General features: G+C 32.7%; 2 protein-coding genes across 3 annotated transcripts in view; one reads left to right on the top strand and one right to left on the bottom strand.

Moving 5' to 3' along the window:
* The window catches only part of LOC127700852 (lathosterol oxidase-like), an 8,932-nt gene extending 4,007 nt beyond the window's left edge, over nucleotides 1–4,925 (bottom strand). The window contains exons 1-3 of one of the 2 annotated variants that reach the window (XM_052204548.1): nucleotides 4,765–4,917; nucleotides 441–469; nucleotides 1–37 (exon numbers count right to left, since the gene is read on the bottom strand). The exon at nucleotides 1–37 is cut by the window's left edge and continues 191 nt beyond it. In XM_052204548.1, coding sequence (XP_052060508.1) covers nucleotides 1–19 — 19 coding nt within the window. In that variant the 5' untranslated portion in view covers nucleotides 20–37; nucleotides 441–469; nucleotides 4,765–4,917. Of the gene's footprint in view, nucleotides 38–440; nucleotides 470–4,764 lie in introns of both variants that reach the window. The other variant, XM_052204547.1, reaches the window with a different exon arrangement.
* A 21,361-nt stretch (nucleotides 4,926–26,286) lies between these two features.
* LOC127700843 (mucin-17-like) lies at nucleotides 26,287–50,268 on the top strand. The gene is made up of 7 exons (XM_052204528.1): nucleotides 26,287–26,434; nucleotides 29,770–29,860; nucleotides 31,492–31,627; nucleotides 33,661–33,754; nucleotides 36,109–36,192; nucleotides 38,921–40,137; nucleotides 41,894–50,268. The coding sequence occupies exons 1-7, from the start codon at nucleotides 26,419–26,421 to the stop codon at nucleotides 46,382–46,384; spliced, it is 6,129 nt and encodes a 2,042-aa protein (XP_052060488.1). The 5' UTR covers nucleotides 26,287–26,418; the 3' UTR covers nucleotides 46,385–50,268.
* Nucleotides 50,269–53,650: the final 3,382 nt, after the last annotated feature.

The following is a 53,650-nucleotide window of genomic DNA, read 5'->3' as shown; positions in this document are numbered from 1 at the left end:
AATTCAATACTACATCCATGGCCTTTCAATAATAAATCTACAAAGATAAATAAGTCACGTGCAAATAAAGGAAGCACCTTGCAATAATAGTGTTCTGTAATATATTTCAACACCCAAAAGTACAATCAAAATACTTATTTATAATTTTTACATTTTTCTTCGTGCTGACCTACGTCTAGCTCCAACCGACGATGTTCGCTCTCTGACTAATGCGTCTTTGGATAGATTTCGTCATAAATATATTGATCAAGATATTCACATACTATGTTGTATAAGTTTAAAGCAGCAGCAGGGAAAGAAGATTTTATCCTCTGCGGGAGGATTTTAATCTGTGATAACCAAATAAGGAAACACAATATAGATAAATGCAAAAGTCCTATCCATTTATGATCATTTATTAGTATTTGATATTTTAACCATAGGTGCTCTTGTATACATACTTTCCATGTTGTATTTGTTATTGTTTGCCCTAAATAAATAGTTTTCTATTTCTATTCCACAATTATGTTGGTTTTTTTACGTAGTTTTGTATACAAATTATGCATGAAAAGTAAAATCAGGGATTGTAACTGAGTTAATAAATTCACTCTAAACTATAAGTTAAACTCTTAAAAGATACATACCAGGCCACCGTTTCACAAAGCCTTCTTAACTTACGATCATCGTATCATTTTACGATCCGTTTTCGTGTGGTTAAACGTTCCCGTTACGTGTGTTTCACAAAGGCATCGTAAAGGACTACTAAGTTGATCGCAAGTTACGCACTGTGTATCATCGTAAGAGTATCGTAAAACGGAACTCTGTATGTAAACAGGAGGTGTAAATCGTAGTTTATTTACATCGGAATATGGCACTCTCTTCTTTCACAGATCGATTAGTCGAGCATGCCGATGAGAGCGGACGTGAAAATGTTTGCAGAGAGAATCCTTCAACATCATTGAAATTGTTTTGCCAAATTGGTTTCATGGATAAATATTATTATCCTTACATCTTATATTTTATGTTTTGGATTATATTTTTTTTGTTGAGGAAAGTTTCTGCAGATATTTTCAGGTTTGTTTGAGACATGTGGTCAGATGGGACCCATTAGTAATTTCCATGTGGGAAACTATCAGACCAATCTATTTGATGTCTGAGGGTTTTAGCTGTTGTTCCCCTAATGGATCGGTAGTTTCTTTCCGAGATGCTTTATCGTAGGATTTTCGGCTTTCCTCTATCAGGAATACAGCTGGGCATTTAGCGGTACCGGTTTGGAATCCAAGCCTTGTATCTTTGATGGGTTACTTCCTTTGATATTTAATAATACTTTTTTCTTTGTATCGGAAATTTGAAATAATAGGAGAGTGACGAGACGTGTTTATATCTGATCAAAGGATTAAACGAATTTTTCAACAATTATTTGATAATGTCTAAAGTTATTATAGTACTGCAATTTTAGAGGAGATATGATTGATTGATTGATTGCTGTTTTCTGAACGTACAGTGGCAAATATTTCATGCAGATTTATGACCAAGAGAAGAATGTTCAAACAAGAAATAAGAAGTTGCATGCGTTGTCGTTGAAAAAGATTTAAACAAAAAAGTCCAATAAAAATAAACAAAACCAGTGTATATAATGTGCGAATCCTGAAATACCATTTTCACTGTATCCGTTATGAATTTCTAATGTAGAATGATAAATAAACAGACGACAAATTCATGATTTTTGAATAGAATAAGAAATAAGATATAATGTGTACTGTTTTTATAAATTCATGATATAGGTATGAGATGCGGACGGGTTTTCATCGCGCCTACAGCCATCCAGGTGTAAAATCGATACACAAATAGATAAATATTAAGAAAAGTTCACGAACAGAGCGTGCAAGAGATTTGAAATCAGCAGTTAAATTTCATTTGCAGAAAAATGTACCTTTTAACATAATTATTAATCTTGTTTAACTTAAAACAGGTTTTGTTATTCAGCTTGTTGATATTGAATTAAATTCCACTATGCTGTTTTCGTTATGCGATTCATGTTTACTGTCGAATAATGATACTAGACTTTCATTTTCACTGTAGGGGCGATTCATTTCTATTGTACATGCGATGCATTTTCACGGAAGGAAAGTAATTAATTTTCATCATATAACGTCTTAATTCAGCCGACTCTCTAAAAAAATTTATGAAGTCAGAAGGATTGATTATATGTGACCCGCCACGACATTTCAGGCTTATGGAGGTAGAACATCATTGTGAGAAAAACGCCGTTAAGTATATGTGACTAGCCACTTCCAGGCTTATGAGGTACATTGTCTAAAATTTGCTTTTTGTATATTTATCTAGAACATTCTGAAGCAAAAAAAAAAAACACTCTGTCATGTTATTATGACCTATTTTTTGTAGTAACAATGAAACGAGTCATTTCGAATACCGACATGATAATGAGACTGTTCGATGACGAATTTTTCATTATCGAAGACACTAATTTATAAAATACAAAATTATTGTATTTTATTGGCGCTTAGTTATCTTCAACAGCGTATTTGAATAAAAATTTCAAACGAATTAAATTTACAACATTACAAACAGTTCTTAGCTCTATTTTAGAAAATGTAATTTAAACTTGTTAAAATGAAGTTAGTATAAAATTTGTCAAAGAAAGCTTTTAGAATTCCTTTTTTTTTTAATTTGTCTTTTAACTTAGATTTATGATGCATGTCTCTATGCATAGTATGCGACGCGTAGCAGTTTATAAGTAGTTGTTCTCATATATGCATTTGATACAGTGCATTTATTATGGATATATTTTAGACTCCATTTATGAAAATCTATAGATCAGAGAGTTTTGATTTTTTGTATCAATTTAAAATGTAGATTCAAATATTTATATGTCGTTGATACAGACAAAAAGATCTTATCATGTCAAAATCATGATACAACAGGAAATTTTCATATGCACGGTCTGAACACAAGAATTTACAGAATAAGCATATTTCTTACTGAATAGAGAAAAATTGCCAAAAGAATTACAGAATACAGAAATGTAAACAACCCCCCCCCCCCCCTCCCCCCTAATCCAGACCCTCATATATCATTGTGACGGATAGTTTTGTTCGTTCTATTTAACTGTTTTTTTATTTTCGAAAAGAACATTTGTACAAGGTGTTGTTAATAAATGTAACGGACAATATATACCATGCCCTCTCAGCCGACGTCGTAATTTCATTTTTAATGAAAGAAAGTATTTAAAAGCTTCTCTCCCTGTGCAATATGGTTTATTAAATTTACTATCGTTGTGCAATATGTACTAAACTTTATAAAAATTCAAAATATAGATAATAAAGAAATATAAAAATCTCAGATATAAGTATAACAAGCCACGGGTATATAACTCGAAGTCGTTAGTTTTGCTTTGATACGGTGGGACAAATCAGCGTCATAAAATGGGCGCTTTACTGGAGAACCAGTGAGTAGCGCAAAGCTAACAAAACCTGCGTTTCAGGAATAAGTGCATGGGACCTATTTGTATCATGTTTTATATCTGGTTATATTTCTAATATTATTTCATTGATACTGTGTCTATCCAGTCTGTATCTGGATATAATATCCATTTAATTTTCAAAATGATCAAACGAAGAAAGTGTGGTTCTAATATTGAAGATTCTTCTTCGTCTTCTAACATTTGCGGCATCTTGATCGAGAATAAAGCCATCTTAGATATGGTTTAATTCATATTCGCTGAAAAAGTACGATCGAGATACGACTGGGTATAGCTGTAGTAAGTTACGCCAGGATTTACGTATTATTTACGATCATCTTAACTTACGACAGCTTTGTGAAACGGCTGTAAAACCTACGATTTATTTACGATGAACGTACGATGACACGTAGACTTACGAAGGCTTTGTGAAACGGTACCCAGACGCGCGGTTTTTCTGAAGAGCAGTTGCATGAAGAGCTGAAGAGAAGCCGTTGAAGAGCATTAAATAAAAACCAAAATTCCAAAAAGGTATGCCAAACAAGGCTAATTTAAGGCAATCTAAACCTGGGGGTAAATAAACCTCAGTGTTTCGAATAATTCAACATAAGTAGGACAAGCATGTAGTTTGCTCTTATATTGTGCTATTACACCACTGTCCCGGGTTAGGGGAGGGGCCGGTTAATTGGGCGCCCGCAAACATGTTTAACCCCGCCACATTCTGTGTGTGCCGGTCCCAAGTCAGGAGCCTGTAATTCAGTGGTTGTCGTTTGTTGCTGTTGAAACATACCATATTTGTTTTTCGTTTATTGGTTTGTACATAAGTCAGACCGTTAGTTTTCTCAAGTTGGCGTTTGACTAGTTTTACCTTTATCATTTCGGGGCCTTTTATAGCTTACTGCATGTACTATGCGGTATGGGTTTTGCTCATTGTTGAAGGCGGCATATATTTGTTAACTTCAACGTCATTTGTCTCTGGTGGAAAGTTGTCTCATTGAAAATCATTCCACATCTTCTTATTTTTACATACAGCAGAGTTGAGTATGTGTAACGATTTTGCTACTCAGTGTATTAATAATAAAATAATAAATGAGATTTATTTAGAGTCGGCATGGTTTACAAAACAAAGACATAACAATAGCTCTATTGGGCTTTTAACCAGCAAATCTTTGACTAAAACACATGAACAATCAGTGAGTTACCATGTATGTAGAGGAACAAAACAAACAACAACGAGAGTGACTGCACTTCAATCTATAGGAACTGTTTTATTCCCATCCAGAAAAGAAAACAGAATAACTTACCTTTCAATTTCTTTCTTCACATGAAATATATTTCGCCATTTGTAAACACATTACCTTTGGTTCACATATCCTCTTAAATCAATACAAGGACAAAACGCGTCACGTATTAATAAGTACTTTTGTTCTATGCAAACACAAAAGTTATTTATATCCGCATTACAATTTATAAGTCGACTGATACCCTGTTTGTATAATGAATTGTATAATGAGCAGGCGACGATACATACATTTTTGCTAAGTCAAAGTCTATCCAACGGGTCACTTTTTGTGACGAATATTTCATACGAATGTAGTCTTTTTATAGTAAAGTTTTGAATAGGCAGATACATTTTTTCATTTAACAAGAATAAAAGGATACAGTCAACGAGACATTAACCAAACAACACATTAAGTCTAACAGGTCAGCATAGTTCTTGCAGAATCCAGAACTACAATAAAGTTGATTTTCTTGTGATAAAGCCTGGTAAAAAAACCTCAATAGTTTGTTAACTTCGGTATCTTAATTAGCCGATCAAAAGTAGCTGAATATGTCACAATTTTAAGCTGCATCAGATAAAGTATCTGATAAAGTTGCTGATTATCAGAAGTATCTGAAATTACTGAATCATTTTTAAAGACGTGATTTAAACCAATCGTAAATGGGTCATTATAAAAAAAAACATGCAAAACTATGTTATTTTAGTCTTTTTAAGTCACAGACATGAATATATATCGAAATAACACTTGTATTACTATATGTTAGATATGAATGTTTTGTGATACACTATTTACAGTTTACAGTATGTAATGTTATAAAAACATCCTTAATGTTTTCTTAAACCTTTGGATATAGCCAGAATTAACTGTTATTTTTTACTATAATACCTTTCAGACATAAAATAGGACTATTATTCATATCATTTGTTATTAGGATTTATCACTATTAATTGCATTTTGATACATACAAACAGTTTTTAATGACTTGGGAGGTGTATGTTGGTTTCATAATAAAAATTTTCAACAAAAAGAAGAGTCTCATTTTTTTAAGTCACTGGTGTAACCAAAAGGCAATTGGTTGGGTAAGAGTTATCTTTTTCAAGATTTCAGCATTTACAATAGTTTCTCCCCTAGCCATATTACCTCAGTCCTGTAAGCATGTTATGCAAAAGAAAAAAATAAATCTATGTTAAAAATTTAGTGAAAAAATCTTAAAAGTAAGTAAAAGCTATATCGTAAATGGAAATAGTGTCCATGGTGTACCCTTATAAAAATCATTTTCAGAAAGATTTCCTGAACTTTGATTTATGAAAAGATATTGATTGCAGAAACATGCACCAGGAATAACATATAAAATAGGGGAATGGAACACTTATTTTGTAACTAAATCCAAAAATACACCTGTAAATCAATGGTGTTACTGTCAATGGTGAGACCACTTTAATAAAATAACACCACTGACCAGTTTAGTAACACCACTGAATATATTATGACAATCAGCATTTTTATGTGTTTCTTTCATGTTTAACAAGCGAAAAATCATATTATTTATGAAATATTATACTTATTTAACAATGTTTTAACAATATAATGTATTACATATACAAAGTTTACACAAACTGGTGTATGCTGGTAACACCAATGACACTATTTAGTAACACTATTGACATTTTTAGTTATTGATGTTATGTTATATAATTTGAGATTTTTTAGCCTAAGAATTATTTTTTCTTCTTTTTCTTTTGCTCAGTGTTCTTTGTTTTGTGTTCAGTACTTAAAAAAGTAAAAATTGAAATATGTTGTCAATGGTGATACTTTTGTGTCATTAGAGTTACTGAAGGGTCAGTGGTGTTACTATATAAAAATGCAATATTTTTTATTTTTTATTAACAAATGAAAGTGTTTTTAGGCCGTATACGAAGGATTAGGCATTATCTAATCATTTAATTTTACACATTTTACATATATTCAGTTTAAGTATATTTTTTAATATTTACAACGGCCATAATGAGGACAGCCAACTTATTTACGACAATTTATTCTGAAATATATGTTTAAATAGAATGCATACCTATAAAAATAATGTCATAAGTAGTAATTTACACCTTAACAACAAATTGGAACAGTTGTTTGATATTTAACAATATTTTTTAGTAACTAAATGCATGTTTTATATTGGTAACACCATTGACATGGTTCTATCAGAGGATGACCTAAATTTGTTAAAATTGAAGGAACTCTTCATTTTTCCCATTGCATATTTCTGAATATAGTTGCTACCATATTATAGAATAAGAGGACATATTTAAATTTTCAAAACAATGACATCATTTTCCAAAATTTTTCCTCATCGAAATTTGCATGTTTTTTTTATAATGACCCAAATACATCCGAACAGGGGCGGATCCAGCCATTTTTAATATTCAAAATATATGAAAAGATTAAAAGGGTGGGGTACTGGATATCTCAGCTGCTCTTGGCTTATCAAATTGAAGTATATCGTGTTGTTTAAGGTCTGTATCTGATAAACTTTTTTGACATTGGCCAAGCACAAAGAATATTGATGACAATCTATCGCATTTGCATCTTCGATAGCCAAGATCCACCCCTCCTCTTCAAGAGGGGGTGGTATCATCGTTACCCTTGGTTGCAATGATATCGTATTTGAGGCTGCCTTTTAATTTTTCCTTGTCAAAAAGATACTGCAACACGTGTTTTTTCTCACTCTATCATGCGATTGTCTTCTAGACTCGAAATTTTACCGCGAAAACATTGTCAACTGAGGCGAAGCCAAGGTTGACAATGTCTTTTCGAGGGGTAACAATCTGCTCTATCACCCTCTCAGATATGTGTTATTTAATTTATTATACTGAATGTTCTATTATTACTGTCTATTAAATTTCAAATTCAAAGTAATAAACTATGACGTCTTGTACATAACTACCATCCGTATTTAATAAAGCGCACACTTGATCAAGCGTCTCCGTGAAGGGTAATAGAGTATTTACCATATGATAGAGTAAATTGTCTCCCTCGTATTAACCAATCAAAATCTGGCATTTTGACATGAAGTATAATAAAATATATTGTAAACTAGTCCCAGGTATAACCATAAGTAGCAGCATTATTAAGCAGGTTTGTTTAATGTAATATCAATCAAATAAAACACTTCAATGATATCATTATCTAAAATATTAAATGTTTATAACCTCCCGTTCATGAGACAAAATTCATGACAATCCATCTATGAAATATTGTCTCAATGTACACAAAACACAACCTTAGATAACTTCCCTTTAACAAGACAAAATTTCATTCTATTCATCTATGTAATACTGTCTGTATATGGACACATTTTCATATGGAAATTTGTTCTTCTCTGGACATTATTTCATAGATATTGACATACAAAGTCATGAAATATTGTCTTGTTAAAGGCTTTAAACTTTTCCGCTCAAAAAGAGGGCGTGAGTCAGCAGTAGATTTTGTTAATCAATAGGTTGCTATTTCTCCATTAGACACGTGACAAGATGACAGAGACCAACGCAAACAAAGAAGATCTATGAAAAAAGAACGCCGATCTCGAGTCCACAGTTGTACAGTTGAGAGAAGTTATCGAAATAAACGCTTCAGATGTTGATGACCGATACTAACGCACTAAAACGGACGAAGTGTTAGTATGAAAGATAACCAAGTAAATGTAAGAGAATGATAATCCCTTTCTTCATGATTACGTACGAGCGTTAGCGAGTACATGTCATGAAGAAAGGGATTTTTATTCTCTTACAATCTTAGAATAATGTAAAGTGATCAAGGCTCAAATTGTTTGGCTTTAATCAAGAATTCGTTTCATTGTCAGTGCAATGTTAATCATTAATGCATGACTCCCTTTTAGGCATTTCATTTATGGGTATGTTTAGGTAATGTATGGACTATCAAATAATACGGGAAAGTTTAATAAATTATGTGATAGGCATTAGATGACCCAACAAATACGATGAAATGGTAGGAATTGTTTAAGTTTCCTAATTGTGAGTATGCATGTAATTCAGTGCGAAAGTGTCTTTTTGTTTATTTACAGTTCAAATCAATAAATTGATTATTCTATCTTTTTATAGTAACAACGAAATCGTATTCCACAGACAATATTTAAATCCAACTCTTTACATCAAATACGATTTCAATAAGTAAGGTAACTAACTAGTCTTATATCAAAATATTCAAATAAAATGCCTTTAAAATGAAATTCAAAGGTTCAACTTGATTTGATCCCTATTTGCAAATACTATTCTTACCAACCGTGGATTCAGTAACCTGAAATGTATTGTCAGTGTAATAGCTTTAAGATTTAAATAAAGGCAACAGTAGTATACCGCTGTTCAAAAGTCATAAATCGATTGAGAGAAAACAAATCAGGGTTACAAACTAAAACCGAGGGAAACACATCAACAATAAGAGGATAACAACGGAACAAAAGAGTTTTAAGTTTTTAGTTTAAAGGACTGTTTTCTTTCTTTCCGATTGCATTGCTTTGATATTGTTTATTTTTTATAGCAATTTTATTTATTCAAATTATAACTTTAACGGTACCATTTTTTTACTGCACCTGTAAACTTCAATGTATTTTGATTTTTGTTAATTTAACTATTTACAATTTTTAATCAATTTCAATAATAAAATGTAATCCATTCCAGCCTATAAATGTGCTTCGGGCAGTTGTAACTCATTTATTGAAATTTTATGATTTTAACTTGTAGTAGGCCTAAACAATCCGACAATCACTTACTAAGAACATGATTTACATTCATTCCTCACAATTAAGACGCACTAAATCCTACAAATTCATTGGTGGAGAGCACTTTGCTATATTCTAACTACAGTCAATACAAAAAAGAAAAGGTTGCATTGTACAACAAACCGTTTAACACCTGTAATGCCAATGTAGTCACAATAGTAGATTCGTCAGTTACCACCAATCCAGAAGTTCAGGATAGCTACTATCGACTACTAGCTATATAGGAATATAAACATCGGTCAACCCTCGTTTGTAAAACACCGCCGCCTGGAAAGGGAGTTGTATTTAGTTAACGATACCTTATATATAAAAGCGACAGCAATAACCTATAATTAAAGAGGAAAACACAACTACAAACTTAATGTATATATATTTTTTTTAATTTATAGTTTGGATTGATCTGCTCTGATATATCATCATCATCGCTTGAACATCGTGTAAAGGAATATCTTCGACGACGCCTTCTTTTGTTGTCTCTTGAACGGTTGCAACAGTATCGCGCACATAACTTTACAAGAAAATGTGCGCATAGACTACCTATACACGAACTTAAAACTATAATTAAACATAGTACTAATGGCACCAGGATTATTATTGCTCTGTATTTATCGACGAACATTACAACGGCCTTATCTACTTCTTCTCGTAAGGCATCTATATCTAACTTTATTACCATGTCGGTGGTGTATCTGATCGATGCAGCTACATAAAATGTTACGTTATACCTTGGCACAAATGAGCCTCATTCACAAGAGACAAACCATGGATATGGTATAGGACCCACGCATTTAGTTAAACGAGATTTTGAACGCTATAATATGATCTGATGTAGTTCCAGTGCCTTCAACAAAATTGTCTGTGGTCGATTGGATGCGGTTTATCGCACATGCAACTACGGCTTTCTTGTTTATATATCTGGAGTACCACTTTTTTTGTAATGTAGTACGGGTAAGCAACTATACTGTCAGCAACTGTGTACATGGAACAAAAATTAGAGTAAGAATATAGGCACACAAACCAGTATAATAACGCCTATGAATCAATTGTTCCAGATACTGGTATGATAGATAACAACACTGTCCGGCGTAACACCAACAAATTAAAATCTCGATGGTAGATTGTCAAATCCATTATAAGCTAAGGATTCATACTTACATCACAACACAAAGCAAAAGAAGCATACAACTATATATATTCACTATTTTATGTGCAGGGATTTGTTCCGCCACCATATATACACTATGACTGTTCATTTATATCAAAACCGTGATAACGTTTATACAGCACTAGTCTACGTACATTACTGTAAAAGTCTATACACTGTGGCTTCCACTAAAATCCCAAAGCTCCTTCCATGTGAAACTTAAATCTAAATAATACTGCCACATTCAGTTACACAAAACACACATCATCCATTAATTATCTATTCAAGGTATGTAAAATAATGTTTGTACTTTGTACTGCATTAACACACCTATGTATTTACTTTTCATAAATCGACTTACACTGAACCAATTTACTTATGACTTCTATTTAAAAAAAACTACTATGAATTGAATTAAGGAAAAAATTACGTACAATTTCTGTATGCATAGCCCGAGTTACTTATTAATATATGGTCAGATATATATTCACCTTAATTCTTTATTTTAAACCATTGTAAATAGTTATTTAGATAATTTTCTTATTTAAATCAATTTTAACCACTCAACCATATGTATTAACCTTACGCCATAACTATAGATTATCCAGAATTAGAGAAACAAAGCCTTGCCTTTACAATCGGGCCAAAAAGTTATATTTAAAACAACAACTCGATGATGAAATAAAAACAGTGTATACGGTCAATACCTCTTTTTACCTCTTTATTCTTATCAACTGGATTGGTTTTTTTATTTTGTTGTTTTTTTGCGATTTTGAATCCAGTACGATTGCCAATCAGGTTAATAAAACAATATTTATTCTTTTTATCGGACTATCTACCTGGACAATACACCTTATCGCTATTTGTCCGCCATTACTGGACATCACAAAAGTTCCCGTAAAATTTTGACGTCATAATAGAAAATATCTGATGCCACAATGGAAAAGTGATTGTTGTATGACGTCAAAAGTTCAAGCGGGACAGATTATCGGGTCAAGCGGGACAGCTTTCCAAATAGCGATAAGGTGTATAAAAACACCAACGATCAGCTGTACAAAGCACTTACCAGACTAAACGACTTGGTATCTTCAGAAAGTACGAATGTAAGCAACGACAGCGTCGGTGACTGTTATAAATAGTATATTTATCATTCCTAACGATTTAAATGTATAAAATGAAATAAATTGTTGTGTACGAGATCTGCTATCGTTTCAAAAGACTCTGATAACGTCATCAACTACTACAAGTTTGTGATTTGCTTGTTTGAAGATAACAAATGGATCAACGCCGATTTTTTTTTACATTTCGAACATTTGTTGCCAAATTGTTGAGTGACATCAATGACGATATCGACGAAAGCAGCGTTCGGGAAATCGACTTTGGTAGCAGAAAAAGGCCCAATACCTCAATTTGTTCTCTAACAGGTCCGGATCACCTATTTCCCTTAGAAACTTTTAATGTCAAAAAGTATCGAACCGTTGAAAATAAGATATCATGGAAGCGGTGATATAAGTGCAACTAAAAAAGCCAAACAAATCAATCATAAACTGAACTGAACTGAACTCTGTCTGTTTGTTTTATTGAAGTAAAAAAAAAATTATAATCCTGTCATTAATTGTAAACTATGCAGTTGTATTATCATTTGCACATCTCATTTCTATAGAGATTATATGGCCCATCCCCTCAATCAGAATTTGTTGAACATTTGCATAGTTTAAAAGGACCCACTTGTGATAAAAAGTAAAATAACAAAAATAGCGAACTCCAAGGAAAATTCAAAACGGAAAGTCCCTTATCAAGTAGCAAAATCAAAAGCTCAAACATATCAAACGAATGGAAAACAACTGTCATATTCCTGACTTGGTACAGGCATTTCCTTATGTAGAAAATGGCGGATTAAACCTGGTTTAATAGCTAGCTAAACCTCTCACTTGTATGACAGTCATATAGCATTTCATTATATTGACAACAATGTGTGAGCAAAACAGACAGACATAATAGGTAAAAATGTCAAAAATTGGGGTACAGCAGTCAACATTGTGTTATAATCTTAATCACTATAAAAACAAATAACTATTTAAACAAAAAAAAACAAAAAATAGCATATAGACACTCTATAGACAAAGTACATAAGCAAAAGTGAAAGACAAGAATACAAAAATGACCATAGCACAATAACACAATGGCGGGATGTATAAATACCTAACCACGCCAAAAGTATATACCAAAAATTGACTAAACAGTAAAGGTTCATAATACACAAAGACAAATAAAAAGAACACTATAACACGTGATTAAGATGATAAACAACGTCAGTACCTAGAATCTATAATTCAAGACCATCATGTTTTAGTTGTGAAGTTGATACGGAATAATTATCAACAAGGTCTTGGTATCTTCCAATGAACTTTTTTAGAAAAATGGACGAGACGTTCTTTCACATAACCCTGGTTGATCAACTTTCTGCTCAGACACTGGTGACGTTTTATAAAGTCTGAGTAGCAAGCTGCAAGCTCTTGAATACCGAATGAGTTGGGAAATGTATATCCCATATGCAGGTGAAGTTGGTATATTACTGCTAATGTGGGGGGAATTTATAATTTCAAAATTAAATAAAATCGTCTCGTTTGTCATAGATTCTGAGATGACCAATGCTGTCAAATTCGACGTACAAGTCTAAAAATGAGGCAGAGGAAGCCTTGTCTTTTGTTTCTTTAATTTCTAGTTCTGGAGGATATATTAATGGAACCCAATAAGAAAAGTTTGGATTGTTAATGGAAAGAACATCACGGATATTTGGTATGCAGTTGCTTATCTCATATCCATGGAGATACATTATTTGGCTCAACCCCATTGTCTATCAATTGAATAAGAAACTTTTGCGTAGTTTGCATGTTATATTTTGTGTCTGATTATGTCATTTTAAGATGAAACACTATTAACATCTTCTAATCACTTTTCATATATAAAACTAAGGAGATGTGGTATGATTGCCAATGAGACAACTATCCACCAAAGTTCAAATGAAGTGGATGTTGGCAATTATAGGCAACCGTACGGCCTTCAACAATCAGAAAAACCCATACCGAATAGTCAGCTATATAACTGTATGTATCTTGGCGCCCACAATGAGGGGAATAACTACACAATATTAATTTTCAAACATAAATAAATAGTTAAAAAAATGAAATAAGTAGTTGGTTATAGTATAAATACAAATATTAGTTACCCATTGGTTATTATACTCTGAGCTCTTCGCTGGGCATATATATCTGCTGGACAGCTCTATTCATTATCATTATTTAATTGTAATATATACAGCAATATAAAATAGTGTTAATGTATATTTGATTGATTGATTGTTGGTTGCTTAACGTCTAGTGGGAAATATTCAATGCATGTTCAGGACGAAAACAGATTTACAATACATACAATAGGTAGGTCCTGAAATAGAGGTCGTCCGGGATGAAGGTCGGGTAAATTTGGACTGCCAATAGAAAATGAGGGTATATTGGATAGGGACAGAAATTTTGCCTTGCAACAGGCCACCTACGGACCCCTCAAAGAGTTGTTGAAAGGGTTCTTTACGTGCAGAGAGCGTGGCATTCTCTTTACACGAGGCATCGGATTTAACGTCCCCATTCTGACCGGACGTGGCCGCGTACTTGTACATCCCGCACAGCCAAACGGACGCCCCACTTTGACACGGTCGGAAGAAGACCAAGAGTGACCATATTTCTGGTCCCCAGTCACCCTTTCGGGTTAATGTATATTTGATGTGGAGCAGGAGTTATCCTCCTTTGAAAAATAAATGTAAGGGTATGTATTTTTTATTATTCAAAATATATGAAAAGGTGAAAAGGGTGGAATACTGGATATCTCAGCTGCTCTTGGCGACAGCTTCAATCGTTATTATTTCCCTATTTATGTTTTTGAGTCGGTTTTCTTCCATCGCTCGATCGTTTAGTTCTTTGATTCTTCGTTTCAACTCGTTAAATATAAATAAGATGTGGTATGAGTGCCAATGAGACAACTCTCCATCCAAGTCATAATGTATAAAAAGTAAACAATTATAGGTCAAAGTACGGCCTTCAACACGGAACCTTAGCTCACACCGAACAGCAAGCTATAAAGGGTCCCAAATTGACTAGTGTAAAACAATTCAAACAGGAAAAAACAACGGTCTAATCTATTTAAAAAACGAGAAACGAGAAACACTATGAACCACACCAACTAACGACAACCACTGAACAACAGGCGCCTGACTTAGGACAGGTGCATACAAATGTAGCTGATTTAAACGTTTTAACAGGCGCCAACCTTCACCCTAACCTGAGACAATAGTGTAACATTACAACATAAAAAGACACACTATAAAATATCAATTGAAATGGCTTAACTCGGTCAAAAAGACATATAAACAAAAACAAGTAAACATACACTGAACGAAAAAACAAGTAAACATACACTGAACGAATAAGTTTGATCTATGACACAAAGTAAATACAATATTAATAAAAAAAGATGTAGGAACAGTGTCAAAAAGACAACTCTAACCTGGGACAAAATGGCGTTAAATAAAATAACGTACACAGGTAAATTTAAATATAATAATTTTGTTGTTAGGTATACGGAAACATTTTTTACAAAATTAATAAATTTTGTTGTTCACAGTACGAGTACAGAAGTGAAAATTTATCGTCATACTAAATACTTATCAAAGGTGGTACATATTAAAAATAGTTAGACGAGATATAACACAAAATAAGTAAACATTGAATTACAGAAATGCATTACAAATTGTGTCAACAGGTCAAATTAACACGAACGTACGATTTGAGAGTACTCGCAGTTACTGAAAGCTAGTTAAAAGCCAAAAACAATTAATAAAAAAATCATGCATCAGAGACTAAAATCAATTAAAACACATCCCATGCAGTGAATTAGTGTTTTAACGCCATGAACAGTCAAAGAAGACATGACTTGTGCAATGCCAAAATAAAAGTATCGACAGGCAGTAGGATAGTTAGGATTTAACCTTATAATAAATATGTATCATGTTATATATAGATAAAGCAATCTCTAAATAGATGTGTATTTATACATCCAAAAAACCATTCGAAAAGAATACAAATTTAGTTATGTTTTAATTTGTTGATGACAAAATCGATGTTAGTGCCAATGTAAACAATATTCAAAGATCTTATTACAATATTAATAAGATAACCTTTACTAATAAGTTTGTTTAAAGGTTCGATGAGTTTACACGGATCACATAGTGATTCCCGCGCTTTTAGTACAATAAAAGTACGTATTGACTGCCACCGACGTTTTTTTTTTGTGTGGTGATGGCCCCAACAGTCCTCTTTGTCCGCCTTTTGGTAAAGTTAAAATGATCCATTTAGTTTTTTTGGGGAGTATCTGCCTCTGACCCTTGTTGTTTCTCTTTGTTTTGCTTTGATAGCCTAAGATACGTTCTACCCTCTTTAAACTATTATTTGCCACGATTTTTTCTTTTTTTTACTCATATTGTCTAGAGTGCATTCTCCGCCTATGCCACGCAGCAATTGTGACATTTCTTTTCGTTCTTTTTTTATTGCTGTTGTCGTTTGCATAGTTGGGCGATTCGGAATCTGCGTATCGCTGTTGAAACCCGACATTGGTAAAATGTTGATCGTAATACCTGCATATGAGTTTTTTTTTTCTCGAAAATCTTATACTAGTATATATATATATATATATATATAGGGATTCGTTGTACACTATCGTCAAGATTTGCATGATTTTGCTAGTGGCATCAATCACGACCTAAGTGACGTTTAGTTTGAGTTTGGATCTATCTGCCCTCCTCGGACTTGTCCGTTATTCTTTTTATGGTCGATTGAACGTAATTGAATCCTATGCTGGTTATATACTCCCACCAAAAACAGGTACGATTGGTTAAGATCTACCGCCCTGTATTGGCTATTGATTTTTAACTTGAGGGCATTGCACATGTCGTCTAGTAGCTAAATGAGTGAACCTAGTCTTTTTGCCTCGGCTATTTCATCTTTTATATCCGGCCTATGTTTTATGGTTTCGACGTAAGACTTGTTATTTACCGAAATAACGCGGTCAGTAGACACGAAAAACATGTAATTTAGGTCTATGTACTCCTTTGCGGAACAATCTCTGACTTCTGGGTCTTTTACATATTCCGCATAATGAATACCATCGTTTTGGCTCTTGCTTACGGAATAAAAGTCCCTGTTTTCTACCAGATCGGCGCCTAATATTTCTATATATTGACGATCTACGTCTACTTTGGTACCATAATTACAACTGACTATGGCGCTGGATACTGACTTCTATTTGTCGATGACACAGACTGGTGTATATTGACAAACGGCGCGACGAGATGAGCACCGTCGTAAGGATGGAAAAGTATGTGAAAACCATTATAATTGGTATATACGATTTAAGGTCCCTATACAGTTTTTCCAGACCCCACATGGGTCTGTATCTGAGAAACTTTTTTGAAATTCGCCAAGCACAAAAAATAGGTTAATAACCATCTCATTTGAATGGAATAAACAAACATCCGTACAGAAGGAGTATACAAACTTGTAAAAAACATAAACACGAACAAAACTACAGGACCAGATACTATTGGTGGCAAAATACTGAAGGAAAACATCGAAACAACCTCAGGTATACTAACAAGCATCTTCAGCAAATCTCTAGAAACATGCAAAGTACCACCAGGCTGGAACCATGCTTACGTCACACCAGTATTTAAAAAAGGAGACAGACATCATCCTGGTAATTACAAACCAATATCACTCACTTGCATCTAATGTAAATAACTTGAACATATACTAGCTAGTAACATGATGAAAAGGTAAAATAACAAAAATACCAAACTCCAAGGAAAATTCAAAACGGAAAGTCCTTTATCAAATGGCAAAATCAAAAGCTCAAACGAATGGAAAACAACTGTCATATTCCTGACTTGGTACAGGCATTGGAACACCTTGAGACAAATAAAATATTATATGATCTACAACAGGGATTCATAGCAAAACGATCATGCGAATCACATGTTATATCTCTGTCAAAACAATGATAAAAACATACAAACGAATCTAGTCATCATTGACTTTGCCAAAGCATTCGATAAAGTGTCACACAGACGCTCACTTAACAAATTAAAACACTACGGCATTTCAGATCAGGAAACTAAATGGATTGAATAATTTCTCTCCAACAGAACCCAAACAGTCGTTCTCGAAAACACACCATCTGAAATATATCCAATAACATTAGGCGTTCCTCAGGACACTGTACTAGGACCAATACTCTTTCTCATTTACATTATCGACTTACCTGACTACCTAAAACACAAAGAAGGTGCCGTAATAAACGCTGAAATGTCACCAACGTTACTAAAACGGACAGAGTGGTAGTATGAAAGATAACCAGTTACAGTCAATACAAATAAAAAGGTTGTATTGTACAGCAAACCGTTTTACCCCTGCCCAGAGGGCCACAAATCTTGTCTCAAGATCTACTTTAACGGCGATGGTATGGGATCTGGTAGATGCTTTATCGAAATAATTTCTTTGAGGAGGGGCGACTACGATAATATTCTTAAATCCCGATGGTCGGCAGAATCGCATTTGAAATCATACCACAACGATCGTCCTATAACGCCAAAATAGTCACTATAAACGATTTGTCAGTAACCACCAATCAAGAAGTTCAGGACAGCTATTATCGACCCACTACGGATAGAAACATCGGTCAACCCTCGTTTGTAACACACAGCCCCTTGAAAAGGGAGCCGTGTTTAGTTAACGACACCTTGTATCTAAAAGCAAGGGTAAAAGAGAGGCGTAAGATACCAAAGGGACATTCAAACTCATAAGTCGAAAATAAACTAGAAAGTTATGGCTAAAAAAGAAAAAGACAAACAGACAAACAATAGTACACAAAAACACAACATAGAAAACTAAAGACTGAGCAACACAAACCTCCACCAAAAACTGGGGGTGATCTCATCAAACATATAATTAAAGAAAGAGACACACCACAAAATTAATGTATATATATATTTTTTAAATTATATTTTGGATTTATCTGCTGTGATATATCATCATCGTCATCATCGCTTGAACATCGTGTAAAGGAATATCTTCGATGACGCCTTCTTTTGTTGTCTTTTGAACGGTTGCAACAGTATCGCGCACATAACTTTACAAGACAATGTGCGCATAGACTACCTATACACGAACTCAAAACTATAATTAAACATAGTACTACTGGCACCAGGATTATTATTGCTCTGTATTTATCGACGAACATTACAACGGCCTTATCTACTTCTTCTCGTAAGGCATCTATATCTAACTTTATTACCATGTCGGTGGTGTATCTGATCGGTGCAGCTGAGAAGAATGTTACGTTATATCTTGGGAAAAGTAGCCAATGTCGTATTGCGTAATCTAAACGAATTTTATCATTCCAAACAAGAGACAATTCATGGATATATTTAGGACCCATGTATTGAGTTAAACGTGATTTTGAACACTAGGATATGATCTGATGTCGTTTCGGCGCATCGAGTCCACTGCCTGCAGTGCAGCAAATTATTCTGTGGTTTGATATGGGTTCTCGAACATGCATCCACGGCTTATAATGATGAACCTTTTTATTTTATATTATCCTCTCAACTGTATCTGGAGTACCACTCCTTTTGTAGTGAAGTACGGGGAATCAACTACCGGTATACTGTAAGCAACTTTGTGCATTTGCAGGATGAAATTATAGTAATATATAGGCACACACACCAGTATAATTACGCCTATGAATCAATTGTTCCAGATACTGGTATAATAGATATCAGCACTGACCGGCGTAACCATCACAAAATTAAGATCACCATATACGCACTGAGACTGTTCATTTAAATCAAAGATGTTATGACGTTAAGTAATTCAAAAAACACTAATCCATCTGCACATTACTGTAAAAGTCTATGTCGTGTGACATTCACTTCAAACTAAAAGCGCATTACATCTAACTAAAATCTAAAAGTTACTGTCTTATTCAGTTTCACAAACCACACATTATTTAGTAGTATGAAAAATATTGTTTGTACTTTGTACTGCTTATTAGCAGCCATTAACACACCTTATATTTAAGAAATCACCAATTTACTTGACTCATATTTCAATAAAAACTACAATGAATACAATCACAGACATACAATACAATTAAGTAAATATTTACGTACAAATTACTTATGTAAATAGCCGGTAACATGAGCTACTTATAACTATATGGTCTGATATGGTCAGATATATATTCACCTTTATTCCTTATTTTAAATCATTGTAAATAGTTATTTACATAATTTTCTTATTTAAATAAATTTTAACCACTCAACCATATGCATGTATTTTACTTTATGACATAAGTATTGATTATCCGAAATCAGAGAAACAAAGCCAACCTCTTCTTCTTTAGTTATACAATACTTTACTATTGGGCCAAATATCATAGGTTTGAACGTTGTTTTCAATTTAGACTTGTATATATTTAATTTCAATTTAGACTTTTTATATTTTTTCGTTTGGGCTTGTATTATATTTGCCTTCGGGTTTATATGATCCGTTCATCCTATTTCGACTCTTCAAAATTCAAGAGTCTATCCTAAATTGAGGTAAATTATAATGGCCTTCCAAATACCGTTTCGATTCCTAACATCACTGAAGAGACATTAATTGTCGAAATCCGGATATGGTGTACAAATTTTTGCACCTCATATTTGCGGTATACCATCTTTTCCGCAAGTTTATTGTTTACTGTTTGGTATTAAATTAATAATTTTTAAGATCCATTTTGTTACATCATGTGATACGTTTATTTGGCAACCGCCAATGGCAGTCAGCAGGGTTTAAGAACATCAGTTGTTCGACCTGTTAGTCAAATGCGTTTTGTTAAAATATATTTTTTCACTTTTTGGTCTTTTGGAAAATGTTGTTTGTGCTGTATTTAGACCCCTCTACCAAGAAATTTGTATTGCATGCACACGTATAAAAATTGCGGGTTTTATCCAACGCAATCATATGTTTGAACGTTGTATTCAATTTAGACTTGTTTATATATATATTGTTAGAGCTTTTAAGCACACAATCCTAGAGCATCGTCCCTTGGTGTCTGTTGCAGCTAAACAATCATTTATATTTATACATTTCCAGCAAAATATTATAAAATCAAGTGAGAAAAAAAAAAAAAAAAATGATGAGTTTGCCACATCTCTGGAGTAGAAACTCTTAAATACTTTTTTATTTAACATACATGTATAATTGCTTGTATGACTTTATTTCAATAGTTAAAGTTTATTATATGAATGTCATGTAAAATACTGTAGGTTGTATCAATTATATATGTTATGTGTATATGCCCCCTGGGGACCTAATTTGGAAAATAAAACTTATCTTATCTTATCTTATCTTATATATATATATATATATATATTAAAACAACAACTCGATGATGAAAAAAAAAACAGTGTATACGATCAATACCTCTTTATTTTTATCAACTGGATTGATTTTTTATTTTGTTGTTTTGGCGATTTGGATTCCAATGCGATTTCCAGTGAGGTTAATAAAGCAATATTTATTCGTTGTATCGGACTATCTACCTGATCTATAAAAACATCAACGAGAAGCTGTACAAAGCACTTACCAGACTAAACGACTTGGTATCTGCAGAAAGTACGAATGTAAGCAACGACAGCGTCGGTGACGGTTATAAATAGTATATCTATCGTTCCTAATGATTTTGAAAAAGAAGACTACACGTATAAATATATTATAAAGGGACTCAATAAAATGTATAAAACAGAAAAAAAATTGTTGTGTACGAGATCTGCTGTCGTTTCAAAACTACTACGAGTTTGTGATTTGCTTGTTTGAAGATAACAAATTGATCAACGCCATTTTTTTTACATTTAGAACATTTGTTGCTAATTTGTTGCGTGACATCCATGACGATATTATCGAAAGCAGCGTTCGGGAAGACGACTTTTGTAGTAGAAGGTCCAAGACGTCAATTTTCTCTCTAATAGGTCCGGATCACCTTTTTCCCTTAGAAGCATTTAATGCCAAAAAGTAAAATCACAAAAATACTGAACTCCGAGGAAAATTCAAAACGGAAAGTCCCTAATCAAATGGCAAAATCAAATGATAAAACACATCAAACGAATGGACAACAACTTTCATATTCCTGACTTGGTACAGGCATTTTCAAATGTAGAAAATGGTGGATTGAACCTGGTTTTAGAGCGCTAAACCTCTCACTTGTATGACAGTCGCATCAAATTCCATTATATTTACAACGATGCGTGAACAAAACAGACATAATAGATAACATTGTCAAAATATGGGTACAGCAGTCATCACTGTCACAATCTCAAAACAAACAAACATTTAACAAAGAAGCACAAAAAGCATCTATCAAATTTAACAACCACATTCATTGCTTACTTATATATGCATTATAAATCAACCCATAAAGGATTGAAATATTTAACGTCCTGTGACTGCATTCACATCTACTCTTAGTGTAGAGTTGCGTGTTTGACGCCAGAAAATGTAAACGTCACACAGGAAGAAATATAAAATAATTTTGTCGTTCAAAGTATTTTCAAAATTATAATTTCACATGGGGAATGGTGGTATACAGGGTTGAAAACGTACCGAACCGTTAAAGATTTTATGGGAGCGGCGCTGATACTACAACTAAAAACGCCAAAGGAATCATAAACTGAGCTGAATTAAACTCTGTTTTTGCTGTATTTGGCAAAACCTTTCGTAAAGTTTGGGTCAAAATGCTCAATTTCGTACTTTATTTGGCCTTTATTTACTTTTTTATTCGAGCGTCACTGATGATTCTTTTGTAGACAAAACGCGCGTCTTGCGTACATAAAGTTAATCCTGGTATCTATGATGATTTTATTTACAACTATTGGTTTTCTCCCCGAGGGTATCACCAGTTCAGTAGTCAGCACTTCTGTTTTGACATGAAATATCATTGATATGATCATAGTTATAAATTAACTGTTTACAAAACTTAATTTTTTTCGAAATACTAAAAATCCTACCCCAGGAATAGATTACCTTAGCTGTATTTGGCAAAACCTTTCGGAGTATTTGGTCCTCAATGTTCTTCTATTGCGTACTTTATTTTGCCTTTTAAACTTTTTTATTCGATTTGATTTTGTGTGCATGGTGCTGTTCTATATTCTGAATTCCTTGTGCATCGTCTATGCTATTTGCTAGGACAGCAATACCATCTTCACATGTAGGTACTGGGACTTGTATACAGTGGCGGATCCAGAGGGGGTTCCGGGGGTTGGAACCCCCCCTTTTTTGGACGATCAATGCATTTGAATGGGGACATATAGTTGGAATCCCCCTTTATTCTGGGTTGGGAACCCCCATTTTTAAAATGGCTGGATCCGCCCCTGTGTATATCACCAATACTTGCTCCTAAGCCAATTTTTACAATACTATCTAGTATCACATTGTTATGGCATTTGTAAAGCGTAGTTCATAACGTTGTGTTCCTTGTAGTACACTAACCTCTTCTGTGTATTGTCCTTTCCATTTTATCTTAATACTCATGCCTGTGTATATATGTCTATGCCTAGTTTTCTTATAAGTATCCACAGTTTCCCTTTTATCCCATAACTGTACAGTTTATTGAATAGGATTTCAGGTTATCAAAAACCCTTTTCTGCGTCGAGAGTAAATAAGATCACCAGTATCTTCCGTTTCTTACCTTCTGCTTCTGATGTTAATCTATTTGTTATTATTATTCAATATTGTAAATACAGTATCTTAGTAAAACCAAATTTACAGTACTAATAAAAAAAGACGGCTAAAAGATGGTTTTCTTAAATTCTGGAAAAGTATAAAAGATTCTACACCTGATAACCAAGGCAAATTATACACTTATTTTAAATCTAAGGCTACATTCCAGTTTGAAAAAATATTTAGAAACAAGAAATAAAGATATAATAGGTCAATGCTATCTACAATCAGAATAAGTAATCATTTTCTAAGGGTAGAAACTGGAAGACGTGAGAGAAAATACAACTCTCTTGGAAAACTAGAACCATTACCCAAATGTGAACGGATTTGTCAGTTCTGTGATTTAAACCAAGTAGAGGACGAGGTACATTTTTTACTTCAATGTCCTAAATATAACCGTCTTAGTATAAATAACTTGTTTATATGGATAATGATGAATGAAGACGACACATTTTTATCTTTATTGTGTGAATTTTTAAAGATTAATTTTGCTGGGGAAAAAACAGCATAAGTGTACTCAATTATAATGATCGTCTACTTGATAAAATCCCAAGAGAGGAACGACTTTGTCATAAATGTAAAATACTAGAGGATGAGAAACATTTTTACTCTATTGTGATTATAATAAAACACTAAGAAATGCCTTTTTTGAACACATATGTACTGAAAATAATAACTTTAATAATTTAAATGAAGAAGAAAAAATTCATTATTTACTAAATCCATCAACGCCTTTACAAACAAATAAGTTAGGATCCTTCTTGAAAAAGTCCTTAGAACTGAGGGCAGGGGACTCTTAACAGCTTGTTTGTTTTTATAAATTTTGATGCTGTTTTTATTGTGTTTGTTTGATATGTATGTATATATGTTTATTGTGTTAATACATGTTGGTCACAAACTAAAGTTTATACGACAATAAAATATTTGATTTGATTTGATTTGATAAAAAAAGAAAATGTAATTATAACAATCAGAGTTATCTCTCTTTATTCAGAACTGGAATTAAATGTTTTATATTTTATGATAACTTTTATGTATGTTCTACGGTACTCTATCTAATTAACATAGTCCGAGTGAGCGGAATGAGAAAGGATGGTATGAAAGTGTGAATGACCGTTTCAAATTTTGTAATGCCCGAAAGGTCCCTGTGATAAGGAAAACAAAGAATTGGCAGTGGCGGATCCAGAACTTTTTGTAAGGGGGGCCCGCTCCAGTCACGCTTCAGTGATTCCCTATATAATCAACCAAATTTTTCCCACGAAAGGGGGGGGCCGGGCCCCCCAGCCCCCCCCCCTGGATCCGCCTATGATTGGAATTTGAATATATATGTAAAGCAAAATATTGTCCCGTATAAAATATTGTCCTCCAAGACAATATTTCATATGACTATGTATCGTGAAATATTGTCCTCATCTATGAAAAAATGTCCAGAGTAGGACAAATTTCCATAGTCAACTGTTGTCTGTATATAGACAATATTTCACAGATAAATACTATGAAATGTTGTCCTGTTAAAGGGAGGTTATATTTTGTGTGTATTGAGACAACATTTCATAGACAGATTGTCATGAAATTTTGTCTAATGAAGGGGAGGTTATCAACAGATATTATGCTGGATAATGATATCATTAAAGTGTTTTATTTGACTGATATTAACAAATAAACACAAATTAATATTCCAGTTACATTGCCAAAACGCAGTCGCAAAATGATTCGTCAATCTAGTATTTACGAATACTATTAGTACATTCAATTTTGAATATAAATAAGCCGGGATTGTCAGTACATTACTTATATTTATACAGTATAATGTACTGAGTAAAATGGAACATACGTTAGATAATTCTTTAATCTATAATTAACCAATTATAAAGTATCTATGCAAATTTTAAACTAGCTTATGTTAAAATAAATATTAGTTTGATATATATAAAATACTTACTTTACAAAATAATTTCAGCTATAAATCTAAAAATGTGCATGCTTGTGTACTATTTTTAATTTTGTGATAGTTTGATTAAGAAATATTTTCATGGACAGTATTTCACAGTGAAATATTGTCATGGACAGAATTTCACAAGAAATCAATGTCATAATAGACAGTATTTCATAGTGAAATATTGTCATGGACAGAATTTCATAGTGAAATATTGTCCAGAAGGAGGTGACAAAATTTCATGGACAAGGACACTATTTCATAATGAAAAATTGTCATGGGCAGTATTTCATAATGAAATAGTGTCCGCAGACAATATTTTCTATGAAATTTTGTCCGACGGACAATATTTCATGGGGGACAATATTTTATGTTACATATACAGCAATAAACGTATTTACACTTTTGGTATTTAGCTATATTTTGCCTCCGAATGACCTTATATCTACTCCGAATCACCTTTTGACGTCAGGCAACAATCACTTTTTAATTGTGACGTCAAAGTTTACGGGAACCTGTGTGATTTTACGTAATGGCGGACAAATTTGCATACAAGTGTAAATACGTCTATATACAATAGTGTTCAAATTAATTTCATTCTTCTTTTGTCTTTAATTATTGGATATTAGTCTTATTGACAAATAATTCTTATCTTTTTGTTTAAAAACATAGTCTGTCAATGGATTTGTGGTCTTCCCCTTCGGTGTAAAATTTTAAGGTAATCAGTCAAATCTTACGAAGGAAATTCCATGAAAGGAGGGCGATCCCATTATTAGAACGAGGCTGATCTGCATATGAATGACGTCATGACTGAAAATGGCGGCTTCCAAAATGAAATGGCTTCCCAAATATTGTAGCTGTTCAAAAATGGGTTGATTTTGTCAAAACCATTGTTAAAAGTAGTAGTAACAATGTTTAGTCCTATTCCTTACCTTTTGAAATGAGCGATAACAATGGTAAGATGTCAAAAGTAGGGCTTCACATCTTAAATTTGTACGTCAACAAAGGTGACTTGACCTGGTAAACAAAAACTGGTTGCTGTCACTGTCATCTGTTTGTCCCTGTTATGAGAAACTCTCCAATTTATTTATGATACACAATAACCGTTTAATAAATGTTCTTATCCAACAATTGAAGGTACATGTTTTGCACATTCATTAAAATTATGCATGAAGTTCAAATGGCTAGTGTCAGTGAGTGCACTTGATTCATCACAGATATACAACTTGTAATGTATCTTTCATGATGAAATTTGAACCCTTTGAATGTTAAATAGATATTGCCTCTAATTCACTCTTTTGTCCTCCATATTTGTGCTGAAATAAACTCACAAATACAATCAATTAGGGAGGACATACATCGCCATAGTGAATTTTTAAATTTGTGCATTTTCCCCCATTTTCCAGTAAGTCTGCCAGTATATATCAAGCCTATGTCACAAGGCTTTTATTATAACCTCTCATTTGCAGCTCACCGTTCGATGACGTAATTTGCGCTGATTGAATTTGGGTATACATTGTACCAGCATAAGCCCATTTACACAAAAAAAAGAACTTGAAATTGGTTTATTAGTATTACTGAATATTACAGGTGTTCTGGTAAAATTTGAGGTCACAATACACCGATCGCAAGTTGTTTTTTATGAATGAGTTACACCGGTTGACCTGAGGTCAATCGGTGTAAACAACGTCATCGAACAATCGGTTCTTACTGTGACGTAACAACATAAATATTGTGATGTAGGAAATTTACAAGAAAGTGCACGAATTCGAAAGTCATCTATAGAAAGTGTCTAACACTAAAGTAAAAAAGAGATTTTCCCATGAGGAAAATAGGTTAAGTATCACTGTATCTCAAGGTTTTTTTAAAAGAAAAAAAAAACATTACAGTGGTTCTCATGAAGCTAACCTACATAGGGTTTTCAATGATTCTTTTTTTATTTTTATCACAAAGGTGTTGTTGTTTTAGCTCACTAAGTACAAAAATGTATGTGATGACAAAAATGTCTTGGCCAACACTGCTGCACACAACTTTATTGGATATTTTTACATCATAAAATGTTGAAAAAGAGAGGCGAATGATTCCAAAGGGATATATTCTAACTCCTAAGTCCAAAACAAACTGACAAAGCCATGGCAAAAAAACGATGAAAAGACAAACAACAGTACCTTAAAACACAACATAGAAAACTAAAGACTAAACCGGGGGTGATTTAAGGTGAAAAAGGTTAATAGTATATAAAAGTTTAAAGGTTAGACATTAAAAAGTAAAACATTTAAATTCAACACATTTTTAGCACCAGAAATTGATTTTACGAAGAGTACACATTATATGTGTAGATGTTCTCAAATTGTTCAAAATGGCAGATACATTTAGCTGCTCCTCAATAATATATACCTGACCCATTACACAGTTTAAAAAAGGAAATTAACTGACAGAATAGGCTGATTTCTTTTCAAGTTAGGCTGTCCCTTTAAGTAATAATGCTTATAAAAGGAATTACTAGACTGTTATGTATGATTTTTTTGTCCTATGACAATTTAATCTTTACAATAGAGGCCAGGGGAACCAATTTCAGTCTGACAGAGAGAAAGGAATTTTATTTACAAGACAGTTACATCTGTAAAGTCTGCTTTTACAGGCAGTGTTTTCCCAAGGATATTCTAGAATAGTGGTCCAGCTATGCATTCATTTAATTGCCACAGACATGATAATTGGATTATGGTTATCCGGGAATTAACTACAATCTATTGATTTTTGAAGTGTGGCGGACAACAAAATAAGCGTGGCAGTACGCCACGCTAGTACCTCCATACTACAATAAGTTATGGTGATCCCTGTTATTGATACAATTTGTCAACGAGAAGTGACATGTAACAAAATGCAACATGTCATCACACATCTTCTGAATCTCGATCGGCTGATAATTGGCAAAACATTGCATGCTGGATATTTTATATACAACCTCGTTTATAATAGATCTAGTTTCTCTGTTTAAATGATGATTTAAGATAAAAGTCAGCTCCCACATATCTTTCCATTTTAATAAAGTTGCAGATGTAAAGTAAAATTCACAGGTCCAAATAACACATGAATAAAGGACTCATGTTCCTGAGAAATTAAGAAAATGTAGAAAATTGTGTCATGGCATGTTGAAGTAGTTTTGGAATGAATTTGGAATTCCTTTGTCCCTTTGATTGTTTTCAAACACATAATTGATCAGATTCATGTAAAAAAGACATTTCAAATAATTAATGACTTCATCACGTCAGGGACTAAGTTAAACATGTATTTAGCATTATGTTTTTATCAAGGACTAATATTCAACCTTACCAATACTTTTTTTTTGTAAATACTTGGGAAGAAGACAGAATTTTACAAATTTATTTTGCTAGACCAACTTTTCAAAGAATTAAGAAGGAGTCCGTCTGTCATTCCACAAGAGAAGGCACTCCTGTAATTAAGACACATTTAATAGAATAACAAGTTTGAATGAAAATGTAATTGATAATAAACATATTTGTTGATAAAAAGATAACAACCAATCATCATGATCATCAGCAACATCTATTTCATCCCTAGAGAAAATACATTCATTTGCTGTTAATTCAGAAATTATTGCGTGGATTTATTATTGTGATTTTTGATGAATGTGAAAAAAATGCGATTAAAATTATTGCGATTTCAGGAAATCTGTATAGAGATCGATATATCAGATATCAGAATGCAAGTTCTTATTATTGGGATACCGACCCAGTTGCATTGTTCGAATTAATAAAAATCTTGCAATAATTTCTGAATTACAGTACATAAATGTTTAAAGATATAATATATTTATTAAATATTTGGAGAAATGTTCAAAAGAAAATACATGTACATGTAAAGCTATACAAATTTCAGTTCATTAAAAAGGAATATTGTGTAGAAATAATAGTTTGATTAAAAATAGAAATTGTCAGAATAATCTTTAATATGTCAAATTTCATTTATAAGTCACTTAATCATATTGTGGAGTTTTGAAGAACAAAAAATCTTTTTCACAATTGAATCAAAATGTGGATACTTGGCTCCAAACATGCCAAACAAAGTATGGCAATATGGTATTTTTATCAAATATGTACAAGGTTTTCTGTTTCTTAACAGCTTGATTGCTATTGGTCCTGCTAATTTATGGATGAAAACATTACTAATCTTAAACACCATTTATTATTTAAAAAAAAAACTTATGAAACATATATGGTAAACAAAAGGGTTCTTCTTCAAAGAATTAATAATCTTTTTATACATACAGGAACAGATAATGTAGCAAAACTAATTAATATGAATGGGGATATAGATGAGTCAGCACAATTATATATTGTACAAGCAGAAGACGATACTATGTAAGTCAAATACAGTGTGATCATTTATAGCTGATGAATATGTATAATTCTGTCACTTCAGTATACATGTACAAATGAGTGGCTTTATTGATGACTTAGATTAAGACATTATCTCTCATCCTACACATTCTACACTAATCTGAATGAGTTTGTCAGTAAATGTACCTGTATGTTTCTGTTTTGTTTTTAACAACTTTAATTCTGTAATGAAAATGTAAAGAATAATATAATATATTTTCATATTTTATTCTTTTATTTATACTTCCTTTCTATTTTTTTTCTGTAATTATGCAATATTTTAGAGTTCTTGGAATCATTTAGTGACAAGTATTGGCACATGTTAGGGTCATCTACCATCATAGTACAAAGTCAACCAGGTTTAGGATTCTGTAGACAAAAGATATCAAAGAATCACATAGATCAATTTAACATTTCTGTCCAGAAATTAATTAATTTTTAAAGAACATGTTTGCCTTTTCTTGTTTTTTCTCTCTCAAGAATAAAATGTTGATACTACATGTTCTGTTTGTAATCTCGTTTGTGTTGTACTAGAGGAATGGATTTGAATAGCTTAAAATACATAATCCTATCCATCATGTATATAGTATTGACTAAAACCAAAGATTTACATGTTCAGGTGAAGAAGAGATAGCATATTCAAAAAAATAAAAAAACACAGCAATAGTATTCAAATTAATTTATAATTATATAATTTAATTTTGGATGTAACACGTCTTCTGATTGGCTTACGTTGTTTTTTTTATCAGCTCATAGACATAATTTTGTCATGTGACAGTGACATCATCAACGTTTTTTTATGGTTTACTCCGGTTTAAAATGGAATTTAGAATTAAATTATAAGAAATGACTGTAATATTTTTTCTGTCTATTCGAAATAACATAAAAAATGTGGTGCACACTTTAAAATAACCCGCTACGCGGGTTATTCAGTGTGCACCACATTTTTGATGTTATTTCTTCATAGACAGAAAAAATATTACAGTCATTCCTTAAATAATATTTGCAAAGTAAAATAACAATGATTGATTGATGTAAATCTTGCATAATGATTGATTCAGCCATTTAGATGGGTAACATTTGTCAATTTTCATTTAGTAATAATGATTAATTTTATCAGGTAAATTTAATTTGATAAACCTGATAAAATTAATCATTATTTAACTATAATGCATGGTTTTCCAAGATATTACATTTTAAAACCTTTCTACCATAATTATAGTTTTATAGCTTCACGAAATTTCTTTTTTAAACAGAAAAGTTAATTTTCTTAAATAAAAGATTTGTTTACAAGTGTAAACTGTTAAACTTTAAGAAATGAGTTGTATCAGAGACAAAATGAAAAAAGTGCAATGATGCTTAGTAATTGCATACTATTTTGGTTTAGATAAAACACAAGTTTTCAACCATGTATTTCTTACCTGACTCATTGAGTAGTATATTCTATTTGAAAAAAAACTTAATATATAGTAATATGACTTGGTTGACATTGACAGTTATTAGTATACAAATAAGTAAAATGACTCTGCAAACATTTGTATATACATGTCGTTGCAATGCTATTCATTATTACCTCAGTTCCTCTATTTACATTAGAAATTGAAATTTTTCAGTGATAAAGCAAGAAAGAGAATGACCCACAATTCAATAGAGAAGAAGAGGAAGGACAAGATCCGTTACTGGATCAATAAGATAGGTGAACTGTTACCACCTATAGAGAATAGTCCTGATAAAGAACGGATGGGCAGGGTAAGAGTAATAAATTAGGCCAAACACCACACTTATAGAACCAGGTCAATCAATAATGTATTTACAAGCTAACATATTTATCTCCCTTAAGTCTATTTTTAGTATTTATACCAGCTTAATTTTTTTAAAAGAAATTCATACAAATTGCAAGTTAAGATATTGATTTTAATAATGCAATAACTTTCTTTTAATTAAGTATGTCATAAACCTATGACATCACATCCACACAGTCATCATTAGTCATGCACCTTCAACATATCTTTTACACTGGACATGAAAAAATAAGAAGATGTGGTATGATTGCCAATGAGATAACTCTCCACAAGAGACCAAATGACATAGAAGTTAACAACTATAGGTCACCGTACGCTCTTCAACAATGCATTTAAGAGAATACTGTATTGTATTTAAAGCTTTACGGACATCCATCAGTAGTCTTACTGTCCCAAATTGAGTTTACCTGGCAATGCGTAGTGGAAACAGGTAAACAGATACTTGCGACAGTAAAACTACTGATGGACATCTGCAAAACTTCAAATACAATACAGTTATCTGTATTCAAATGCAAAATAAACAAATCATTCAATTTTAATCATTATTTCGTTCTTAAATTTTATTAAACAAAAATTCCTCGAAATGATGTTATCTTCTTTTGCACCTAAACAAGGTGACGTCATAGGTTTACTTCCGGTGTCAAACATAATCACCAGAAGTTTTCTGGCTTCTTGTCCACCTCAGAATGTAATAAAATTTGATAATATTAAGTTTTCTAGGTGTAAAATGTGAATTTTATTTGCTTATTATTGGAGAAATAACATGTCAATACATTCTGGAATTCAAATTGTCGGCTTCGTTTAGTTACAGACAGGTAGATAGAGAATTGTACTCTGATTGTCATCCAATCAGAACCATTGATACAAAATAATTGCATTTGAATTAGGTGTTGTGTGTATGATTATATTATGTACTTTCCTGCATCTTTCAAATCATGGGCATGTCAAATGGTGTAAATAATGTACCTTCTCACATTTCTAAAATAATGATGTGTGCATTCAAGTGGTGTAAAGGAATAAATAATCAGTTGTTACAATCTACCTTACACTGAAACAATTAATAAAACTAATACTTAGAATCAATGAAGAATCTTATGTTTTGTAAGCATCTACATTAATATACTTAATAACAGTACCCAGTTAGTACCTATAATCAATGAAGAATCTTATGTTTTGTAAGCATCTACATTAATATACTCAATAACAGTACACAGTTAGTACCTATAAGATTTTTTTGCCCCTGCCATAGCGGAGGGGGCATTAAGTTTTACCCTTGTCCATCTGTACGTACGTCCAAAAATTGGTTTCCATTCTCTAACTTGAGTTTGCCTCAACCAAATGTTATGAAACTTAAACACAATGCTTATTACCACAAAACACAGATCAAGTTTGAATTTTAGTGGTGCCACTAACCGTTCAAGAGTTATGCCCCTTTATAAATGGAAAAATTACAAAATTTTTAGTTTACCTTCTCTAACTTAAGTTTGCCTCAACCAAATGTTATATAACTTATGCACAATGCTTATTACCACAAAACACAGATCAAGTTTGATTTTTGGTGGTGTCACTTTTACCGTTCTAGAGTTATGCCCCTTTCTAAATGGAAAACAATGCAAAATTTTGAGTTTCCGTTCTCTAACTTAAGTTGCCTCAACCAAATGTTATAAAACTTATACTCAATGCTTTTTACCACAAAATACAGATCAAGTTGAATTTTGGTGGCGTCACTTTAATCATTATCGAGTAATGCCCCTTTATAATTTGAAAAATTGCTAAATTTTTAGTTTCCGTTCTGTAACTTAAGTTTGTCCCAACCAAACATTATGAGACCTAGTACCACAAAACTCAGATCAAGTACAAATATGAGTAGCGTCACTTTGATCGTTCTTGAGTTATGTCCCTTTTTAATGTTGTATGCAAGCAGGGGCATCATCTGTGTCCATGGGGACACATTCTCCATTTATTGTTCTTTTATTACAGAGTACATTAGAGATAGTGGAAACAGCATGGGAGTATATAACACAACTAAAGGCACAGACACAAACAACTCCAGATATGACAGAAGATGTTCAAAGTATGAATTGAATTTCACAAGCAATTACTTATTAACTTGGTAGAGACAGGTATAGGGGTGGACAATTCTTAAAGCCGCAGATAAGCTGTTTTTTGCATACTTTACACATTGATTAAACACATCTGTTTATCATGTTACACTTTTGAAGTGCAATTTAAAAAAACTGAAGTGTTGAAATCAATATTGCTATGATGAAACAGCTTTCTTAATTTTAATTCTTTATTTATTTAAAGAGGATTGCCAACAGCCAGAGGCTAAGTTAGGTTCTCCTCAACATAAATAAATACAGATTCACAATTAACAAAGAGTTTTTGTTTTACAAACATGTTTAACACAAGACAGGACACGATATAAAAGATGTAAACTTTACAGCCATCCAACCACTCACCAATTCTTACTCAGACACACACGACTTGTAATCATGTTGAGTAATATAAAAGAATGATTAAGGAAAGACGATTATTAGTACAATCAGGTCAAATGAGTAAAAATAAATAAATAAATAAAAATAAATAAAAAATATATATTTAAAGTGTATGTACCGTAGAAAGGCTTGTATAGTTCGCAGTGGTACATAGTCCGCACCCCCTTCTCCCCACGAAATTTTAGGTAAAAAAACTTTTTGTAACTGTTAGAAAAGGTCTAATGAAACTCCGGTAATTTCAAATCCTGTGCGGTCGTTTGCTGTATTTTCTTGGAAAACCCTGTTTTCCATCATCAAACAGAAGCTGAAACTGCTTGTAAATGATTCTAGAACGCTTCATGATTGTTAAAATAAGTTTAATTCACTTAAAAAACAATTTAGAAACTTGTGTATGTTTAAACAGGAAGTTTAAAAAGCACGTGTAAAAGAAGAAATTAACCGGTGAGAGTCGAAATCCGTACATAACAGATATCACTATAATACGACTTTGAAAGTAAAACAGTTCCATCCTTTTGTAAAACAGTCTTTAACATATCTATCACATTAATGTTTGAAGGGTCTTAAGCTAATACAAACCATATTAGTCAGTATGAAACACCAAAACGGAACGAACAATGACCGATTACGTTTTGTAGTTTACAAATTCTAAGCTGGATTACGGTTGTCTTTCCACTATGTTTGTATCGTTTCAATCAAGCAGATACCAGTTTATTTCAACCAATGCATTGAAAAGAAACGAGAAATTTGTTATGAAAGGTTTAGTTTTTATATTTATCAGTATTAATTTGATATTGAATAGAAATAACTTATTAATATGGATGAGTTAAAATTATTAGTTTGAAAAATGATAAGAGCGCCCTCTACAATATAAATAACAAAGATGGCGGAACGTAAACAAACCACCTCGCCCGCGAAATTGAAATTTTTCTCTTATTTCTTGCTTATTGTACTCTATAGTCCGCACCCCGTCTGGAAGGTCCAATTTTGGAGAATAAAACCGCGGACTATACAAGCCTTTCTACGGTATGTGTTTCTTACCTAATATGTTTGATTACAAGGAAAAAAGATAATACAAATAAGTTATTGGTCTATCAAGAAAACCGATTTGAAGATTTAATATATCGAAATAAGCACTCAAACAGCTCTAAATTAACATCTTCAGACAAATCGTCACTGCCTTCTATTAGAGTTCCACTTGAGTAATTTGGTGTTAGCACATGACATTTTTTAAACAGTTCTGACTGATATTAACATTTGATTGATTACCCGCAAGAAATTTGATAAGCACAATTTGGTTAATGCTGTAAAAAGAAAGACTTACATTTATATGCATTTTTCCAAACACACTAATACATGTATTACATGTAGATTTCTATATAATATTCTCGTCAACTTGGTGTTAATTCAAAATCTGGTGAATGTATGTTGTTATCTCATATTAACAAACATATGAATCATTCGTAATGAGATTGTCATTCATTAAATGTTATTTGACCCCCTAAATTTTCATATTGTTGAAAAGAAAATGTAAACATCAATAGAATATCTGACATATTTCTGTGAACTGATAATTTGAGAAAGCACAATCTGAAGTGAAAATATGCAAATTTTTTTCGGGGGAACACTGTTCAGATCAGCAAATTTTATTTATTGAACATAATGGTTTCTATACCTGTTCTTGTTTTCTCCCTCTTTTGCAGAATACTGTTTCATTTGGTTGGTTTGCACTAATTTTAGTTTGATTATCTCCTCCTGAATTGAAAACTTGCTTTTATCAAGAGTATGCATTTAAGGTTTACAAATGAAAAACAAACATGATAATCTATAAAAATCAAGAGACAATTATAAGATGGGGCATATAGATGTGCAATTTGTATCTGAGTTTAACAGTGTTTATCTTCCTTACAGTATCTTTATATTATACTTATAGGATTGGAAATTCAAAGATTGAAAACAGATATAGAAAAGACCAAGTTAGAAAGGGATAGATACGTTGATATCATTAGAAATGCAGGTTAGTAGTCAGTTAAAAGCAAAGATTTGGGGTGAGGATATGATGAACATTTTTATAATGGCCCATCCATGTTTGTTTTAGATGTCTTTTTTTAATAATTTCTAAATAAACCACCATTCCAGAAAAACAGACACACAAAAATATTATTTTTTATACAACCGCAAAAAAAAATTTGTGGTCGTATATTGGTATGACGTTGGCGTCGTCGTCTGAAGACACATTAGTTTTCGCACTCTAACTTTAGTTTAAGTGAATGGATCTCAATGAAATTTTACCATAAGCTTTAATACCACAAAAGGAAGGTGGGGATTGATTTTGGGGGTTATGGTACCAACAGTTAAGGAATTAGGGGCCAAAAAGGGGCCAAAAATAAGCATTTTTGTAACTTCCAGACATAACTTGTGTGTAAGTGTATGGATCTCTCTGACATTGTACCACAAGGTTCCATATCACAAAGGGAATGCTGGGATTGATTTTGGGGGTAATTGCTTACAAATTTAAGGAATTAGGGGCAAAAAACAAGCATTTTTCTAGTTTCATGACAATAACTTGTGTGTAAGTCTATGGATCTCTCTGACATTGTATCACAAGGTTCCATATCACAAAGGGAATGCTAGGATTGATTTTGGGGGTAATTGCCTCCAAATTTTAGGAATAAGGGGCCAAAAAGGGGCCAAAAATAAGCATTTTTCTAGTTTCCAGACAATAACTTGTGTTCAAGTGTATGGATCTCTCTGAAATTGTACTGCAAGGTACCATACCACAAAGGGAAGGCTGGGATTGAGTTTTGGGGTGATGAATCATAAGGGGGTTCAAAAAATTTTGGGGGGGATTTTTTTTTCATTTTTTTTCTTTACCGGTAACATTTTCCATTTTAAATTGGTTATTTCTGATTTCTATATAAAAGGAAATAATAATGATATGGTTTGAATAGGTAAATTACAAATTTTTAAGTTCTTAGACCACATTCATTCTGTGTCAGAAACCTATGCTGTGTCAAATATTTAATTACAATCCAAATTCAGTGCTGTATCAAGCTTGAATGTTGTGTCCATACTTGCCCCAACTGTTCAGGGTTCGACCTCTGCGGTCGTATCAAGCTGCGCCCCAGGGAAGCATTTTATTGACATTTTGAAATCGGACCATTAGTATGAAAAACTTACATAATCCGGAATTTTTTTTAACTTGCATGTTTTTATGCCCCACCTAGGGGCATTATGTTTTTCGATCTGTTGGTACGTTCGTTTGTTCATCATCCGTCTGTCTGTCCCACTTCAGGTTTAAGTTTTTGGTCAAGATAGTTTTTGATGAAGTTGAAGTCCGATCAACTTGAAACTTAGTACTCATGTTCCTTATGATATGATCTTTCTAATTTTAATGCCAAATTAGAGTTTTGACCCCAATTTCACGTCCACTGAACATAGAAAATGATAGTGTGGGTGGGGCATCCGTGTACTATGGACACATTCTTGTTTGTAATAATTATGATAATTGAAACGCTAATAGTAGAGGCCTTATTTCAAATTAAACAATTTTTGTCTGGTGAATAATAGCAAAATAAACAAGAGCCTATTTATATATGTAAAAAAAAATGTCATATTACAGTTCAGCTCAAGTGAATACTACTTTTCCAACTTTCCTCAAAAGGCAAGCACAATAATCACTTATTACACCCTTTTCTAAAAGTAGGGGCTATATTGCATTCACCTTATCAGTCTGTCCGTCCCTTTGTCAAATAAACATTTCCCTCACACTTTTCTCAGGTACCACTGAACAGAATGAATTTATATTTAGTAATCAAGTTGACAGTGATAAGTTGTAACATATAAGCACTTTTCAAATCTGTCAGACACCCACTTCTTGTTTGCGGATACTTAAGATTTTTCAATATGTTGAATGAACTTTAAATTTTTCATCATACTTTATTTAAGTACATCTGAACAGAATGACTTCATATTTGGTTAGCAGCTTGACATTGATGAATTTTTTGGTTAACTATTAGTTTTTGTTAAACTCAGATTTTTTGTTTATCACATATTTTTGAGAAAAACTATGAAAAAAAGATATGAGAAATCGATTTTTAACATAATTGTGTACAGTTGTGCATATTATTTTTTGGGTGAAATTTGGGGAATAAATTGTGGTAAAAACTTCCAATTTCACAAATTGTGAGAAACATTTTTTTTAATAGGATTTGAACTAAGATAGATATGCTATTCCAAATTGATTCCTGATGTTTAAAATTATTTGTCTGCTGTTATTTTCAAAAATTGCTGTCAAAATAAGAATATTCATAGTGCTTATATTAAAACGTGATTTGATATCTACCTAGAACATTTGAGTAAGCTTTGCTCTTACATGTTAGTTTACCAATTAAAATCAAAATGTTGTGAGATTGCCAGAAAAGTGCACAAATTGTTGTGTGCATACTTTGAATTTGCAAATATGAGAAAATTGATAGGTTCTATTGTGGTATACCTGTTTCTTCTTATTTAATTAGGATACAGATTACAGTAAGTATATAACATGTTCTTTATCAGATATGCTATAGACTAAAGATTGGGAACCCATACAAAAAAAAAATGTATGGGAAGCCAAATCAATAAAAAAAATTATCGAATTGAAATCCTGTGTACACATTTTCATGATTTTATTTTTATTTACATTCTGTGAATTTTCTTTTCGTCAACTATATACAATAAATAAAAATGACTGTTCTTTATTTAAGGTCTATCCACAGACATGACTCCTGGTATATGGGCCCAGAAGAATGTCAGTCCTGTTTTGTCAGCAATTAACATCAACAATCAGGACCTAGATCCAAAACAAAAATCAAACAAAAATAGAAAACGTAACACAATTAGTCAACAATTAGAAAACATGAAAAAACAACAAGAAGAGTTAACTGCCCCTAATATTATGCAAATGAATAATCAGAATATGTTAATGAATCAGATGCAGATGATGAACAATCAAATGATGATTCCTAATCAAGCAGGGTACCCTCAGACATTTATACCCGGTCAAATGACATTACCTGGTCAGACTGGTGACAAGGACCAGTCTGGAGGGGATCTTTTGCAAGGAGCAATGCAGGAATCGGGTATAACCCCAAGTAGTAATTCTCAGACTGGAACAATAGAAGATTTGGTTACACATCATTCATCGGACTCTGCATTACAAACATTAGCGTCAGTGGCATCACAGAATCTCGTTAGTGGATCTACAGCTGTTGTGACTAGTCAGTCTGTGTCATTAAGTAATGCGTCACAAAGTAGTTCTGTTACCACAGTCACAACACAGTCTATAAATACTAGCAATCCCATAATGGCCACAGGTCAAATGATGCAGAATAATTCGACTGGATTAATGCCATTTGTAAATGGACAACAAAATTTCCCTGGAAATATGTTTCAAAATCAGCAAGGATTTAATAATCCTCTTATACAACAACAACAACAACAACAACAGATAGTGTTTATTAACGAGCAAGGTATTCCGTGTATTGCAAATGTACCAATGGATCCTATGATGCAGAACAAAGTGACAAAGACTGAACCGGCAATGGATCAAGCTTTTAACCAACAACAACAAATGAACATAGCATTACAAAACCAGCTGGCTGGTTTAACTTCACAAAATCAAATGAATATGGCTGGTGGTCTCATTCAACAACAGTTTCCGATGAATCAACAATTATTACAAGGACAAATTGGTGCTACAATGAACCAGCAAGGCCTAATTCTACCGGTCAGCCAGGCTGGAAACTTAATCAATGTCAATAATATGGCCGGTCAGAACCAGTTACCACAAGCTCTAATTTTACCAAATGGTCAAATTGTACCTGTTGTCACAAATCCACAAATGTTAAGTACTGGTCAGAATCAACTACTTCAGACCAATCAGTGGAGACCACCTCAGCCAATTACATCTGCACCAATGCAGGTAGGTATATGTGGCAGCATGTTTACATAGGCTGACATGTCAGTCTATTAATAATTTCACCAAATGAGGTTGGTTTCAACACCAATAAGTAGAAACCATTCAAGTTACAATGTCTCAACAAGTTTGTTAGAGCTTGAGCAGTATGAACTTTCACAAAAACTAAAAAAAACATATATCTGTTCCAGACTTTACTGCCATCATTATACAAAACTTCAAAACATGCATTTTGTCAAAATTATTTGGCAGGGAATGGAATGTTAAACAAATACAGAGGCAATATTTCCCCTGGACCATTTCCAAATAAAAAAAAATATCTGTCAAATTTCCCATTTTTGTCTCTATCTTTTTTTTTCATGATTTTTGTTGTTGGTATCTACAGTTTCAGTATCCTCCAATTTTTTTAAGATTTAAAAAAAAAAATCTTAACTACTGGTCTGGTGGATAAATGGAGGGCTGATTTGGGAAAGGGAACAATTTTAAAAACAGCCCTTTTGGTCTTTCAATTTGTGTACCTAGTCTTATCTGAAAATACTAAAACGAGATGGTTATAAAACCTCTCCTAAATAAATGAATCAAACTGAATGGAAAATGTTTTAAAAAAGTTTCAAAGTCAACTATCTGTGTACAATACTATAAATACAAATAACTTATCCTAGTAGTTTATATTTTGCCATCCTACTTCATATATATCTTCTTTTATTATATACAAATATGTTCCTGATGACATGGTACATGAAGATGCACAAAAGCCAGTTTTAGGATGACCGTACAGACTTTTAGAAAGTTCACAATTCGTTATATTCTACTATGGCAAAAGTGATACAATTAAAAATAGTTTTTCCGTAAAGTAGGTATATCAAGCAATCAAACAAAGATATTTGCACACTATGATGATATTTGAAACGTAAATCTTATTTAAATTTTCAAAATCTCAATGTCTTTCCTTGATTCATTGATTGATGTTTCTTTTACGCCACCATGAATTGCTCTTAGAATTGCAGAAAGTCACAATGAAAGTAGCATACTGTGGATTCATTTATTTTTGTGGATTGAGAAAAACTTGCATAAAATTGTTTATGTACATGTGATGCTTATATTGAAAAGATGACATGAATACAACTTAACAAGCTAATATATAAAAAGTAATGGAAAGGAACATAGAAAAGTTTTAACATACATTTATTATCTCACTTTCCAAAACTTGTGTTAAAAACATTGCATGATGTTTAATATAGATAGGTTTTGATTGAAACAATTTGAGCAAGAGTTACTTCCCTTTTGTCGTCATGTTGGAGGTCTATGTGCAGAAATTCCTTCATAAATCAGCCAAATTTCAACTTGTTATACTGACCGCCAGACTTTAGAAAAAGTTGTTTTTATACAAATTTTATTTCTTTTAGCTGTGCTTTATTCATCACTACGACCTAGTAAGAATCTCTTACCAGACTTCTTTATTCTGCATGTTTCAATTCGGTTATTCAAATATGAAAATCAACGATTTATCTCCCAAGAGAAATAACTCACAATCAAATTACGTCATAGTGAAACTTATCTATTGATGATATATTTAAATGAAAGGGTACATGTGTAGGAGACAATTCTCATCTGTGACAAGACTCAAATTTAAAAATGCAAAATTTTTTTTTACCTTTCATAGAGATTGGGGATTTTGAATGAATATGATAAAAAAAATAGCAGTCTGCATTAATTAATTGCTGAATTACAGATTCATATTTCTCATTTAATTTAATTTCAGATAATTCAACAGAACCAACCCCCAGCTGGACAGGACATGCAACAACAATCATTAGGACTACTAATGACAACAAACTCTGTCAGCAGCCAGTCGTCTCCAAGGCCACAAATCTCCATGGCTAATCAGTCTTCCATAACTACATCAACTATGTCACAATCAGCTGTACCAAATCACAATAAGACAGTGGATTCATCTTTTCAGGATTCCGTCATGAACAAGGTCAATACAACTGTAGAACAAATGATACAGGCACAGAATGGCATGTTGCCACAACCTCAGAACAATGTAATGGTTCCTGCATCTACATGTTCATCACAAATAAGTGCACCAATGCAGCTACCAAAGCCTGCCAATACCACAGTAGTATCACAACCAAACCATCCTCAGACGTTATCGGGTAATGCTCCGATTATCATCAATATGTCTTGTAATGGTCAACCAACAAGTATATTGGTTGATCCTACAACAATGCAGGTACTTGGTACCGTTCAGACCCAACAACCAGCTCCTGCTGCCGTCCCTCAAGCTCCTGCTCCACAACAGGCAACACCCCCTAGTGGGGCAAAGAAATCAAAGAAAAGAGTACTTTGTCCAAAACCTTCTGCAAACGGACCTAATGTAGAAGATTCAAATGTTGAAACTCAAACTGCTGAATTGAAAAAGACATCTGTTAACAAGTCAAAAGTGAAGCCTAAGAAATCAGAACCAGAAAGTACCACGGACATTTTAGCAAAGGCTGCTCAGTCTATCTTTTCATCGGAAATATCTCCGGTTAATTTTTATAATCCTGCTAATGAAGATAATCCCCTTCAAATTGACACGAGTGCAGCAGAGCCAGATGATGAAACAAAGCGCTCTCCCCAGAAAGGGACGGAGATTGCTAAAAATTTGACAGAGATTCAGCAGGATGAGGTAGCTAAACTTATAGAGGATCAAATTAAACAAGTTGACGATCAAAATAAAGCCGAAAAAGAAAAAGCAGTTTGTAAAATTGTCGATGAGAATGTAATGAATATAATCAACGAAGAAGCAAAAAACTCTCTCTTAGTCAGTGAAAATAAGGCAAAAATTGAAGAGCAACCAAGTATTGAACAAACATCAAAGAAGGCAAAGAAAAGTAAAAAATCTGAGCCAGAAATGACAAAAGAATCGGAACCTGAAGCTAAACCTAAAAATAGAAAAGCATCAAGTGGTCGTAAAGGAAAACAACAAGAAGATATCGTTGTTGAATCAAAAGATTTACCAGAAGAAATAATCTTTTCTGAAAATGATCTGTCTTCTGTACTTGATCAGGTGGAAGGATTAGCATCACCACCACCAAGCAAAAAATCAAAAAGTAAAAAGACAAAGTCTGATACTAATGATATTGAACCAGTGTCGAAGAAACGCAAACACACACCAACAAAATCTAAGATTGCGAGTGGGCCTGAAAAAGAACCGGTGGCAAAGACAAGTAAAAAGTCTGTTTACGATTTTGAGGAGGAGGAGGAAGAGATGGTTGAAGATTTCTCCCAGCCTCTTTTTGGTTTACATCCTTTGCGGAATACGTCGGCTACAACAAAAGGGGGTGAAACTAAGAAAGAAAAAAGTGGTAAAAAATCTAACGATAAGAAAAAACCAAAAGAGGTTAAAATGGATGATTCATTGTTATCTCCAGCTAGTGATGATCTTCAGATTAATTTGGATGCTGACAAACAAAAGGATGAGAATTCTGTTTCCCCTGAGAAAAAGATAGAATCATCGAAAACTGATTTATCTAAAAATTCCAAACAGGACATAGATACTTCATTTACCTCAGACAAAAGAATGGATTATCCTAATTTAGAAGTGACAAATGGTTTTGCCACTCCCACTGAAAATCAGACAAATTCTGTGCAAAACTCAAATTCAGAACTGCTGACACATTCAGATATTATGCCATTAGACATATCAACAGGAAATGATTCTACTGATATTGACACTGCAATGAGTAGTATATTAGGCTTTTCTACAAACTCTCTTTCGCCACACATTGTTTCACCAAAGCCTCGTAACCAGACTACTGTTACAACTTCATCTATTTCTGTGATTTCACCAGTAACGGTATCATCTGCATCACCACTTTCTATGGTGACTACTACATCATGCACTACAAGTACTCCTTCCACATCACAAGATTTATCAGTGCTAATAAGTGAAAGTGAAAAATTAACTTCAACCTCCTTAATACCTTCTGAGACTGGATTAAGTAGTTTATCATCAAAAGAAAAACAAGAGTCTTTGCTGTTTTCACAGAGTAAACAATCTGAACGATCTAGTAATTATAGTGCTACAGACAAATTACCATCGGGTGCTCCACAGGCTTCAATGGAAGTGAATAAAAAATCAAGTGATAGCTCAAAAACTAAATCAATTTACTCTGCTGATAATTTCGTTCAGTCAAGTCGAAATGATCTGATATCATCGTCCGTAAGTAAATACAATGATAAAGTCAGCACAGTACAAAGTAAAACAACATCATCAAGTGTACCAGTATCTTATAGTACAACAAATACTAGAAACAGTCGTAGTGAGGTAAATGATAGACCTAACACTATAAAATATGGCCCGAGTCATTCTTCATATCGTGAAGCCAGTCCAGATGGTTTTAACTTTGCTAGTATAGGTCTGAATTTATCCACCACTGCACCATCGGGATCTTTTATTGACAGTTTGAACATGTCGCCAATTATGTCAACATGTTCATCTGCAACTGCTGTAACAAGTTCGTTCACTTTTACTTTATCTTCTGTGAAATCGACTGTAACTCAGTCTAGTGCCCCATCATCACATATTCCGTCATCCCACCAAACACAGACCTCACACTCATCATCACAGAGTAGCCCGTTTCCAGTGTATCAATCTGGACATCACCATTCTCCAGGATCTTCCTCGTCTAAACCATATCATGGTATGAATCTTACAAGTTTTGAAATGGATTTGTCAAGAAATATGAACTCACAAATGAATCGAAACTCTGTTCAGTCACAACAACAGCAGAGATCAAATCACGATCGGATACCTCCGATGCAAAGCCAGAACAATGTGCCTTTTCCTTATGGTGCAGGTGATGTCAACCGTGAAAGCTGTTCATTGCGAGAACAGCCTAGGGAACTTCCCCGTGAACGTACACCTGTATTTCAGAACATAACAGCTACAACACCTCCTATTGTGAACAAATCTCAATCTGATCAAATTAGAAATACTCAAAAACAAATTCAAGATTTGAGCCAGAATCATAATGTGCCACCTAAACAGCATTCAGACATGAATAGAAATATGAATACAGTGGAAAGGGCTGTTCCTAATAATATGCAGCCATTTTTCTCTGCGAATCCCCTTAACACACCACCATTACACCATCCTCCTCTGATGGTCGATAATGGTCGTCAGAATATGGGCACAAGGAATGCATATGAACCTCCGTTTCCTCCTGCACAATCTCAAGTCTATAATCCGTCATCGTCTGCTCAAAGCTACAATAGATATGAATCAAATTCAATGCCTTATTCATCGCATAATAGCTCTGGTGGAACCCAGCCATTAAGCCACACACCGCCTAGTAGTGATGGAAGAAAATCTGCAAATGCAATGACTACAAATTCAAAGCAGAATACAAATCAGTCTGCAAGGGCAATGAGTGGTCCATCGCCAGGCTCTGGACCGACACCACCAGTGACGAATCGTCACACACCTCCACAGGCTGTCCATCCACAACAAACAATGCCTAAATCTCAAAGACCACCAACTGCTAGTAGTGGTAACAGTAAAAAGTCTAAACCTTCTCAAAAGAGAACAAAACAGCCTGCTTATGAGATGAATGAAATGCATTATCCATTATTTGACCCAAATAGGATGACACCGTTCTTAGGACTTCCTCCTCAAGCATTGTCACCACCATCAAGAAATGTACAAAATGATGCACATATGTTTTCTGGAAACTTTTTAGGACATAGTTCTAGACCATTATCAAATTCTGCATCTGCAATGAACAAAAATTCAGATTTAGGAGGACCATTCAATTCAATATTTCCACCATCTAGAGGACAAAATGGTTTGGGATTGAACTTTCAGTCAGGATTTGGAAGTATGCATCCAAGCATGTCTAATGCCCCATCTTTGACTCCGCATTCAGGTGGTGTGACCGTCACTCCACATATGCCAAACTTTAATTTTAGTAATATTTTTCCGGATACATCGCAAAGTGATTCACCTATAAACATTTCTCCAATCAAATTTCATGGAAATCAGATCATGGATTCTAACTCTCTTCAGCATCACCAAGGGAGTTCACTCTTCCACCCACATAATAGATCTCACCATCCATCACTCCCAAATGCAATGAGCATAAACAGTATCTTGGGACATAATCATCACGGCTTTGACACACGACAAATGACACAAGGCATGAACTCGTCAGCTACACCTTTTAGCCATGGACATCCGCCTACATTTGGAATGCCACCATTTTAGTTATTGTTGATCATGTAAATCCATTTTATCATATTGTTAGTGAATCACATACAAAAACAAATATTGTTATGCAGATTTTCAATTTTTCAAACTGTAATTTTTTATTAGAAATTTTTACTGTTTCCCAAATGATTTTATTTTCTGACCGATGTGGAGGTATGATAAGATTCATTATTTGGCTTCCAACACTTTAAAAATAGGAGGATTTAGTCTGGTCACTTAGAAAGAAATGTCTTGTGATGTCATGAAACTTTCAAAACTGGTATATTTGACATAAATTGCTATTTTACACATTGTTTTGCATAAAATTTAAGTATTGGGCTTACCTGAAAAGATATTCTACTCGCATCAAGATCTTTGTCTATGACAAATTGTAGCAACAAATTTTTCTCATATAAGACTGTTGATTATTACTAGATATAAATAACAAGATCTTTAATTTAAATGAGGCTATTGTGTCAGTTTTAGCAGTTTCATATTAAATTCAAAAATTTGAAAGCCTGAGCAAATATATAAGACAAAATTCTCCGACTATAAACACTAATACCAGACAGACTTGTGAATCGTAGGATGTCATTGGATAGAATTATCATTTATTTTCATTTTCATTTTTCAAGGGCCCTAAAAAAAATGGCCTTATCATGCCTTCTCCTAAGAATTAAGTAGGTTAGCTATGATATTTGTTATTTTAATGATATAAAATAATGCACAATGATATGAAGCTCACAAATTTTGTTTATTGGTTATTTTATTTTTCAACGTATTATGGTGTTTATACTTACACAGAGGTCATGAAGGACATGTTTTTCTGACAAATATGATCAAATTAAATCTATCTTTGTCATATTAAAAAGGAGGTAATAAATATTTCAAAAGTTATGTGATTTTAACCACATTATTTTTTTAAAGAAGTTGAGAATCTCATTTTAAAAGGGAACTGGATTTTGCATTATTATTTCACTTTTGGTCTTCTGAAAGTAATCACTGTAACGCTTTGTCTTTACTACTTATACAGCTCATAGTAAGGAGTCAGAAGAACATTAAAAACAGATTTTAACAAAGAAAACGACCTTAATGACATTATTTGTTCATATTATTTAAAGCTTCTAATAGTTGCCTTTTAAAGAACACAAATTGTATGGGTAGAGGGTAATATAATTGTCAGATAATTAAACAAAGGGTATTGGATAATTGCATAACTGTAATAAGTAAGTACAATCTTGTTAAATTAGATTTGATTAATAAAATCAGTCGAAAGGAGAACTAAAGTAATGCTTGAAGAATAAAATAGGGAAGAAAAAATATGTCTAAAAAGTAGAGAAAGCCTAAGGCTTTGAAATATTTCTGCAAATAAATTAAAAACAGTTAAGAAACATATTCTTGTTATAAGTCTGAATACATTTGAACTAATGGAAAAAAAGACTGTCAAATTGACAATGCCTGGAAAGAGATTTTGATACTTGAAATTTTTTAAATGTTCTACTGAAAACAAGGAGCTGCAATATATATAGAATACATTGGATTGTGACTGAAGAAAATCGGCCCTTTTTAGAAATGTTGTTTCTTTGTTTATAAAGTAAACAAAAGGTAACCAGGGTTATCTTCCTTGAATGGAAATCTAACAACAGAGAAGTTTTTCGAAGTTTAATTTTCATAAAGGCAGCTATTTTTCTTAGAAAACTAATAAGTTTAAAACGAGTTGTTAAAACAAATATATAAGATTTCTTGTTTATGTGAGGTATGTATTAAATGGATATGTTGTTTTATAAAAAATGTACTTATGGTCCTTTTTAAAGATAAATGTATAATACAAGCATAGTGCTGTCCCTTTAAAATAAAAATTGCATTTAGAACTTTTAAAATATTTTCTTAGGAAAGTGTTTTATCCACCAAACACTAGACAATTGCATAATATGTTGAAAGGGTTTGTAACCTCTCTACTTATTGTTTACTTTTTATTTTATTTGAGACTTTTTAATGTGATGATCGCTTAACATATAAGTTATTACTAAGAAATAGGGAGACAGCTTAATCTGTCAAATTAGGGATACTGAAGTAGTATTGACCTAAAATTGATTTCTTATTGTAGTCTTTTGGTGATAAAGCAATAATTTATACAAAATGAAACTTGATGCCTTAAAAAGTTTTACTTTTGATAAATTTAATGGGATTGTAGCTTTAATGTATTTCAATTTTGATGAAAATATATACCATTTTAACCGAGAGAAAAAACGGAAACATTTTCTTTTTTAACCTTGGAAAATGTCTCAAGCTTGAGTGATTACTCATTTGAGGAACTGTTCCTATTTGGTAAGTTATGCTTGACTGTTTAACACAATTCTCATTCTGATGATCTTAATTCATGTTATTATTGTTCCATAAATAGATTTTTGTAGAAGACAGGGTTTTATGAGGATATCTCACATGCGTAAATGTCCAGTCAAACATACTTAGATATCACAGTTGTACTGGTTGTTACCATGGTAACGGTCTCTATGGATGCCATTTTGATGCTTAGTTCTGCATTGTGATATGTATGGAAGTAAAAGATTCACCAGAATTTCGTCCATCAACATTTATTTTTGTGCAAAGCAAGTGAGACATATCTCTATGTTATATGTTTGTTTATAATGTTTGAAAGAACCACAATTTTGTTTAATTGGGAGTAATCGACTTAATAGGATAAAACAATATGTTGATCTGAAGATGACTGGCTGGTTATCTTGTGTTGTTGGGTGACTGTCTCAAGATTTATTTGCTTATGTCATTCATCTTGGTTACTGAAATGTGCCAAAAAATCTTTTAGGTGAATTGGGTCATTTCTTTCAGTTTTGCTGTATTTTTATTCTTCATTTTAATATATTTCAAGTAAACATAGTTAACAATAAAGAAATTCTTATATCAAAGCATTCCAAATAAGATTACAAAGAAGCATTTTGTTGTACTGCCAGACTGAACGTTGTTAACCATGTAAAAATAGTGTAAAATTAAGCTTTATAATATATATAATCAGTAGACTTTTTCTTTCATGCTATTTTTAATTATCACAATTTTTAATTGTATATTACAATGTGTTTGTGTGTATATGCAGTAATGATTTGTTATACGTGTACATTGTGTGCATATATAGTAATGATTTGTTACACATGCACATTGTGTGTTTTGTTTTATGCCCAAGTCTCTTAACTAGCTTCCAAATGATGCCAAACTTACATTGAAATCCATATTAGTTGTATCATTTAGAAAAAGTATAATTTCATTAGAAAAATATATTATATCAAGCAAAAAATGCTCAGTGCCATATAGAATAATTATAATATCACAAAATGATTGAATTTTTAAAAATGGATATATTTCTTTTTAAATACAGGTCATAATTGTAATATTATTTAATGACAAAAAATAATTGGTAAATGCTTTTATCATTTAAGTTTTTCCATATCTTATTTGTAGAACAAAGAGAATCTAAAACTTAAAAGCTTTGATTTAGGTGGTATTAATGGCAACAAGCTTTGCTGTGTATTGATGTTTGTACTTTGTTTGTTGGTGCTTGTTTTTACATTGGTTGTCATCCTACATGTATTTTAAAGGTTGTATTTATTGTAATCAGGCATTCATTATATACACAAGTGATGCACTTATATCGTTTTTTATTTGTAAAAGAATATTTTTACTTAGACTACTGACTATATGTACAAAAAATTTGCAAGATACTTAATGAATTATCATGATGTAGATTTTTTTCATCTTGTAAAAAGTAAGTTCAGTGCTTAAATATTAGGTTAAAATGCTCAAAAATTATGTATATAATTAGTAGATATATTTATGTAAATTATTTTGTCATATTTTATATATAACTGAATATTACATGAAACAACAGCATATTTTTGAATTGATTTACTTGGCCTATGGAAACTCAAAGTATACACCTCTATAAGAGCAACAGTGTGATGGTTTGATATATCTGAATTATTTGAGTAGACTAGCAGTAAGGAAAAGGGATAAGCATAGAAATGTCATTGAACTTTAAGAACATTTTAAGGCATCTGAACCATGATACCATCATAGATACACAATTTTTAGGAAAGTGAAAATTTCGGTTTCCCTCGAAGCATATTTGCAATTGGAATGAATTAAGCACATATGTGTAACAAAATTGGATGTTTTCATCCCTAAACAAAATTTCTGTAAAATTTTGTGCTTCATACAGTGATTCCTGTCTATACCAAACCCTGTACAAAACCAAAACCTGTCCAAATCGAACGTTGTACAAAATCTGTCTAAATGGAACCCTGTATAAAACCTGTCCAAATCGAACCTTGTACAAAACCTGTCTAAACGGAACCCTGTATAAAACCTGTCTATAGAGAACTCTACAAAACCTGTCTAAACTGAACCCTGTCCAAAGCAAAAACCAGTTTTAATCAAACTATGTACAAAGCCTGTTTAAACCAAACCCTGTACAAAACCTGTCAAAACAAACTATTTACATAACCTGTCTTAACCAAACCCTGTACAAAACCTGTCTAAACAAACTATTTACATAACCTGTCTAAACCAAACCCTGTACTAAACCTGTCTAAACAAACTATTTACATAACCTGTCTAAACCAAACCCTGTACAAAACCTGTCTAAACAAACTATTTACAAAACCTGTCTAAACCAAACCCTGTACAAAACCTGTCTAACCTGGACAAAATCGGTAACCCTGTATGAGACTTGTCTAAACCGAACACTGTACAAAACCTAAACCTGTCAAAACCAAACCCTGTACAAAACCTAAACCGAAGCCTGTCAAAACAGAACCCCATACAAATTTAAACCTGTCTGAACTAAACCGTGTACAAAATAGAAATTAGAATATACTTTATTCCAAATTAAAGGGCCCATAAGGGGCAACATGAGATTATAACAATACACATATTAAACAAATAAACAAATACAAAAGAACAATACTGAGGGAAAGAATTACTTGATTGATATTATTTTAAAACTATGTCTTGTATATGTTGTTAAAGTCAATAGGAAGGTCAATAACATTTACATAAATTAATACATATACATCATGTACATATCTTTGATAAGATTAAGATGGAGTTTAAGGCAAATGATCATAAAATACCTGTCTAAACCGAACCCACATTGTTCGAAACCAAAACCTGTTTTAACAGAACCCTGTACAAAACAAAAACCCATCTAAACTGAATTATCACTATTTCCTCAAATTTCCTTATGATCTTTCTGTATGATAATTTTCTATATAATATAGATCATAAATGATCCTACAAACTCGACTATGTTTCTCTGTTACATCTGATCTCATGACTGTGGCCCTTTGAGAAAGTTGTAGCCAAGAAAAACCATCTCGTTTGAAGAAACATCGATAATCTATAATTCTTGTTTCAGGACATCCAGAGAATATTCTTTACTTGCATAAAACAAACTATATATAGATATAAGAAGATGTGGTATGAGTGCCAATGAGACAACTCTCCATCCAAGTCACAATTTGTAAAAGTAAACCATTATACCGGTAGGTCAAAGTATGGCCTTCAACACGGAGCCTTGGCTCACACCGAACAGCAAGCTATAAAGGGCCCCAAAAATGACTAGTGTAAAAGCATTCAAACAGGAAAACCAATGGCCTAATCTATATAAAAAACAAGAAACACTTATGAATCACATCAACAAACGACAACCACTGAACATCAGGTTCCTGACTTAGGACAGGTGCAAACAAATGCAGTGGGTTTAAACGTTTTAATAGGTGCCAACCTTCACCCTACCTGAAACAATAGTGTAACATCACAACATAGAAAGACACACTATAAAATATCAATTGAAATGGCGTAACTCAATCAAAAGACATATTAACAAAAACAGTTAACAATATCAGAAAGACCATTATAATCTTGGACATAATTCCAGCAAATAGAATAACATACATAGGTAAATAAAAATAATTTTGTTGTAAGGTATACATGGAGTACGGAAATAATTTTGTTGTTCCTAGTACGAGAACTAAAGTGAAAATTTATCGTCATACTAAACACTTATCAAAGATGGTATATATCAAAAATAGTGAGACTATATATCACACTGAATAAGTAAACATTAAATAACAAAAATACATTACAAATTGTATCAACAGGTCAAATTAACACGAAAGTACAATTTGAGAGTACTCGCAGATACTGAAAGCTAGTTAAAAGCCAAAAACAATTAAATAATTAAAAAATCATGCATCAGAGATAACGTCATGGACAGTCAAAGAACACATGACTTGTGCAATTCCAAAATAAAAGTATTGACTGGCAGTAGGATAGTTAGGAGTTAACCTGTTAATAAATATGTATAATTTAATATATAGATAGAGTAATCTCTATATAGAAAATTCGTAAGGGTTCCGCGGAACCCAGTGTCTCGCCTACTTTTGCTGTTAATCGCAGGCTCAACAAAAATGAGGAAAAAAATCTATAAAAATATTACTTTAGATACTATATTTTGATTGTAAGAAGCTTCTTTCAAAGTTTGGTATAAATCCAGGATATTTTATGAATCTAATAAATGTTTTAAAAACTTTAACTGCAAACTGTATTTAATGTTAACTGGAAGAAAAACAAAGTCCATTTATAAGTAAAATATGGATAAACAGGTACAAATTTTAACAAAATTTCCTTCTAGATACTAGCTTTTGATCATAAACAAGCTTCTGTCCAAGTTTGATACAAATCCAGGACAGTTTAAGAAAGTTATTAAAATTTTAAAAACTATAACCACAGAGTGAATGTATTGTTTCCTGGCAGAAAAACTAAGTCCATTTATAAGTAAAATACGGAAAAAAGGAAATTTTTTTTTTAACAAATTTACTTCTGGATACTATCTTATGATCATAAACAAGCTTCTGTCCAAGTTTGGTAGAAATCCAGGATAGTTTAAGAAAGTTATTAAAATTTTAAAAACTTTAACCACAGAGTGAATGGATTGTTTCCCGGCAGAAAAACTAAGTCCATTTACAAGTAAAATACGGAAAAAACAGGAATTTTATTTTTACAAAATTTACTTCTGGATACTATCTTATGATCATAAACAAGCTTCTGTCCAAGTTTGGTAGAAATCCAGGATAGTTTAAGAAAGTTATTAAAATTTTAAAAACTTTAACCACAGAGTGAATATTTGTGGACGCCGCCGACGACAACGACGACGACGACGACGACGCCGACGGAATGTAGGATCGCTATGTCTCACTTTTTCGACTAAAGTCG

The sequence above is a fragment of the Mytilus californianus genome, unplaced genomic scaffold (assembly GCF_021869535.1).
Source record: "Mytilus californianus isolate M0D057914Y unplaced genomic scaffold, xbMytCali1.0.p SCAF_5, whole genome shotgun sequence".
In the NCBI taxonomy this organism is placed as follows: domain Eukaryota; kingdom Metazoa; phylum Mollusca; class Bivalvia; order Mytilida; family Mytilidae; genus Mytilus; species Mytilus californianus.
This window is presented reverse-complemented; position numbering and strand designations above follow the sequence as displayed.

Bases quoted from the DNA above. Each gene is read 5' to 3' on its own strand.
- LOC127700843 (XM_052204528.1), top strand. The intron at 31,628-33,660 runs GTAAGAGTAATA...CTTTTATTACAG, and splicing joins ATAAAGAACGGATGGGCAGG to AGTACATTAGAGATAGTGGA. The intron at 40,138-41,893 runs GTAGGTATATGT...ATTTAATTTCAG, and splicing joins TTACATCTGCACCAATGCAG to ATAATTCAACAGAACCAACC.